This window comes from Phaseolus vulgaris, chromosome 8 (genome assembly GCF_051622355.1).
Source record: "Phaseolus vulgaris cultivar YP4 chromosome 8, ASM5162235v1, whole genome shotgun sequence".
In the NCBI taxonomy this organism is placed as follows: domain Eukaryota; kingdom Viridiplantae; phylum Streptophyta; class Magnoliopsida; order Fabales; family Fabaceae; genus Phaseolus; species Phaseolus vulgaris.
The window spans coordinates 7,826,294-7,887,167 of record NC_143505.1 but is presented as its reverse complement, the minus strand read 5'-3'; the positions used below and the strand labels follow the sequence as shown (position 1 = coordinate 7,887,167).

Here is a 60,874-nt window from a genome sequence, read left to right as displayed (position 1 = left end):
TCTAATGATATTAAAAATAACTGAGTTGTTGAATCTTATTTTATTATTATTATGATGATTTATTTGATTTGGTTAATAATAACTTATCCAAGTTACAAATTTAATCTGAATATATTAAATGTGGATATGTATAACTTTAAATATTAAATCATATTATAACTAAATTTTGTAATAAATATTTTTTTAAGATTATGTTTTGGATTAATAAATTATTTATATTATTACACAAAAAAGTTAGTTTTGACTGTTTGGTATTTTATTTTTAAAATGTTAAATTTGGATTAAGAAGTAAAGGTGAAAAGATTGATAGAAAGAGATAGATGTTTAAAAAAATTGTGTAACTTTTAAAATAGCTTTGGTAGAAGAAAATCTCTTAGAACCTTATCATTCAAGATATTTATTCTAACAAATATACAGAAGATAATAATTTTGTGAAAAAAAAATTGAAATCTAATTTTGAAATAAAGATGAAAAATGATATATTAAAAAAATAAAGACTTGGAAAAAAATCTTGAAAGCATTTTAATGAAAAAAACAATTTTAGGGTTCACATTCTATTAACTTCTAAAAGCAATTTTATTTAGTATGATATAACAATTTGATCACAATCTTTGGCTTCTTTAGAGGGTTAGCAACCCTTTCGGAAAAGGAAAAAAAATCAAGCATTTACTCTATGTTGACCTGAAAAAAGAAAAAAGAAAATGAAAGAAAACTTTAAAAAAAAGAAAAAGAGATAAATAAACTGAAAAATATTATTGAAAGAGAAAGGGTCATAAAAGTTATAAAAAGTTATTATTTCAAAAATTAATAAATAAAATAAAATAATTATATAATTAAAAAAGTATTTTTATATTTATAATTATTAATAAAGAAAATATTTTTTAGAACCTAACAGTTTTCAGTATAAATAATTTTATTATCAATTTTGTTTTTATCAATATAATATATTTGATTATTTTATTTTTTATATTTTATAAATATTTTTTAAAATTTGATCAATTATTTACAATAAAATTATAAAAAATATTTATTTATTATTAAAATAAAAAGTAAGAAAATATGTTTTCATTAGTTTATTACGAAAGAAAGTTGAGATAAGTAATTTTAAAAAATATTAATTTTGTTTTCACACTTCATTGGAAAGCAAAACATGTAAAATCTAATTAAAGATTGATATTTTTGTTGTCATTTTACTAAGGAAAAAATATGTTTTCTTTGTGTTTATTTTCCTGCTAATTTTTTCTTTTAACAACCTATGAATATTAACTTAATATGTAACCAAAGAAAAAGTGACAGCAACAACAAACAAAATGAGAAATGCCTGAACAAGTACGACAAGGAAAGTGACAAATCAAACAATGCATAAGAAAGAAAATAAGAGAAACTACCAAAACAAAACATGTAACAAAATACTAAATTGGGTCAATTAAATAACATATGATGACATGAATTACAATATTTACTATTAAAAATGGCTAAAATTTTGTTTAAACAATTAAAATATAAAACTTCACAGTCTTAAGAAATTTAGTTAACACCACAAGTTTTGGATAAGAAGATTCCTGTAAAAATGAAGTGAAGACAAAGTTTTGTTTAATAATAATAAAAAACAAAAAATGTGATGGACGTATCTATAATGCAGATGAAGAAAAATATATAAAACATTAAAATATATAGTGTGTGGGTAGATACATAAGAAACTTATTAAAAAGGAAAGATATTTTAATTTTTTTTTATAATACTTTTTAATACTAAATAAATTTTAAAATTTATCAAATTAAAATAAATAAATAAATTATTTAAATACGAATGTTGTTGATTATACTTAAAGTAATTATTTTGAGTAAGATAGAAACTTCAAGTTGATGAAAATAAATAAATGAATCTTTTAACATAAATAAGGTTGTGCTATAGCAAATAAATAATTACCCATGTTGTTAAAATGAATTATAAGAAGTGTATTAATATTTATAGTTGGTGATTTAAAAAATATTAAAGTCTCATTTGTCACAAGACAGATGAAATTGAAGTCAACTAGTATATTACATCATCTGATTGTATAACTGAAACACATACATTTTAATAATCCTAAAGATCTTGTTTTCACCTGTTCTTCAATTAAAAATATATGACATATATAACTAGAGAATAAAGTTTAAAATTGATGACGAATAGACATTTTATTTAATTAAGTTATAATAGTACAAATACAAAAATAAAATAATTTATTATAACCTTTTGTTTTTATAGATAATAATTTTCTCATACATATTTATAAATTTATTAGATGGTCATCCATTGTTTTCACTTTCAGAAACTAACATACAACAAGAGAAAATATATTAAATCTACTCATTTATAATATTTATTTAAGTAAGTTTTATGATTCCTCTTAAGTTTTAAGTTTATTGATTTTTCTTTTTTTACATGCCAAAATTTTGCTAGTGCATGCAAGATTTAATAGAAAAACATGAATCTCTTACTAATTTAAGATTATAATTATATAGTTGGTTTCTAAATACTCAGAGAGAAAAAAATCTACAAAAAGGTTTGCAATATTTCTCTCAATATTTTCTTAAAGTATATATAAATTAAATATGAATTATGAAATTAATTAAATGTAAAAAAAATCTACAAAAAGGTTTGCAATATTTTTCTCAATATTTTCTTAAAGTATATATAAATTAAATATGAATTATGAAATTAATTAAATGTAAAGTATATTATTATTATTGTATTTGATATACATAATAATGATCACACAATATTATTAGATTTTATGAAGTGTTTGAATTAATTGGTTTTGAAGTACTCGACAAAAGATAATTAAACATAAATATAATTTTAGAGATAAAAATTATAATCAATGTATTAAATTAACTAGATTGAATATTATTTTAAAAATTAAAAAAAAATAATAAGTAATTTTTAAATTTATATAGAATTAATAATTAAAATTTTAATTATAAACTAATTATATAAAACTGGTATCTAAAGTTTGTAAATAAACTGTTCACTAACTAATTAAATATAATTTTAAAATTATTTATTATTAATAAAAAAAACTATTATAAATATTAAAAAAAAATTAGTTTATAAAATAATATTTAAAATATAAAAATTAATTATTTTTATTTCTAAAATTAATTTTTATTTAATAATTTTTTATACTAAAAATGTTTTTTTACAAAAAATTGAAAGAAAAAAAAACTGTGATATTAGTCCTTATCAGTATTGAGCCATCAGTATCAACATAGGACACCCATCTGCTTCGTGTTGAAGGTTTGTTGCAGCAGCTGTTATGTCTTCATTCTTCAATGCATCTTTATGAACCAAGAAACTAAAACTGTGCTCTAATCTCGTTTTCATAGATGCCTCAGAAGGTTATTACGAAGAAACTTTGTTTAACTTCTTAAGGGTTTTGAGTTTATGGTTAAATAGAGAGAAGAAATAAATAAAAAGATTCATAAACTTACTCTCTTAAAGATTTTTAGTTACAGTTTTAAAATTTTAGATTGAAGGTTATAAGATAATGATACATAAGTTTTTCTTTTCACAATCAAGTTAATGTTTGTAGAAATGAATGATTCAGTGAGTGAATTAAAGATCCTACTTAGACATAGTTTAGAACATGATTGATTTACCCATGTTTCAGGATAAAGAGACTAAATAAATAAAATTATATATTATGTAATTCAATAGTATGTGTTATGTTGTATTTATAAGTTAATAAAAAATTGTCTCGTTTTATATTTTTATTCAAAATAAAATATGACAAGGGAATTAGATTAAATGAAGAGTTGTAAAGAGAAAAATATGAAAAAAAATGTTATGTTAATATAGTATGGGTAAAGTAAAAGTTGGTTTGGTTTATATTATATATTATAAATTGACTATGTATTCAATATGGTTTAGATGAGTTTTATAAAAAAATTGAAAGAGAAAGTATGAAAAAAGTAAATTTACTTTTTTATAAATTAAATTAATTTATGTATAAGTTAATTTATAAATAGAGATTAAAACTTAAAATTAGATGGTAGCCATGCTTTTAAAGAGTTTGAGATCAAGTATTGATCTTATTTATACAGAAAAAAAAAGTGAATACTAAACAAAAATTTAAAAAACAAACATTATTATTATCCCTTTAACTCTTAAGTGAAGGTTTATTTTAATAATTTAAAAGTTCTGCTTAAGAATTCAGATTTAATAAGATAATTAACATACATTTTTTTCTTAGTTGATAATTAGTATTTTAAAAACAAAATACTTGTTGCTGAAAGACTCGAATATAAAATCATATTTTTAACATAGTTTTTCATGTAATGACTAACGCACAAATACTAAATAAGGATGACTATTTTACCTTTACAATAGTTATAAAATCACATTTGATCCACACGCATTCATAAATTAAAGAGATACAAATACGACTATATAGCCACATTTGTAAATACTATTTATAAGATAATCATTTCTCGTAATCGCATTTGTATATATTTTTGAATCATACTATTTATAAGATCGACCATTTCTCATAATCGCATTTATATATATTTTTGAATAAGGTGACATGATTTAAAGTATAACAAATGCGTAAATGTGATTAAGAAATGTGGCTATTAGTAACATGACTTCGTAAATTTTAAATAACTAGTAAATCTCAAATATTGTTAAGCCTTTCTATCAATTTAAAGTAACAATATGACTAACTTGTTTCTATTTCACAGTCTCAACTATCGATGGACATTTATTAAAAATTGCAAAAAATGTTAAATCTCAAAAATTGTTAAATGATTGTTTTTATTTTATAATTTTCAATAGATTTTTATTAATAATTTAAATATATATATATATATATTCAAAATATCTTTCTACTATTCTTATATTAGAAATTAAAATCGGGCTTCTTGAGTGCAAAAACATTTCTTAGACATTTATAGAAATCCTTTATCATTAATTATAATTATAATTATAATAATGTGTATTTAGTCTCTGTCATCCCTTCACCTTCCCTTAATTATTATATTTTTGACAAATTTGTAGTTAGGATTGTGCTGTCATGAGAGGTTTTTCAACTCAATCATATCATTTCTGACCAAAAACAATTGATAGTAAGTTTTCATCGTTTCCTATATATAATAATCTCACAGGATTGAAACAATAATGCAAAAATAATTTTCTTATAATAGAAATGCTAAACATTTTTTCTTATAATCATTCTTTTGGTACATCATATACAAATTTTCCATTTCTATGATTTTTATCTCCAATTCTTGATATGTAAAGTCTTGCTGTTATGCATAATGCGTTTCCCTTTCATAATGCATAATGGGTTTAGAAATAATTTTGGGTGGAGTTAATTTTAGTATAGTAATTTTGAGTTGAATAAAAAATTGTATTTAATTTTACGACTAGCTAGTGCTTTGCAATAAAAATATTTAAACATAAATCAAGTTACTTTAAAATCAATTTATAAAAATAATTTATTTAAAACTAATTTTATTATCAGTCATTCGAATAAATACTTATTCCATAGAATAATACAAAAATGTCATGAGTCATAGAGTCGTGTGGAGTGAAACTTTGAAAAAAGATCCGAATCTTCGAAAGAAACTTATACCTTCCAACCTAATTTTCATAATTAACGTTACTGTTAGAATAATTTAATTTCTAGCTGTAGGTAACATTTTTTAAAGAAAAAATAACTTAGGACTAATAAGGACCCTAAAAAATCACCCAAAGAAAAAAAAAATAGAGCATTCAAGAAAGAAAATGAAGACTTAAAATGTTTTTCCTATAATTCAAAATTTAAATCTTCAACAATTTAGATAATTTTAATTTTTCTTACAAAAATTTTCCTGTTCATTTTTTTCATTCTCATAATGCATAAAATAGAACGGGATAATGTATTTGGAGGAAAATGTTAAAAATATAATACTTTCACACATTAACATGTGTAAAAACATATTTTATTTAAGAGGTTACTAACCATATTAATAGGCCCATTAATATTTATAGTTTTTCTTACATTATTATTTTAGCAAATTCTCCTGCACTTCCATATTTCTTCTACATTTTCATATTTTTTTAATTCTAATAATATTCTTTTGAGTATGGTAAAGATTATAATAATTTTTTTTTTTTATTTTCAAGTGGTGATGGTTGATGGTGGTTGGTAGTTAACGTTGGTGGTTGAGATAAGTTTTGAGATATTTTTACTGATAGTGTGATTGTGTTTTCATTCGTTTATTTTTTTCATTTGTTTGGAAGCCACAAAACCTAGAAAAAAAAACAAAGTACAAAAATTGAGTACAAAACTCAATACAAATTATCTTTGTGAGAACATCAAATACAACGAATCATTCTTTCAACCCTCATACATGCTCAATGTTGTGACTGGAGAAAAAATGGAAGTGTTGCGGCCGAAAGAAAATTATGGAATGTGGGAGTGTTGAGGTTACTTAAAAATGTGAGATTATGTTTCATTTAGAATTATTTAAAAAAGTTAAAAAGGTTAAAACTAATTTTTCACAATTAATATGGAGATGCATGAGAAAGTTGTGGAGGTGGAGGGAGAATTTACCATTATTTAAGTATGGTTAAATTTATCGTAAATAATTATGATAATAAGTAATTTATTTAAAAAATATTTTTTAATAAGATTCTTAAAAGATATAAATTTATCTCAACCAACAATAAGAAAAACAAAGGTAAGCTAATGAAAAGAAATTTCATAACATATTTAATTCATGTAAAAAGAACCAATCAAACTAATCATTTATAAACATTTCTTTAAATGTTGTCATATAAAATTTCAATATCAATTTCACCATTCATATAGACCACACATTGATCTATTTTCAATCACAATCATTGAATTTCATTTCAATCCCACGGACTACACATGAATCCATCGTCTTCCGAAAGACCCGTATTAAGTAAGTCCTACCAGAGACTAACACCTGATCCAAAGATTACTAGTGAATCCAACATAAAGGATTAGGGTAAGTTCAATACAACCCAAGTCGTGCATCCCATATGTCACGGTGTGCATGAATTGTCCCATAAGCTTCTCACCACCTGATATCTTAGTCTATGTGACTTAGATCATCAGTGAAGCTCGAACATCTCTGTTACCACATAGACATCAATACTTAATACACAAACAAACATCAGTCCATACATTATCCCAAATGTATGAATTCAATTCATAATGCAATCCACGATATTTAAAATCTTATTTAACATAAAAAGTTAGTACTTAAATATTAAATCATCAAAATCTAATATTTTTACAAGTTTAAACAACATATAAACAAACAATATATAAACAAACAACATCCCTACAAGATAAATTGAATATTGGGACCACGTCCTCTCCATATCCAGATCTTCTAGCCTAGGGTACTATTAAAAATTAAAGTTAGTTTCCCTTACTTGAAATTCCATTGATGGAAATTCTACCTCAAACAGGGGAATCACTCCAAATCAAGGAATCTAAAACGAGTTATCCAAACATTACAAAATTTTAGTATGAGTTTGATCAAGTTGAGAGAAACACTTTTCTCAACTGGTCCCACTAAGATTGATGACTAACTAATAGAGAAAAATAGAGAATAAGGGGACTTTAGAGTAAAAATGAATTTACTCTATTTGAAAATATGATCGGGTAAAAATGTAGTCTAACTCCTCAGCTACTGTAGGGTGTGATCAGATTTTGAAATTGATGAATTATGGAGAGAAATGAAGAGAGAGAAAGCATAAAAAAGGAAGTAAAAAAAACATGTGGGGGTAGGGTGGGGGGAGGGGTCTCGGGTCTTACATGATGCATGTGGATGGATGGTTTTATGTCGCTGCATTATTTGATTAGAAAAAAAATAAAAAATTCTACTACATAAAATTTACACTTATGTCTTGATTTCTATATGTATTGTCAAATAAAAAAAGGTTGAGAATCTTTAAAACACTCATTCTCTCTTCTTCAAATTTTTTTATAAAAAACTTTCATGTTAGTCATCTCTCTTCTTCAATTTGCTTTAAAGAAGTTATTCTAAATTATGTAATTTATCTTTAACTATTTAACTAATAACTTGAGTTTTAAAGAGGAATTGTGTTGATTTATGTATTGAACCCTAAGTCAGACATATGCAAGGATTTTTTTTATCAGTAAAAAAAATTAAATAAATAAAGTACTACTTTAAAAAAGTTCAAAAAATTCTAGCTACTAATTAAAATGTGAACGTATAAATTTAAGAACCTAAACATTGACATAATGACATAATGTGAGTATACAAAAAATAATTGGATTAAATATTGAGAAATAGTGTTGAACTAAATATTTTGAATGTTAATATAAATTATTGACATATATTTTCTTGAATTAGTTTAAATCATCATGACCTAGAAAATATTGAATGTTATAGTTAACTATATTATTTAGTATTATTTGATGATTGTTGACGGTTGGTTGTTTTTATGAAATATAATTTTGGTGTTGAAAGATAAGTGTTGAATATTAGATAGGCTACTATGCCAAAACAAGTTTGGTTTGAATAAGAAATTAGTAAGAAATGGTTTGCAAATTTGAAATTGTGGAAGTTGTTAGGTTTTATTGGATGGAAGCATGAAGTGAGAGTTGAATATTGTTGAAGTTCATTCAAGCCATATTGAATTTGTGACATTTAATGCTATGACAACATTTTCTCAAGTTCCCATTGATGTTACATTTAACATGTTTACAGTTTGGTTATACAAAATGATGAATTGAACTAAATTATTCTAAAATTGAATTCAACTTTAAAAATATTCAACATATAAATGAATCGAATTGGACTCAATTATATTATTAGAATAAATTTATTTAAAAAGGTCAAAATTTAATTTTCTTTAATTAAAAATAAAAATTAGGATTGAAAAAATATAATTTCATATGAGATAATTTGATTTTAGTTTTTGAGAAAAAAAATTAAATCATAAGGTTTTGATGCATCATTCAATCCAACAAAATAGTTAGTTACTCTAAGTTACAAAGCAGTGAATCTATAGCATAACAAAGGGTAAACCCCGAACTATGCCCTACTTTTACAAGGCAAATTTTTCATGACAAAAATGTTTTTTTAAATGATAAAAATAAGAAAGGAGGGTGTAGATAAAAAAATATTTTTGAACTTAAATTTTTAGAACATATTTTTGAATTCTGATTTTTTTTTAAAACGCATTTTTAGATTTTGTGTTTCAAATTTTCTTTTTTAAAAGGTATTTTTTTACATTTTAAATTTACTTTTTCATAATGAAATTTTGATTTTTAAATTATATTTTTTAACGTTTATATTTTCAAATTCAGAATATAAGTTAATTTTCAAAATTTGCCACTTGCAAACCCTGCTAACAGAAGCCTCACACCATATTTTGGCATTAAGAGGAAACCATCCACAAGACAATGCCTAATAGTTTGGTGAAACAGCAAAGGAGAAGTTCCACAGAAGAAGACACAGCACTTTCTTTATATTCATTTCAATGTCAATTATATATCAGAACATTATCATAATTCGAAACTATAAAGTAATTAAAACAATCATACTAATTAACTAAAAGTATTAATTAGCTTCATATAAAAAAACCAAAAGGAATATAAAAATTATAAATAATATTAAGAGTATTTACAATAATATTTACCTATTTTATCAAAATGGTTTCTTCAATAAAAATAAAAATAACTATAATATTTAATTTTTAAAGGTTGTTTAATAACTTTAAATATATCTCATCATGTTACATTCTTTTGTTTAATGTTAACATGTTTTCTTTCGAAGTGATACTATAATTGAATTTAAAATTATAATTATTGGATGTTTGATTTGGGTATAAAATTAGAATTGAAATTAATATTGAATTTTGCTTTTTAATTACAATTGGAATGATATTCTATAGGCAGACTTGAAAATTCATATTGGGTTTGGACAATTGGAATGACATTGTATAGGTAGGATTGAAATCGGATTGGAAATGCTTTTAAATGCCATTTTTTTTTCATCACTCCTATTATCAACCTAACTGATGCTACAAATCTTTTTTGCTACCACTTAACGTAGGTTAACTCTACTTTAAATTTTATTTTTTTTAGACTGATGCAAACCTTTTATTCTTTTATTATTTAGCTCAGATAACATCAATTGATCTACTCTAGATTTCATATCTTTTAACGTTGGTTAGACAAATGCAAATCTATTAATTTATTTTATATTTTTTTTACTTATTGTTAGTCTGGTCAACACTATAATTATATTATTAAATCTTTATCGTTTACTTAACGTCTGTTTGACCAACGTTACTAGTGTGATGGTATTGTCTTCATGACCAATTGGAGTTCTTGATTTGTTGAGAGGATTGAAGGAAGTTAATGGATAAGGATGGCTCCAATGGAGCTATGGTTTCCTTGAAGGTGCATGATGTTGGGAAAAACGGGTAATTTTCCTACTAAAACAAAACCCTAACAGAGCTACCGGACAAATAATATTGAATAAATAAAGCGGAATAATAAAAGAGATAAAGAGGAAAATACACACCAGAAAATTGTTAACGGAGTTCGGCCAATTTAGCCTAATCTCCGAGCACAGCAAAAACAGCTCACTTTTACTATTATGGGAGAAGATATTACAAATTGGGATATATAACAGTGAAGGAGGAAAGTTTAATTTATAACCCTCAAACCTCCTTCCCAAACAATGAACCCACCGATGTGGGACTTGGGATTAAGCCAAAATCAACAAATCTCCACCTTGGCTTAATTTCAAGTCCCACCTAAAACAAATCTTCTCAAAACATAACAAAAACAAACTTTACAGTGCTTCAAATTTGCGCCTCCGGACGCCAACTTCAAATGTGCAAGATATTAACCAAGTCTAAACAGTGTTCAAACTTGGTCCTTGTAACTACCTTGGTGAGCATATCTGCAGGATTCTCCGTAGTGTGAATCTTCTGGAGAACAATCTCTTCTTCTTCGAGAATCTCACGCACAAAGTGATAGCGAACATCAATGTGCTTCGTCCGTGCATGAAAGACTTGATTCTTTGCTAAATGAATAACACTCTGACTATCAGAATATAACTCAAGTTGTTTCTGACCAACTCCCAAGTCTTTAAGCAACCCATGAAGCCAAATTGCTTCCTTCACAGCCTTTGTAATCGCCATATACTCTGCCTCTGTCGTAGACAAAGCCACCGTAGACTGCAAGGTAGACTTCGAACTAACTGGCGCTTTTGCTAAAGTGAACAAATAGCCAGTTGTAGACCGTCGCTTATCCAAATCACCTGCATAATCAGAATCACAATATCCAACTATGCATTGACCAAGTGATTCATCTTGCTCAAATGCCAATCCAACATCTAAGGTATTTTGGAGGTACCGTAGAATCCATCTCACAGCTTGCCAATGACCCTTGCCCGGATTATGCATGTACCTGCTAACAACACTCACAGCCTGTGAAATATCTGGTCTTGTACACACCATTGCATACATCAAGCTTCCAACTGCATTTGCATATGGGACTTTCGCCATGTATTCTCGTTCTTCATCAGTCGTCGGAGATAAACGGCTACTCAATTTCAAATGAGGAGCAAGTGGGCTACTTACAGGTTTTGTATCTTCGTGTATACCAAAACGTTGTAGTACCTTCTGCAAATACTGCTTCTGTGACAGCCAAAGTTTTCCCCTCTCCCTGTCCCTGTTTATCTCCATGCCGAGAATCTTCTTGGCTTCCCCCAAATCCTTCATCTCGAACTCTTTATTCAACTGAGCCTTTAACCTGTCAATCTCAACTTGGCTCTTTGCTGCAATCAGCATATCATCAACATATAAGAGTAAGTAAATGTAGGAACCATCTTCAAGTTTGTGCAAATACACACAGTGATCATATTTGCTTCTCTTGTACTTCTGATCCTTCATGAACTTATCAAATCGTTTATACCACTGTCTCAGAGATTGTTTCAGTCCGTACAACGATTTACTAAGTTTACAAACCCAATCTTCTTTACTATCAACCTTGTATCCTTCTGGTTGAGTCATATAGATTTCCTCATTCAAATCACCGTGTAGGAACGCGGTCTTTACATCAAGTTGAGCAAGCTCCAAATTCAACTGTGCTACCAAGGCCAACAAAATTCGAATGGAGGAATGTTTAACAACTGGAGAAAATACCTCATTATAATCAATTCCCTCCCTCTGAGCAAAGCCTTTAGCAACCAACCTTGCCTTGTAGCGAACATCTTCTTTATTAGGAAATCCTTCTTTCTTTGCAAATACCCATTTGCACCCAATTGCCTTCTTACCTTTTGGTAATTGTGCCATCTTCCACGTCTTGTTCTTCTTCAAAGACTGCATCTCCTCTTCCATCGCACCTGCCCAATTACCACTCTCTGAACTCAAAATGGCTTCTGGGTAAGTGGATGGAATGTCATCAACAACTGGAAGTGCATAGACAACCATATCCATGAAACGAGCAGGCTTCTGAATATCTCGTCTCTGTCTTCTAACTACAATTGGCGCTGATTGCTGTTGAGATTCTTGGGTAGGAACCTCTTCCTCATCTGACTCTTCTTCTGCCATAGGAGAGTCACTTGTGGTATTTTGTGTTGGGATCACCACTGTCTGCTCAAACTCCACCTGCTTTTGGGCACACTCCACCTGTTGCGGAGTACTATCAGCTTCTTCTGGATTTACCTTCTTTAACATGGCAGATTCATCAAAGGTAACATCCGTGCTGATAATCGTCTTCTTTGCCTCTAGACACCACAAACGGTATCCCTTCACTCCAGGACTAAAACCCATGAAAAGAGCCTTCTTTGCCCGTGGATCCAACTTTGATTCAATCACATGATAATATGCAATAGAACCAAAAACATGCAAAGAATCATAATCAGTTGCAGGTTTTCCAGACCATACCTCTAACGGGGTTTTGCCATCTATAGCAGATGATGACAAACGATTGACGAGATGTTGAGCGTATGTCACAGCCTCAGCCCAAAACTCTCTGCCTAACTCAGCATTAGACAACATACAACGAACTTTCTCCACAAGTGTCTTGTTCATATGCTCCAAAACCCCATTCTGTTGTGGTGTTTTTCTAACAGTGAAGTGTCGAACTATGCCACAATCTTGGCATACCTTCAGGAACGGATCACTCTTGTATTCTCCTCCATTGTTTGTTCGGAGAACCTTAATCTTCCTTCCTGTTTGGTTTTCAACTTGAGCTTTCCACTTAAGGAAAATTTCAAGCACATCATTTTTGTTCTTCATAGTAAACACCCAAACTCTCCTGGAAAAATCATCAACAAAAGTGACAAAATAATGCCTACCTCCGATTGACGGAGTCTTGGCAGGTCCCCACACATCTGAATGCACATAATCCATAATACCCTTGGTATTGTGAATTGCAGTGCCAAACTTCACTCTTCGTTGTTTTCCCAGAACACAATGCTCACAAAATTCAAGTTTGCAAGCCTTCGTACCTTTCTACAGTCACTGCTTGGTAAGAATTTGCAAGGATTTCTCTCCAGCATGTCCCAACCTCATATGCCACCACTTCGTTGCCTCAACATCCTTCTTAGAGCTAGAAGTTGTTGTCGCTACTGTCCCCACCACTGTACTACCTTGATAGTAATACAGATTGTTCTTCCTCACGCCTTTCAACATCACCAGTGCTCCTGAAGTTGCTTTAAGAATTCCATCTCGCATCGTCACAACTAGGCCTTTAGATTCTAAAGCCCCCAATGAGATGAGATTCTTCTTCAACTTTGGCACGTACCGTACATCCCGCAAAATTCTAGTAGATCCATCATGATTCCGCAACTTGATTGAACCTATCCCAGCTGTCTTACATGGATTATCATTACCCATGTAAACAACCCCACCATCAAGTTCTTGAAATTCAAAGAACCAATCTCGAATGGGACACATATGATAGGTACAACCTGAATCCAATATCCACTCATCTGGATACGATGATGCTGAAAGCGAGACAATTAAAGAGATATCTGATTCCACATCACTTTTGCATTCTGCAACATTTGCATCTTGTGGAGCCTTCCCTTTCTTCTGCAGTTTTGGACAGTCTTTCTTCCAGTGTCCTTTCTCATGACAGAAAGCACACTCATCTTTGGCAACGACTCAACCTTTAGACTTAGACCTCCCTCTTCTCCCCTTTGTATGGCTTTGTTGACGACCTCTCGTCACCAATGCTTCTTCTTCTTGATTTACCATTACAAACTCAAAATATAATATTCAATATTACAAATAATTTCAAACAACCCAAGGCGAACCTTCGGCTCTTGATACCACTTGTTGGGAAAAACGGGTAATTTTCCCACTAAAACAAAACCCTAACAGAGCTACCCGACAAATAATATTGAATAAATAAAGCGGAATAATAAAAGAGATAAAGAGGAAAATACACACCAGAAAATTGTTAACGGAGTTCGGCCAATTTAGCCTAATCTCCGAGAACAACAAAAACAACTCACTTTTACTATTAGGGGAGAAGATATTACAAATTGGGATATATAACAGTGAAGGAGGAAAGTTTAATTTATAACCCTCAAACCTCCTTCCCAAACAATGAACCCACCGATGTGGGACTTGGGATTAAGCCAAAATCAACACATGAGAGGTAGGGAGAGTGATTGGTTGGGCCATATCAATTGGAGAGGTGAAGAAGAAGATCAAGGTGTCTATCCTAGAGAGTCTAGACAAGGGAGTGAGAAAGCTTGGAAACTTGGGCAGCAATTCACTCATATATTGATCTTGCAAAAATGAGAGTCAAGCACCTCTTTATATAAAGTAGAGGTCCGACCATTGTTCAAAGTAATGGGTGGGAAAATTCAAAAATATTAGGTTTGAAAATGGCGCCTATTTTGGAGTCACAAGGCAAGCATGACCAATGTGTGTTTCATGTGACTTTTTTTAAGTTTATGACCGGCCTAGGTTGATTTTGGAGTTTTCTAGAAACCCTGATTTAACCTAGGTTGATTTTTAGGTGCCTAATTCAACCCTAATTACAATTAAGAAAAAAAATACAAGTAAAATTCATATTCTACTTATGGCAAGAAAATAAATTCTACTATAAAATACTACATTAGGTTATAACATTTTTTAACATGTATAGGAGGGTGTCTTTGCCATCAGTAACAGAGTCTCAGTCTTCTTGTATCTTCCTTGCCATGGACCTAGTGGTTGGACCTGAGCTTAACTTTCTTCCATCATAATGTCCCCTCCATATGTTGATACAAGATTTAATAGCTTTCAATCATAAAGCGTGAGTTTTTTAACCGATGTAAAACACACTAATCATACTTTAATATCAACAAATCAATTGGTATTCGTATTTTACTTACTCTAAAACCACTTATTTTGCAGTGAATAAATTTGGTTAAAACAAATTAAGTACAATATAACCTTTACTTATTTACTCACAAAATTAAAAATTTAATAAGAGAATTAAAATTTATTTATTTTTAAAAATTATACCAATATTTTTAATAAACTTCATCTCAAATTAATTTTAATGATTAAAATTGTTGAAAGAAACACTTTTTTTTGTTGAACTTTGGATTTATTATTGAAATCATGAAAATGGATCTACCTTTTTTTTTCAAAAATAAGTGTTAGGTCAGCAATACATTATGAGCCCACCATACTTAATTGGTTCGTCGAATGTAGTTTTTGATAAATATGAATAGTCTGGTTGTGCAATCATAATAAGTTGGACATTGTATCATGTGAGCCCATGAGTCGTAATCCTCAATGAAGAATGTGTCACTTGTTTGATCTGAAAATGGATTTGAGTGAGGGAATTTGAGGTGAAAATGAATGAAAGGTAAGATTATTTTGGATTAAGAAAAGGATGCTGAGAAATGAAGGGAAAATTTGTCAAGATTTGTGAATGATGTAGATGTATTATTTGTGATTCATAAAATAATTTGTCAAGTTTGTAAGTTTTGAATTAAACTGTATAAAAAAATATTAAAATAATAATATTGGAAGTTGTAACTGTATAAAAAATTTAAATTGGGAATTTATCATTACTAAACAAACTTAAGCTCTTAAAGACTTAAAACTTATCCCCTTGTGTTCTGTGCATAGCTGAGACGGCCAACCGTGGTCCTAGTAAGATTGAGAACATGTCGAAAACCTAAAATGACAAACTAATCTAAATATTGATTAAAAACCAATTTGTAGTCTAGTGAGTTCATAATATTAGTTTAAGACGAGATTAACCTAAAATGTCTTGATAATTTATGTTAAACATGAATATTGTTCTCGCTCACTTTTATAAATAGCTGAGTACCACCTAGAAAGATACGTTTTTCATAGAACATGTATTATTCTGATTTCCAAACACTAACTTGAATGCAGAAAAAACTTTTTAGTTTAACATGTGGATCCAGATGACGGTATTTAAGTGCATCCTGCAACATTGAGAGACACCTACGAGATTGAACAGTGTAAGAAGGAAATATTACAATCACATAAAGAAGTGAATCGACTAGTGAGTTTGTTTGCGAAAAGAGACTAGTTAATCAATCGCCTACAAACGAAGGTTGGAAGCCCTAGCATGGAAAAAAAAAACTGATAGAATTACAATTAGAACTACAAGGAATCAAGAAGTGGGGAGAATGGTGGCGCGCATCATCTCCTTGAACTCGTAGAAATCAACGCGGCCATCGTGGTTCTTATCAACAGAGCCAATCATGCGTTGGACATTGTCTATCATGTTGCCCTCGACGAGGCCGAGTTTGCCGAGGACGACCTGGAGCTCCCTGGCGGAGATGTAGCCGTCGCCGTTCTCGTCGAAGACCTTGAAGGCCTCCCAGAGGTCCGACTCCTGCTGCTCCTCTTCTTCGGTCTGGACGAAGCCGAAGTAGGTGTCCCCTAGGGACTCGTGCAGGCTCACGAAGTCGTCGTAGGTCAGGCCCTCGTTCCCGGGGCGGATGTAAGACTGCGTCATGGTCTCCAGCTCGCTCATGTCCGCCTCCAGGCCCAGGAGGCTCAGCGCCTGGCTGATCTCGGCCACCGTGATCATGCAGTCCCCGTTCTTGTCGAACATGTCGAAAATGCGGCGGAGGCGGAGCGAGTTGAGGCTCTTGCAGCGGAGGCGGAAGGAGGAGGAGGGCGCGGCGAGGGCGATCTTCTCCGGTCCCATTACCATCCCAGATGCACCCTGCGGAGTGGCTGCTGGTGGAGGAGAGTTATTGAGAGTCGTAGTTGAGGGAATTGGATTAACAGATCATAGATTCGTGTTTGTTCGTTAAAATTAACAATTAACGTTGCTGTGTCTTCTCGTTTGTTGTAGGGATGTTCCTTAATCTTTGTGGTTTAGCTGTATCCTATATTATATGAGACAACGCGTGTTCGGTGGCCTGCCAAAGGGGACTCTTCCTTCCTTTCCGTTCTTCACGACCCTTTCTCCATTCCTTCTTTATTCCACTGCTTCTATTTATGGTAACTTATATATACACCAACTTTTACATATTCATCCATAACCTTACTTTATACAATACATCAATTTGTTATTTTTTTTATATAAAAAACTTTCATATTACGCATCACTATGCTATTTGACATCTCAGGTAGACTAACACCTCAAATAACAACAATTATTTGTCATCACATAAAAAAAAAATATTATTAAAAATAAATAAATAAAAATACAAAAATATGGGAGACTAGACCAAAACTCATATGTTAACAAAAACGATACATAAGTAAACTATATCTATTAATAAATAATTCTAAGAACATACTAGATGGAAGTTTATTATACCAATGAAATGATTCTCTATGAATAAATCCTAAATTAGTCAACTTATCAGCACATGCATTTCGTTCACGAAAATATGAGTAACCCTAAACCTGATTTTTCCATAGTAATTAAGACAATTATTCCATTGATTACAAAGCATCCAAGGAACATTTGTCCTAGCAGTAAACGCAACAAAAACCAAGACAAAGTCACATTCCAACCAGACATTAGTAAGTCCCAACTTTTGAGTTCCTCCAAAACATATATAACTCCATAAAATTCAACAACCAAAACAGTCTAAACGTCAAGAAACGCAAAAAAGGCTTAAAAAACTCCTCATACTCCCACGTAAAATACCTTCAGAAGTATAAATTTAGTTATTTGATTGCATGGTAAATATATACTTTAGGGACGAAAAAAGTATAAATTTAGAAATACAAAAAATTAAAATATAATATTACACATAATAAGTGTTTATTTTTATATGGTTACAAATTGGAATATATAAGTATTTTTAGTATATAACTTGTATTCTAGATTTCTAATTATTCAAGGTTAATTATTTCCACTTTAAAAGAAAGTGTTGAAATTCAATTTAAAAATAAGTGAAAATATGAATTGAAAGAGACGACTCCTAAAATTATTTCTCTTTAAGAAAAAGCACTTTGCATGGTTATATATATTTGTTTTTTAAAAAGTTTCTTTGCATAAATATGTGATTTTGTCTTCTTAATAAATTACAAGTGGTATGATATAGAGTAGAAAATAATAAATAAATGAATAAAAGGAAGAGAAGGGATGGAAAATGTCAAGTTGGTTATATTAAAAATGGTTTACAACGATGGCTTTAATGGGTCATCGTTGACTTCGATAAGGCCACTTGAGTTTTAATTTTTCCTCATCTAGATGAAACGAAAGGGTTGAGTTGAGTTAGGTTTTCAAAATGGGTCATTGACTTGGGAGACGAAAGACTTAAAGTCATAAATGAAGCTTTGGTCAAGTTCTTCATCTAACACATTTATTGAATTCATATGCCATATTTGAATTCTCACTTGTCTTATTTATACTTAAGGACGTATTCGTTGTAACGGAGTTTAAACAAAACGTAGTCGTACGATTCAAGAATGTGTGAACGATGGATCAAAAACAGCCCAAAAGTTGGCCCATTCTCACCAAAACCCATTATGACTAACCCAAGAATGCGACAGATCAAACTTTATAGGGAAATAAAATAAATCTTTATAAAATAAAATTAATTTAGGTAAAAGTTTAAATAAAATTTTGAGAAAAAATAATATATTTATATAAATAACTTCTATACAAATGAATTTTATTTTGTGGCAAAACTTATTTTCTTTTATAAATTATCCAAACATGACGATGGTATATAGGCATAACTTTACAAAGAGTAACTTGGATCATCCGCAAGTTTTAAATCAGAGTTTAAAAAAAAATTAGTTTCTAAATTAGTTTATATTATTGTTAAATAGTTTTTTAAATTGGTATTTAATTAGTTACAAACGTTTTTGCTGTCAAATTTAGAATCTGTTCCTGCTAGGGAGATGGGACCTAGAAAACTGTTGAAGTCTTCTTCTCCTTCCTTCGGTCGGGCAGGTGGCTGAGTGATGAACTGGGATCCTTCTCTTCCTTCTGCTTATCTTTCGGCACTCGGGACTCGGTCGTCGGGTGAACACCGGATGGTGGGGGTACCTGCGAAGGCACTCCGACGCTCAAGTCAGTAAAGCGGGTGGTTAGCTCTCAGGTAGGTGAACAGTAATAATGACATACCTTACTCCTTGAAATGCGTGCTATTTATATTATTCTAGTGGGCCTACCTTGTTGGGCCCGTTTATCGAGGTGGATACCGCTTAGGGTTGCATTACCTAATCATTGATGATGGATCAGCTTCACTGATCTCGGTTTGAGCGTTAATTGTAATGGGGTTCGGCCATCGGCCAAATTCTCATGGTGAGGGCCGGCCATCGGCCAAATACTCGTGTCCTTCGGCCGTCTCAGTTGAGTCTTCAACAGTCTCGGTTGCTCGGCTAAGTCTTCAAGGGGTCTCGGCCATCCGGCCAAGTCTGCAAAGGTTTCGGCCACCGGCCGTTCGGCCAAGTCTTCTAAGGTTTTGGCTAGGTTCCCTTGGTCTCGGTCAGGCTGACACGGCATCGGGCAGTCGGGTGGTTCCCGACCTCTCCTCGTACCGGTACAAAATCTAAATAATTGGTATTTAAAATCTTGGTAGCTAATTAGATACCAATCTAGAAACTATTTAACAATAATAGAAACTAATTTAAAAATAAAAAATTATTTTAGTCTCTTAAATAGTCTCTAATTTGTCAATATAACAACTAATTCTTTTTTATTTTAAAATTAATTTATATTTAATAATTTTCTTGTAATGATTGTAAAAAAAATTTATTGACAATGATAAAAAAAAACTTGCTAGTTGCAATAAGTTAAAAAATAGTTCTAATAACTAAATGCAAACTTTATAAAATAAAATAATTTTTATAAAATTGAGTTAAAGTTAAAGTTTATTATTGAATTGAAAAATAACATTAACTTAAGTAAACAAGTTGATATTCATCGGACAAAAAAATCATATTTAACGTGTTATTGTTAACGAAGAAAACACTGAGTAAACATCAGTTGACAACTAACATTGACCTATATGGCAAAATAATAAACTTAACAACGCAAGAGTTAGCAAATTGATAGTAGATAGGATCAAACACTTCAAGAGAATTGGGTGCAAGTAACAGCAATGTGTATATCTCACATAAAGAGACCTTGATCACAGCTATTGCTGCATCTATAAAGGGTACCCTAAACCCTAAATGCTCTATCTAATGTTTAGGAACTTCTCCAGATACCTTTAGCTAGAGCTAGCAGCATCCTTGCTTTTGTTACAACTTTGTTGATAATGGTAAATGGGTGGTCTCCAACATGTGTTTATGACCCCTTTTTTCCTGGTCAGGTAACATGGCACCTGGACTATAATGCACCCTGAGGAATTGATTAAGTAGTAATGTGGCTTCATGAATTAATTTTGATCTCTCCTTTGATATAGTTGAACATGAAAATCCTAGATCTACTGAATTATGCAGAATCTCTTCTTCACTCGTCACCACTCAAATATGGCTCATACTTCCAAGTGAGGTAAACTAAGAAGCCTCATTTTTACTCAATGGAGATATGAACCCAACCCCTTCATTGGGAACTCAAGACATACAAAATTTGCTACTCTAGACATAAACTTTAGGCGTGCGAATAATAGTACAAGTTTTGTTGTTATCACTAGTGACTCAAGTTTGGTTATTTATATATAGTTTGAAACAAAGTTTACTCAATTTAAAGTGTAACCATTATCAGATATGTCTATCGCAAAAGGACTCGGTTAATCAAAATGTTGTCACAGAAAAACTGAAGCCAAGCTTGATCTGTAATTCTAAAGGGGAGTTTTATAGCATTGAATCACATGCAAAAACAAGATTTCAGACCTCTTTCTTTGAAGAAGATTTTCCCTTTTTTGCATGGAATCACATCACTATTCAAAGAACGGAATTAACAAGCTAGGATATAAATATACTCCCGGAAACAGTATTCTCAAAGGTTACAAAACTGAAACCAACTTTTAATAGACAAGCATACAACTAAACATTAACATGTACTGTGTAACTATTATTTATGTAACAACCTCCTCATAGTGAGAAACTAAAGTATGAACTATCAAAACGACCATCTAGAAATCTGCTTCATAACTTGGCCTTATTCTTGCAATTCTGGTTTGTAATCTTGAAGTTAGGAATACTAACAGTGAACTGGCAAAAGGACTTAGCAACAATATGTTTTTTTATGAATCCGAGGAAGGTAACTTTTCCAGGAATCCTAGTAACGGTGTCCATAGAGATATCTCCATCCATTACATCCTCGAAAAAAGTGGTCAAGTTGGAAGCTAGTTCATCCGCTTGAAGTGTGAGTCTGCATGAAAGTATTGCAGACCCCCTTGAAGGAATCAAACCAGGGTATATGTATGTCTCTCCAACTTCTTTTCCTTTATACAGCAACACACTCTTTCCCCCTTCATGCTTGAAACTAGCACGGTTTCTGTTCTCAACCTGGACCTTGAGATCAAGAGTGACATTGATTTGTATGTCAATGGCAGGAAATGTGACACGGGGACTTATACCCTCCAAAGTGGCAGCCACAAGTTGAGTCCTTGGGTCTTTGGTCTTGAACAAGGTTAAGGCCAAGATAATTGCCACTATGACCAGCACAATGAGCAGTAACAACAGTGCCCCAGTGACCATTAAACACAGTCTTCTCTTAAGCTTTTTCTGTGAAATCACCACCACTTGCTCATGGTCCTGCTTGTTTTGTGATTCTGTGATGATCTCTCCTTGTTTTGGTGTTAATTCGGACATTATGGTGGCCCAAGAGAGGTAGCTAAACACAGGGAAGTGTGAAGATTAGATCTAGAAATGGGATTTAGTTAGCCATGAATGGCCTATATATGAGTTCCTCAACCATATTAATAATAATGTACTAATTACTATATCTTAAGGTGGTTGGTAGTTGTGGGGGTCCAATGCTTTGAATGCTCACTATTAATTAGTGGTATGAAGAATTGCAGACTCAACTTAATGCGCGGTAAGCCATGCCGTGTCCCAACTGTCATAACTACAGTAAGTAAGACTCTCTTTTATATTCATCTATATCTCAAATTCAAAAAATTCAAAAATTTTATCATGTTTTATAATTACAATTTAATTTTTATTAATTTTATTAAATGTGCATATTCGAATGTCAGCATTCAAGTTTTGTTTAAAAAAAATACACTGAAAAAAAACTAAATACGACTTTTTAACTATTTTTGGTACTATTTTTAATTACTATATTTAAAAAATAACAATCAAATTTATAAAATAAGGATTTTTGGACATTATTTTTCTTAAATTATTTTTACTTTTTTTTATCTCTCTACTTATTTTCACTAATCCACAAGAACTAATAAATTAGTTTATTTAATCTGTGTTCATAAATTCTTTATTAATTTATATTACTTTTTCAAATTAATGTCTCATTATCTTCACTCAATTAATGGATTAATATGTGGAGAGACTAATAATACATAAATTATTTTATTAATTTTCGATTTTCACAAGAGAATTTACAGTATTTACGATTTATCGAGTGATTGAGTAAAAAATTTAAAGTAATTAAGAGTATATTGGTAGAAAAGTTATTTTATAAAAAAAAACAAAATCCTTTATATAAGGGCATAGTTAGTGAAAAAAAATAAAAGCACACATTTTAGTAGGTAGTTTGTTCAATTTTTATTTCCCAAACAGGTAAAGTTAAAGTATAATATAATAATTGTGATGTTGAGGTAACATTTCTCTCATTTGTTCAGTTTTCACTGTTGGTAAAATGTGTTTACATCAGTTTTGGATATTTTTCTAAACAAAAATCTTCTGTCACATAGGTGACAGTGGGAGAAAATAGATGAATGAAAAAGAAAGATGATTGAGATGAGAACATATGGAATTGAGAGAACCTCTGCAGAGGTGAGTGTTTGAAAGATTACATAATTAAGTTGTTTTGTTCTTTCTTATTTTTCTTTTCTCCCTTCTCTAAATAGAAATCAACTTGAAAGCTCTGTCTTGGATATGCACGTATTGCCAATGATTGTTCTATTGGAAATATTGAGGGCGAAATCACAAGATGAGGTAGAAGCCACATGGAATCTGATAAAGCCCATGACTTTGACCATGCCAAACAATCTCACTAAGGTGTTGAGGGGCATTGAACCTGATGCAATGTCTTTGGTGACCTCAGTGTTGGAGGCCAAACGATCAGCCATAATAGTGAGTGTCAAGTTTATTCCTTTAGTTTCCTCTCCTGATATCTCTCCATTGGGGATAGGGCCTTCTCCAATCAATTGCCCCCTATAGTAGAGTTGTGCAGAGCTATTGTGGTACTCCAATCCAAACTTATTTCTGTTGGTAACTGAAACACCCACATCCAATGACACATTCACATTCACACTCATGCTAAATATGTCCATGCCAAGGCTCATGTCCTCAACCTTCACTGTGTCCACTGTGGTGATAGGAGGATGTGGTTTGAACACTGTGAATGCCAAGAGCACCAATACCAACAAAATTGCAATCACTAGACATAATGTTACCACCAGGCATGTGGTCTTTCTGCATTTGCTGCCAGATCCCATTCTGCCTTTTTCCTTCTTATACCAGAGAGGATCTACATCATCATGCAATATATTTCTTGGAATTTTAGTATAATTTCAACTGTATGAATCTTAAGAACCATCATTTCTGCCTCAAATGCAAATTGAGAAAGCCTTGTACCAATTTATCTATATGCACATAAACATGTATAACAGTATGATAACCTATATACTAAGCAAGTTCATGTGAGATGAGATATATGTATATTCAAATTCAGAATTACACCAAGCATGACCAAATGTTCCAATCCAATACTAGTATTCATATTCTTGGTTTCTCTTTGAATCAGAGGATCAAACACCCTTGCAATTATCATATATAAGAAAGTCCAAAGCCAGATAATCTACTCTCTTATTGTTTTGTCTATTAAGAGCACATCAGATTTCTTGATTTCTTCAGAGACTCACCATTTTGTTTTTTTGTCCTATCTATTTGTCACTTTGCTTGTTTTCCTGGTTTAAGAACCTGTCAAAATATCTATTTTTCTTATGTCTTTGCTTGTTCTATTTCCCTTGTCTATAAAGTTTCATTTAAAGTAAAAGAGACAGTGACTCATGTTTAAGGTATTTGTAATTTAGAAATTAAAATACTAATTTATAATCTTCTTGAACAAAAGAAAGATATTGGAAATCTTGTAATCTATATGAAAATATGATATGATAGTTAACAAGATAACACAAGCACATTGTAATGATTAAATACAGTACAATATTAAGCATTTGGCTTACCTGACAGCAAATGTTTTGTGAGGAAGTTCGGTTGTCAAAAGCACCTCTCCCAACCAACTGTATTTGAAAGTAAACATTGTATAGTATGAGGTTTGGTACAATAGTGTAATAGTGGAAGCCTCAATTTTTATATATTAAACATCATATTTGTACATTTGTGTGTCTGAGTGTCTATACAAACAGAAAAGAGAGTATGAAATAAAAACGTATTTAATTATCTTGGCTGGTGAGAAACAAAGCTTGGATTGCTTGTGGATTCAAATGAAAACGGAGGTGATTTCTGAAAAAAAGGTAAACAAATAACACACCCTGATTTTTTAAGCTTCAGGGGTTATTATGATTAACACCAATGACGAATCAAAACCAGCAAAGATTTGAATTTGTCAAAGTTTTCCGAGGAGGAAATTACCTACCTTTTCCAAACAATCAAGCAAACCATGCATCTGAAAATGATGCACATGACTTGCCCCCAATAAAACAAAATTTGATGGGACTACCCCCACATTGATTCGTATACACAGATGCAGGTTTTGATAACATGAAACATCATAGTTTCCAACACGTTATGTTACTATTACTTTTCTTGTCCATTATTGTTCTGTTCCGTGTCCACGATTGACGACACTGAGAACCAAATTCTTGATGTCTATTCCAAACAAGATCATGTGCAATGCAACAAATCGCTTGAACAAATTCAAATTCAGTCTATTTAGCTTGCTTAACATAATGACATTGACGAAAACGAGATGTGATTGCAACAGTTACATAACATGAAAACGTGATTCATATAAGTACCTGTTGATTGATGTTGAATGGAAGAGGTCCTTTCACAAATGTTGAGACCCCTTAAAATGTAATCCAATAGAAACTGCAAGATTTGATTTGAATATACAAATTGGCAAACCCGAAGGTAGCTTCAGAGGTGCGGTTTGCCAATTGCTTCAACAAAGCTATTATTGGTGGCTAGAAATTAACAATTCAATTTAACCAATAACAGATAAAATTTAGTTATCAGCAATTGAGTTTGCATTTTCTATTCTAGTCTTATGACAATTTTGAAGCACATAAATTCTTATAAGATTTGGACAAGTGCCATTTTGGTTTTCATTATTAAATTATATTTAACTATTCATGTATATTGAATTGGTGTGATAGTCATTTTATGGATAGTTTACTAATTTTAGAATATTATTATTTATTATTTGCCCTCGTATGAGCGTATTAATGAGGATTAATCTTTGTATCACACTGTTTGAAGTTTAACTCAATCAAATGTAGGAACATTGCAAACATTTATAATCATAAGCACTAGATTATACTTCATATTTAAACGTGATATTATTTATATTTTAAATAATTACTTTCCAAAAACAAAAGTCTAAATTGAATAAATGTTTTTTTCCAATTCAAAATGTTCTAAGTAGTAAAAAAGTTTTGGCGAAACAATCAATTCAAAATAATGCTTAGATAAAATATTTTTCATTTACATATATCAAAGATACAAAACCTAAGAGGGAGGTGTCTTGTCAATAGACTTGTACTCCATAACATCTTTTATTAAGTTAAAAAACTTTATATCTTTGGGCAGAAAAGGACAATTTGATGTATAGCATTCTTAAGATCCTTCTCTTAACCTTAAATGCTTCCAGCAACTAATTGAACAAGTTTGGTTTCAAGACAACCATGGTCTTGTTGGACTCCTATATCTTCTCTTGTTATAGCACTTTTCTCAGCAACCTTACATCTTTGTTAGTCTCCTCCAATTTCTTATTGACTCCCTCAATTTTGATGGTAATATATATATATATATATATATATATTATCAGCAATGAATTAATAGAATTTAAAAGAAACACTTTAGGAGTGTTCCAACCTTATACATAAAGACTCCTAATTAAGCATTCAACAATTAGAGCAAAGTTAAGCGACACGCCACTTAACTCAAAACCTTAAAACTAGTTAAAGATACTCAGTCCCAAAACCTGAATCCGCATAAAACCAGCACAAAACAAAAGCCTGGTGGCGAGGGAAGACTGCTAAAGAAAACATGCTAACAGCTAGGTGTGACCAGCACAACATAACCATGAAGAGCAAAGACTAAAAGATCCCCGGACCTTGCTGCATTTGCTTCCTGAATCACTACATACCACCATGCATCTACCAAACATTGTCAGCAACTTGACCATAGAAAGCAGCATATGCCTCAAACCAAAAAAATAAAACCAAGTGCAGTGTTTTTATAGCAGAACCAACATATCAGCAATGCCGATACCTCCAAAGTTCATACAAGAGCTATTGCAAAATCACAAGCCATGATGACCAGGACCGGTATAGTAACCACCAGCTCAACCAAGCCAAGGGGAACCTGCCTGTCACCTATACCTTCACCCCTCCTTACAATGGCAGAACCGCACTTTGATAAAACAAGCCTCTAAGCTTCCTCAACAACACCACCTTGAAAACGAACAAACTCCACACTCCATGCTTGTAACCGAGCATCTACCACAGATCCAGGGATTGCCTCTTGACAACAGAGTGCTTCATCTATAACTCTTAACACATAGCTCAGGGTTTAAGATCCAATTTGAGAATGAGAAGTTAAAATTGTATACTCTGTTTTTCAACCAAAGCCAAGAGTTGAGTTGTGCCCGGTGAAAGATCTCTTCCGCATCAGGCTTCCCCTGCTTGAAAATGACTAGGTTTCTTTGTTCCCATATTCCTCTCATAGCTGTCACCCACAAACCTTTCCACACAAGGTTTTGCTTTGTGTTCAAGTGTACCAGGTGAAAGTTTTCAAAGTGAACCTTCAAGTCCTTATGTTGGACAAACAAAATCCCCATCCACCTTAGACACAAAAACCACACCTGTTGTGCTACTATGCATTCCAAAAAAAGGTGGTGAGAGGTTTCTACCGAACCTTGGCATAACGCGCATCCCGTGGTTCCAACTAACACTCCTCTTCTACTCAAACTACTACGAGTTGGCATTTTGTCCAACAAGACCCTCCATGCAGTGGTCAGAGCATTGGGGAGTGCTTTGACCTGCCACAACTGTTTGAAGAAGCCCTCAGGCCAAATTGGCGCATGGTTTTCCAAGCATTTGTACGCAGACTTAACCGTAAACTCACCAGAAGGATCCCCACCCCATTCAAGGACATCTTGTTCCTCCCTATTAAGAGAACTCATGGATATACTCCTATGAAGTTCAAGTTCTTGTGTAGTTTCCCATTCAAACCCTTCCCTCTTCCACCTTAATCTCCAGCACCACACTGATTCTTCCCAACTTCCTACCTCACCCACCGTCAAGCCCTGATCCAGAGACAGAGAGAATAGTCTAGGATACTGGGATAAGAGATTATTCATTCCAACCCACGTGTCCTCTCAAAATCTTGCTTTATTTCCAGATCCAACCTTCCGACACAGAGCTTTTTTGGACCCACCCTGCTTCATTGTCTTCCCCACTAACCTTTGACAGATCTCTCCACCACCAGGACTGGAATTTCTGGTGGATCTGCCTTTGCCCAAAGCCCACACCATATTTAGAAACTAGGATATCCTTCCATTTTCCTTCTTCATTACTTGCTAACCTCCATTTCCATTTTGCCAGCAGAGCGTAGTTAAATTTTCTTATGTCTTTGATCCCCAGACCACCTTCTTCCATTGGTTTACAGACATTTTCCCAACTAACCCAAGAGATGGGTCTTTTATCTCTAGCCCACCCCCAAAGGAACCTCCTCTGGATACTAGCAATGCGATTATACACTGAGACTGGAGCTTTGAAGAAAGATAAGTAAAAGAGAGGTACAACGGTTATAACCGACTTGATTAAACAAATTCTTCCTGCCATAGACAAGAACCTCCCTTTCCACGCACTCAATTTAGCATTAATCTTAGACACAATTGGTTCCCAAAACTGCTTCTTCCTTGGATTACCCCCCACCTCCAAACCCAAGTATTTAAATGGTACCCTCATGAGTGTGCAATTCAAGGTTTTAGCATAAAGGGCGAGGGAATTACGCTCAATGTTTATGCCAGCTAGCTTTGATTTGTGGAAATTTACCTTCGGCCCAGAAGCAATCTCGAAGTCCCTTAAAATAGCTTTAATAGTAATAATGTTTCTATAAGAATCATCACACATAAAAAGTATGTCATCAACAAATTGTGAAACACAAACTTCAGCCTTGCATCTCTCCACCTTCACCCCATTAAGAATCTTCAGTTTATTTGCTTGTCTAACAAGCCCAGATAACCCTTCAACCACAATAAGAAAGAGGAACGGTGCAAGGGGGTCACCTTGTCTTAACCCTCTAGAGGGTTTAAATTCCTCCTTGGGGCATCCATTAACCAGAACCGATACAGATGAGGACCCTAGGCATCCTTTAATCCAACTAATCCATTTGCTGTGAAAACCCAACCTGTTGAGCATATCAAGAAGAAAAGCCCACATTACCGAGTCATATGCCTTCTCATAATCCACCTTCAAACAAACTCCTCTCTTCCCATACCTCCTTAGGTCTTCAACAACCTCATTTGCCACCAACACAGTGTCTAACAAACCTCTACCCTTCAAAAAAGCTGATTGGCTAACATCGATAATCGTAGGTAGAACACTCTTGATACGGCCTGCTAGAACCTTGGTTATAATCTTATAGATAGCACCCACCAGGGAGATAGGTCTATACTGATCTAGAGTTAAGGGCTCTCTTATTTTGGGAACAAGGGCAATGAAGGAGGCATTACAACCCTTTGGAACACACCCTGTAGCTTCGAAGTGATGAATTGCATCCATAATATCTTTTTTGAGAAAATCCCAACAATTCTTTAAAAAATTGAAATTGAACCCATCCGGGCCAAGGCTTTTTGAACCATCACACTCCCACACCGCAGTCTTGATTTCTTCCTCTGTGAAGCTTGCAATCAACCTATTGCTACATACCGGGGATAGAGTTTTAAAATCTACATTACCGAGTCTAACCCCAAAGTCAGTTGTAGCTTGAAATCTTTCTTCGAATAACTTTTTGGCTTCCTTTGTCTCAACTTCTGGTTCCTCACACCATTGATTCCCAACCTCAACGCCTTTAACCTCGTTTATAAGTCTTCTCCACCTTATTGTTGCATGGTAATATTTTGAGTTTCTGTCCCCGTGCTTCAGCCACTTTGTTCGAGCTTTTTGTCTGCTCAAAGACTCAATCTTGTGGTCAAGTGCCCTTAACTGGCTTAAGAGCTCCCATCTTTTTTGCTTCGCGCAATCATCGAGGTCAGCATAGTCATCTTGGGTATCAAGATCATCAATCTCCTTCAGAATATTTTCCTTATTTGTTTCCATGCATCCGAACACATCACGATTCCATACCTTTAGGCCCGCCTTAAGGTTCTTCAGCTTGTCCTTTAACCTAGAAAAGTAGTTACCCTGCACAGAATAAGAGTCCCATTTCTCCTTCACCATTGCTAAGAATCCGGGTTCTAAAAACCAGGCATCAATAGATCTGAAAGGTTGATGGTAAGATATTTGTTCTTCTTCTTCATTTTTTCCATATTCCTCTTGAATATAAATGCTTGATGTGTCAACATTTCATTATCCTCAGATTTGGTCAACATGGAAAGCTCATGATGAACCATTACCTTCTCTAAATATTGAATTCACTCAACAAACAAGCATTGCCAATAAAAGTGTCTTTTTAATAGTACATAATGATCATGCACCTCACCATCATAACTTTACATGATTCAAAGTAATTGATAGAGCCAAAGTTTTAACACAACTAGCTTACATGTATATGTGTCACAAGGAGTTGGTATTAGGACATTATGGTTGAAACGCCACTTATATGAGTTAAAGGGAATTATTTCCTTCAAATAAGAGAGGAAACCTTATATGTGTGACTGAATCAAAGCTCAGTGTTATCACAATTCATTAATGTCAGGTGTACCAATTGCATAATAGTAAATAGTAAGTAATTATCGTTCTTCTAAAGCTCTTGTGGAATACACAGTAACAATTGTAATTGGTAACTATTTTAGACAAAAGAATACTTTCATAAATTGTGTCAATGTTTAAGGAATTAAAACTATGCAAAACACAAATAGAACTTTTTTTGAATATTTATCAAGCACTTAGAAGGCAAAATAAATTATAAATGACATGGTATGTTATTATTAGGGTTAGGGTTACACTTGAACCTCACTCTCATGCATATAATCCCTTTGAGGTATACTGAAAAGGGAAATGCATCAACCTTATTGAGTACCGACTTGTACTTGAAATTCAAGATAAGGTGAAACTTGTCTTTTCACATCCTTTAAGGGTACTTGATTTAGCATGTGTCATACCCTTATGGTTGGGTATTTTATGCTTTCGCTTATTTTGGATTTAAGTTCAACCGTGATATGATCAACTACCACTACTAAAGAAGTCTCCATAACAACTACCCCACTAGGAGGAAAAGAGGTCATAACCTCCCTAAAATCTCCCTCTAGCAAGAAAAGTTCTATATGCAACTCTTAGATAAATATTTTTTTTCGATATTGACAACCTCTAAGGGGGACACCACTAAGAGAGGAATTAGAAGATAGAGAAAATAAGGTGGGTAAATGATAGTCGAACTATAGAATGTAAGGAGAATAATAGAGAAAACAAGCAAACAAAGACACTTGTGAAAAATTGTTGAATTTCAAAACCATAGTACAATTTAAATAAAAGGAAAACAACTTTAAATAACAAGCATTAAACGTGGTTTGCGCAAAACAATGTGGGTACTAATTATTGGCATTGACTGTTCACCATGGTAACACCAAACAACCCTTCTAAACAACATTTTTTTTCATAAAAAAAATCTAAAATACACCTCTCATTTTTCATTTGAATCGGATACTTATGAATTTATAAATCTCACGAGTTAATAACTCTTACGCCATTCTAATAAAAATAATCATATTATATCACAATTGTAGTATTCTTACCCTTCCAAATCATAACTTTCTCAACAATAATCCCTTCTCAAATATCTAAAATCAACATTTTTCCATCATTGTTGAAATCAAAATCGCTTTTAAGTGAAGATTATTTGTTATCTGGACGGTCTTATATCCTACCAACAAACACCACTCATTTCTTCTACACTTAAAACGAGTATGACTCCTAAAATCACATAACTCACCATCCAAAAACGTTGACGACAAGAAGAAACTCTAACCCCCACACTTTATTAATCTTTGCCAAACCCAATTTTATGTCACCTCACACAACACCTAATCTGATGTGTCTTTAAATTGATAGTCCACATGAACACTTATCTCTACCACATAAGCGACACTTGACGCTGTAAGGTGATACTTAATAGAAAGGACCAATTTAGATATATTTTAAAAACACATAGGAACCAAATTAATTTTTTAAAAAACCACTGTACTAAATTGAATATTGACCCTAAATGTAGGGATGAATAAGGTAATTATACCAAAAATTTAATAAATAACTTATTAAAATTAAAATTTAATGGTTAAATATTTATAAATTAAATTGGTGCAAATAATATAACGGAATATATTTATTAGGGAATACTCGTTAATTTTTTAGTGATTACTATTGGTATTAATTCTTTTACTCGAGTTTTAGAATTTTTTGTGTGAGTGAACTTCACTTAATTTCTTGACATTTGAACAAGATTTCGGTATGAATGAGTTCACAAACTCAAAATAGAGACTTTATTCTTTGTACATATTATTTAAGTATATTTCACCAATAAGAACGATAGATACATTTCTAATTATTATTTTTTAGAAAAACATTTTAAGACTAACTAAAAGTGATATAGAATTTTAATTTAATTATAAACATGTTGGTCCGTTCACACTTCTTTTCCCTTTACTAATTGATTCACTAGTAAGATTTTATTTTTCTTTTACATCAATATCAATCATGTTATATAGAAGAACTGCCACCTCTTTGTATGTTTTTTAATTTCTCAATGAATATTTATCTATACTTTTTATTCCATTTTTATTTTAATTATTTTAATTCAAAATTAATGACTAGGATATTAAAATGAATAAATTTTAAATAAAAGAAGTTATATATTAAACATATTTTTACCCAAAATGTCTCTTTTTATGGACAGTAAAAATTAATCCAGAAAAGCAGATAAGAAGAGACATATTTATTAGGAAATCACTCTTCCTCCAATTTCGTTCTAGAATTGAATAAAAAAAATAATATTAAATTAAATTATATAAAAGACCAAATTGTTTAATAAACTAAACTAAATTGTTGTTTAATTTTTAAAAATTCAATTATTTGTAAATAAAATTGAATCCTAGCTTGTAAATAATTCAAAAACCCTGCGTGAAGATGAGTTAAAAAATTCGAGTGAAGTTGAGATCATGATCAAAATTGTGACAGGTGTATTTATTAATTCTGTTTGAAGCGCGTGCAGGGACCAAAATCACAAAAAATAGATAAAAGAAATAGGCAATAGTCCCCACTGCATTCGATTCCCCAACAGTTCTTAATTTTTTGCGGCCAGAATGAGAGCAGCATGAACTACCAACTAACAGCAACAGAATACTGAGCGATTAGCATGGAGTCGTCGGCACTGGAGTGGAACGATGAAGTGCGCGAAGGGGTTCTGAAGAGGCTAAAGCTTTGGCAGCAATGCAGCACCAAACCCACAGCGGCGCGCGTTACGGAGCTGGTGGAACACTTGAACAGTCTGGGCATTGCGCTTCCCTGTCCCGAGCTAGGGGAGCTATTGGTATCACAGATATACGATGACAACAACCAGCCTTGGATGTGGAAGTTCACGCACCACGCTCTCTCCTCGCGCCTCCTCTTCCCCCTTCAAATACTCTCTCTTCTCGCTTCCAACGCCATTCCTCACCGCCATTCTCAACCTCACTCTTTCGCTCTCTTCCTCCCTCTCCTCGCGCAACACGCCTTCTCCTTTCACCCTACGCCTTCTCTCGCCTGCAACCGCAAGTAACAAACCCTAATCTCGCTCTCTCTCTTTACTCAGTCCACTGATTTCACTCAATTGCTTAATCGCGTTTCTGTTTTTGGCAGGATTTTGAGTTCTGTGGACTCCGCGCTTCTGTTTTCAGAAACCTACGAGGTGCGCGATCTGGAGATAGGGCACGTGTTCGTGCTGTTCTTTTACGAGATTGTGATTTCTCTGCTCGATTGTATGCTGATGGATTGGGGATTTCAAGTGAAGTTTAGTGAGAAATCGCGTTTGGTTGCTGCAGGTGAGGGTGAGGATTGTATGGACATTGATCGTAATGTGACGCTGAGTTTTGAGAAGAGTGAGTACCATGAACAGATAAGGAAGCGGAATTCATTCACCGCCTTAGAGGTATTGGAACGCCTAACCGAAAGCAGAAAGGCTACTATTCTGCTGCAGTCTGTTCTCTTGAACATGTATTGTCTCCTACTTTGTATATGATTTTTGTCTTGAATGTTTAGTGCGTAATTGCTGTGGTGATTTGAATGAAACATGTTTTGCCGTTGAACCAATCTGCATGCGGAAATGATCTGTTAAATTAGTGTAATCAATTGAGTTGAGCTTCAAGCAACTGATGGCTTCGAGTTTTGTCACTGCCTGATAAAACAATGTGATAGTAAAATTTGTTCTCTACTCATCATATTGCTGGTGTAAGATATCTCTAGTTTGATGTGTATGCTATATGTCATAATATGGTTTGGTTGTGCTATTTTCACTTAAATGGAAAAAAATAAAAAAAAGTTGAGAAAAATACTTATATTAAACATGTAACAGTATTGAGAGGAAGCGTTTATGTAAGTGGTTTCCTGGTCTTGTGAGTTGTGAATGCTAGAAGTTATCCAAATGAGTGCAAATTCCATCTGCAAGAAAAGATGGAAAGAAACACTAGCTTATATGGTAGATTATGCCAAAATGAGAAGTCATTTCATATTCCTTGTACCTTTTCCTACTTCTGTCTTGCACCAATTACCATTAGATCCAATTGCAATCCCATTGACCATGGCAAGACAGGGTAGACTTGGATGACTTGGACTATGCCTGGAAGTTTTCTCATGTATAAACATGCTTTAAAGCCACAACATCATGTGTGAGCTTTCTGCTGCCATGGAGAATCAAGATGGCAATAGCAGTCTAGTAGGTAGTCTTTGTTAGTCTTGGATAAAACCTTATTGTTGATGTTAAACTTAGAAAACAGAGACATTGAATTGAATCCGTTTGTTTCTTAGACAACGTAAATGTTTTATTTATATTGAGAAAAAAGGAATCAATACAATAAATAAAAGAGATTTAATATCTTCTAATAATAAAGATATGATACAAGAATAAGTAAAAATGTTTTTAATAATAAATATATAATCTAAATATTCTTGATTATGTGAGATATGCTCCTTTGTTATATAATTATAATGCTCTCCCTCAAGATGGAGCATGTAAGTCCTATGTGTCTAACATGTTGGATCCTTGGTCCTCTTAGAGACTTCATGAATATGTCAACTAACTATCACTAGTGTTGACAATTCTAATGGTGTCTTCGGACTTCAGTTTTTCTCTTATGAAATGACAATTCATCTCAATATGTTTGATCTTTTCATGAAAGAAAATGTTAAAGACAACTTATAATACTACCTAGTTGTCATGCATGAGATGCATTTGAGAACTTTCTTGAAATTTAAGCTTTTTGAGTTTTTTTAGTTGTATGAGCTGAAAAGTGATTATTGTCTTTGTCCTGTATTTTGCTTCTACATTTGATCTTGCTACAACATTCTTATTTCTTCTCCATGATATTACCTCCAACAAGAACACAATACCCTAAAGTGGAACATCTATTGCTTGGTGGCCTTATGTCTAAATACCCAACAATTTGAGTATTCCCCTTATCTTCATAAATGAGGTCTTTGTCAAGAGCATTCGTAGTATACTTATGGATTTTATGACTGGATCCTAATGGTCTTGACAAGGAGAGTTTAAACATTGACTTACTACTCTCATTGCAAAGGATGAGTCACAATGAGGTAATTTAGCTTACTAACTAACCTTTTGTATCTCCCAAGATCATAGTACAATTTTTGTTGGTTGGGTACAAATTTGACACTTAGATCCATTGTGCGCCCACAAGCTTAGCATTTCAAACTTTAGTTTCTTCTACAATGTTGTAAGCATATTTTTTTTAGATGTGACCAAACCATCCTTCGATTGTGAAACTTCTATACCAAGAAAATACCTTAGTTGTCCAAGATCTTTTCTCTAGAACTTTTGAGTAAGATATTATTTTAGTTGTACACCCTACTTGTCACTGCCTAAGATAGCAATGTTGCCTACATATATAATGAGATAGATACATCCTCGGGGAGAATGATGATAAATAAAATAGAGAATGATCACATCTTTTGATATCATTCCTAACTTCCATATGATAGTCTTAAAACACTCGAACCATGCATAGAATGATTGCTAAAAGCCATATAGGAACTTGTGTACATGACATACATATGAAATAACTCCCTCTAAGCGACAAAACCAAGAGGTTGCTACATGTATACTTCTTCATTAAGATCACCATGTAGAAATGTATTTTTGATGTCAAGATGAAATAGAGTCAAGTGGTGAATAATTGCAATGCAAAAAAAGAAGTCAAATAGATATCATTTTGGCAATAGAAGAGAAAGTCTCACTATAATTTGTCATAAACTTATGTGTGTTCTTTGACAACCAATCGAGCTTTATTCTAATCAATGTTATCATCATGTCTTGTTTTAAGTGTGTACAACCATTAACACCCAACAATTGATTTGTTAGCTGAAAGAGGAACCTGTTCGTGAGTACCACTACTTTGAATGGCATACATCTCATCAATCATTGCTTGCTGTCACTCTAGGTGAGATAAAACTTCATTTGGAGTTTTAGGAATGATAAATGAGGTTTGTATGGGAAATAATCTTAGGGAAGGATTAGACATGGCCTCCAGTATATCATTACCTTTTGCAAAGGGATCCTGTACTGAAATTTCAATAGACCGTGAACAACATTGATATACCTAAATAGGGGCTAGAAAAACATCCCAAGTTATGGTAGAATCATTTAGTGGTGTTGAAGGAAAATTGACTGTGGTGGGAAAGTATCTACATATGTTGTCATTAGAAGCAATAAGTGTATATTATGGAGCAATTACAAAGAAACAGATGCTAACAAACACAAAATACCTATGAAGATCAGGAGATAAACATTGATACTCTTTTGAGGACGATGATATCCCACCACTAAGACACATTTGAACGGTCGAGGAGAAAGTTTGTCTTGACCAGGTGTAAAGTTATGTACAAAACATGTGGTGCAAAAAATGGGGAGGAAAAAGGTATAGAGGAGAATGAGAAAAATGACAGTGGTGTACTCAATCACTATGGAAAATATGACATCTAGTTAATGAGATAACATATTGTAAGGACAACATTCTCCCAAAAATGGTGAGGAAGATGATTATGAAGGAGAAGTGTCTGATAGTTTCAATAAGATGCCTAATTTTGTGATGAACTGCTCCATTTTGTTGAGGAGTATGGGGACACAAAGTTTGATGAAAGATACCATTAGAGGCCATGAACTACTGGAATTTGTGAGACTAATATTCACAAGTATTTATCACTACAAAAAGCATGTATGGATATACCAAATTGTGTTTCAATTTCATTAAAAAGAGTTTGAAATATAGAAAACACTTATGGTTGATTCTTCATCAACCAAATCCAAGTACATTTAGAATAATCATTAATAAAGGTAACAAAATATTGAAAACCATGTGAGGTAAGGAAGGACTCCAAATATCAAATTGAACTATAGAAATAGGAGACAAAACTCTTTATTAAGACTATCAAGTAATGACTAACAAATATCTTTTCCTTAATGACATGATTCATAATTCAAATTAGACAAATGTTTTAAACATGACACCATCTTTTGTAATTTTGTCAACGTGAGATGTCTTATTTGTGTATGAATCATTATTGGATAGACCGTTGATGCACATACAAATGGTGATGGAGAGAGAGTGTAAAGGCAAATCAGCTAGCTCGATATCTGATCCTGCTAGGTAATTAGTTTTAGTGAAAGTAAGTATAATATTATTGGATTGGGTGTAGAGAGTGACAAATGGTAAATTAAATGGCTAGTTAGGGACACAAAAAACAATTAGGGATGGAAGGGGTTGGGTAGTAATAATGCCACAAGCTTGTAATTGTAACCATAGGCAGTAGTTATAAAAGGAAAATGGGCAACAGTAATAAAGAAAGAGAAAAGAGAACGATTGCTAAATATTTAACTAGTTGCACTAGAGTTAATGATCAAAGGACCAAGGAAAGGAGATTGAAAGAGACAAATAAATGAATTACTAGTGTGTTCCACCAAAGCAATTTTACTAGTGGATTGGTGTGTCCCACAATTTTACTAGTGCATATATTTACTTGCTGTGTAGGATTTGTGCTGGGAAATTGACTAATATTTTTCCTCATTTTGTTATTCATCATGTATAATAGGCCTGAAAAATTCAATTGCCTCCAGCAGAGGCTGCAATTTCTTGAATCCCTTGAGTTGGCCTCATCAGAACTAAAATTAGTAAACCAAGTCCTAACAAAAGTTTCTGCAAACATTCGTGGAGTTTCTCATTTTGATTACTGCCTAAGTAAGCATCGGCTGGTTGGGACGCTCATCAATATGGGATCATGTAAGGTACCGTTGAGATGCAACTACCGATTTTGTCCATCTCCTTGTTGGGTTCCTTTTGACATTTATATGGAGAATGCTATGGATTCTAGACAAATTCCTACCAAATCAGCTATCGATGTGCTTACAGGTAAATTCTGAGTGTGTTTTCATTGGATTTATTATTGCTTAACAGTTATCAACTGTTTGTTTTCAGAAAGTTATGTTGATTCAGTTTCCTCATATTCATCAACTACTTGCAGAAGGAATCAAGACACTTCAAATACTAAACCAGGCTAGCTGGCAAGAAACTTTTCTAGCACTTTGGCTCTCAGCCCTTCGACTTGTGCAGCGAGTTGAGACTGGTCCATTGTAATGTTTTGTTTTCATTGAAATATTAACCAAATATTTAACTTACCACCCCATCCTCATGGTTAATTGCAGGAACGTGATCCCCCTGAAGGTCCTATTCCCCATCTTGTAGCTCGTCTATGTGTACTTTTATGTATTGTCCCCTTGGCAATTGCAAATGTTCTAAGGGATGACGCTGAACATAATTTTTCTTCTGTTCAAGTGTCTATGGAATCAGAATGTACACATGAAATGAAAAGTGATGATTCTATGAAACTCGAACTGATTTCATCTGTTCAAGTCCTTGGGCACTTTTCTTGCCTTCTATGCCCTCCTACATTAGTTATTGATGCAGCCAATCAGGCAGCTAGAAAAGCAGCAAGCTTCATTTATAATTCTATGAATGGAAAGGGTGAATCTGGTACTGGAATTCATGCTAATGCCAATACAAAAGCAGGTTAACTTTTTGGAACTAGATCTTTTATTTCCATGATTCCATCCTGCATTATATACAAAAGTATGTATTTTTCTGCTAATATCTATGATACTGCTGAATTATCTTTCAGGTGGGAACTTGAGGCATCTCATAGTGGAAGCTTGCATAGCTAGGAATTTAATGGATACATCAGTATACTTCTTGCCTGGTTATGTCTCTACATCTGTTTTGTCTTTGTCAGATTCATCACCTCTAGAAAAATCTCCGTGGTCAATATTTATGGAAGGAACACCATTAAACAATACTCTTATAAATTCTCTAACGGTGACTCCTGCCTCAAGGTTTCTTTCTGTTGTCAAATTTGATCTAATTTTGGTGTTATCTTTAATTGCTAATTCTCAAATTTAGAAAGAATAATATATTTCCTCTGTATAGCAATAATGAGGCCATTGGACCTATAGATAATTGAGCCTGCTGGTTATTTTAGGAAATATAGAGAGCTAATTCTAAGGAAACGAATTCTAGTAATTATGGGATTGAGTTTAAATACATAATCCTAGTATTAATGGCATGATACTACTGTAATAAAGAATAAACTTATAGGAGGATAAAATAAAAAACCTCCTAAAATACATAATGAGCAACACATTTTTGACACTCCCCCTCAAGCCCTCAAGCTGGTGAGTAAGTGTTCTCCATTCCCAATTTGGATATGATTCTTTCAAAGTTAATTCAGTTAAGCCTTTTGGTGAGTATGTTTGCAAGTTGATTTTGAGTGGACACATATAGGGTGTAAATAAAGCTACTATCTAGTTTTTCCTTGATAAGCTGTCCACCTCAATATGTTTAGTTCTATCATGTTGCATCGGGTTGTGGGCTATATTAATTGCAGATTTATTATCACAATATAACCTTATAGGTTCATCCCACTTTATCTTTAGGTCTTCCAATATAATTCTCAACCATAGAAGTTCACATATTCCTTGGGCCATTGCTCGAAATTCTGCTTCAGCACTTGATCTGGCTACTACATTTTGTTTTTTACTCCTCCAAGTCACCAGGTTTCCACCAAGGAAGATGCAGTACCAGTAGTTGATCTCCTATCCATAACTGACCTGCATAGTCTGCATCCGTATTTGCTTCAAGACTTGCACTTTTGTTTTGTTTAAGAAAAATCTCTCTTCTTGGAGTCCCTTTTAAATACTGAACAATTCTAGCAGTAGCTTGTAAATGCGCCTCCTTTGGTTGGTGCATAAATTGTCTCACTAGACTTACAACAAAAGCAATGTCTGGCCTAGTGTGAGATAGCTAAATAAGCTGCCAATAGGTCTTTGATACATTTCCTTGTCTACTGCAATATCCTCCTCTTCACTTCCCAACTTTATATTTGGATCAATTGAAGTACTAGTTGGTTTGCAGGCTATATTTCTTGTTTCTTGAAGCATGTCAATAATATACATTTGTTGAGATATGTAGATTTTTTTTTTAATGAGTCATGTCAATTTCCAAAAAATATTTAACTCTTCCTAATGTCTTAATCTCAAATTCTGTGGCAAGGCATTGACATATCATTTGCTGCTCCTTTTTGTCATCCCTAGTTACTTACTGAATATTTGATGAATACAGTGTGATTCCCTTGACTTTGTTTGTAACATAGACTTGTCATAACCTTGGTGAATCTACCAAACCATGCTCTTGAGGATTGTTGTGTCGGAGTTTCATAGGTTTCAGCCCATACAAAGCCTTTCTTAACTTACAAACAGTTCCAGTAATAACCTTTCCTTCATAGCTTGGGGAAAATTCCATGTACATTTATTTCTTTACCAAGGGCTCCATGTAGGAATGCGTTCTTCACATCGAACTGATGCAGATCTCAATCATTTATTGGTAATGAAAATATTACTTTGACTGTGTTCATCTTAGCAACCAGAGCAAATGTCTCCAAGTAATCCACACCATAGGTTTGAGTGAATCCTTTGGCTATTAACCTTGCCTTATAATTCAATGGTCCCATCGGTCCGATATTTTACTGTATGTACCCACTTACACCCCATTTTTTTTTCTTGCTGGAAAGGTGGCAAGTTCCGAAGTCCTGTTCTTGTTTAACATCTCAATTTCCACATCTATTGCTTGTTTTCATTTCCTGCCAGATAATGCTTCAGATATAGAGGAAGATGTGGTTATAGAGATTCGGTTTTTGTGAAAGGTTTTGTGTGTAGTGGAGAATTTTTCAAAAGATAGGAAATTTGTTAGAGGGTTAAGTGGTTGTTGGGTGCATGTTCTGGACGAGAAGGTCTAGGTTTTGGTCCACCTATGCTTTTGAATTTTCATATACAAACTCATTAGAATTGTCTGAATTTATAGGATTAGAAATAGTTATCTCATGCAATGGTGGTAGGTTGGATTTTTGGACATGGATAGATTTTGGAATGACCTTTTTTCTCCTTGAATAAACCTAATTGTTCCCAAATTTTCCACCCTATTAGGTGCGGGTTTAGGTACATATTTAGGTCCAGGTTCAGGTACAGTTTCTGTAACTCCAGGAGGTTCGGGTGCAGATTCAAATGTCATATTTGGAAGATGAGAGACTCATCTCTTATGTTCTCCCCTTGAAGATGAGGCTGCTTGAAGTAGGTCTCTTGTTCATTGAAGGTGACATTTCTTGACACAATTTTTTGGATGGTAGGTGATAGCATTTATATCCCTTTCGTGTGGTTTAGTATCCTAAAAAAACACATTTAACATCCTTAAGATCCAGTTTTTCCCTTCCATTACTATGAACATGCATAAAGGATACACACCAAAATATTTTAGGTTGGCGTTTATTTGTAGGGTTTATGTATGGGTAGAACAAGGATAGGGCGGTCCGGGGAGTCTTTAATCCAAAGATTGTAGAGGGTAATCTATTGATGAGATAAGTGCTAATAAGAAGGGTTTCCCCTCAAAATTTCTTTGGAACATGATATGAAAAAGGTAGAGCTTTAGTTTGTTCTAGTGTTCATTCTTCCTTTCAGCAATCCCATTCTGTTGAGGTGGGTTAATACATGAAGACTCAGGATTATCCCCTCTTTTTGGCAAAACGCGTTGAACTCAAGATTAAAGTAGTCCTTGGCATTATCAGGCCTAATTATCTTAGTGTTAGTTCCAAATTGATTCTTAACCATTGTGACAAACTGAACAAAAACCCAAATCACCTGGGTACAATCATCTATAAAGGTTATAAACCATTTAGCACCTGAGATATTAGGAATATTAGTGGGACCCCATGCATCAGTATGAACAAGATAAAAAGGGACAAGACTCCTCTTATTGCTAATGGGAAAATTTACACACTTGTGTTTAACAAACTTACACACCTCACAGTGGAGACTTCGCACCTTTAAATTCGTAAACAAAGAAGGGAAAAACAATTTTACAACTTGAAATGAAGGATGTCCTAGCTGACAATGGTATAGTTGAGCTTTCTCTTTACTGGTCAAGGCTGCGTTTTAGGGTTGATAGACATGGCCAGAGACTTCCAAAGATCAGGAGCTTTAATACTATCTCAAATTTAGAAAGAATAATATATTTTTCAGTGTATCAATAATGAGGCCATTGGACCTATAGATACATGAGCTTGCTGGTTATTTCAAGAAATATAGAGAGCTAATTCTAAGGAAACAAATCCCAGTAATTATGAGGTTGATTTAAAATACATAATCCTAGTATTAATGACATAATACTACTGTAATAAAGAATAAAATTATTGGAAGGATAAAATACAAAACTTCCTAAAATACACAATGAGCAGCATAGTTTTGATAGTAATGATTGACCTTAATAATTTTCTTCTGTCCTAGCTTGACGGAGATAGAGAAGTTGTACTATATTGCATTAAATGGATCAGATGTGGAAAGGCCAGCAGCTGCAAAGATTCTATGCGGTGCATCCCTCAGTCACGGATGGTATATTCAGGTGAAAAATCCTATTCCTACTAGAGATATTGTACATTGCAAGTCCTCCTGCAACACAGTTGCTGAGATGTATTTCAGGCTTTTCCTCGGATGTATATTTCTTAAATCATGTACTATCACTCCCTCTTTACCCCTAAAGTTTATCAATCTTGTTATGGATAATGGTAAAAATGTAAACTTAGGTTTGCTGATTTATTATATTATGAAAGTTAGAATTGAGAATGAACTGCACATCCCTCTACCATAAAGATTAGCTCAAGGTAGGAAGACTAGCCTAGCCTAGAAATTTTAAAGGGTATTTTAGCTACATACTTGGTCGATGTGTTGGGAACCTAATAGTAATCTTGTCTTAGTCTCAGCTAAAAGCTTTTATGCATACTAGAATGATGGACTAATTTGGAATCTGTTGGATCTATTGGTGTGGAATTAAGGCAAACAATTATTGTTGTAATGTAATTAGGTAGTTCATTGGTTTCCAACCATAATTTTGAATTATCAGACCTCATTTTGTTTTTCACTCAGGTATTCTGTACCTTACTGCATTGTTATCAAAACCACGTGACAAATCAAACTCTCATAAGTGTACACTCTTGTATACACAAAGGGGGCTAACTCGTTTGCAAACTCATTTTTGAGTAAGTTTGTGTAAACTTTTGTAAAATTGCAAGTTCCATATATGTTGAACATGTCTCAATCCCACATGAGAGGAGCAGAACAACACCCCCTGCTCTTGAAGAACCTATTGCACCACACTGCGATCAGTATTGGAGATTGTGTGAAAGTGCACTTAAAATTGGATTTCGTGACTACTCCAGCCTTTTCTTATTGAAACTAAAAGATGCTTAAAACAATTGTGTTCTGTCATTGAATGTTTGACCTGCTGCGCCAGCTAACAGGGAGGGGATGGGTCAGGTCATAAGTAGGGTCTAGGGTGATTCTTCTCTCTTTTTTATTTGTTGGGCCTCAACTTATATCTTATTTGAGTCCAAAATTTCTCAGTGGCCAGCATGAATGAATTTATTATATAATTATCTAACACTGAAAATTGAAGAAGAATATGTAAGTGTTAAACATGTAAAAATAAATAAAGAATAACATATAATATAATAACTAACAATAATTTTAAACTAAATAAAGCATAATATATGATTTCAAAATTAAAATATAATAAACTAGATAACACACTGGTTTTGTTCCTTAAATTTTTGAATGTAATGTGTTTGTTGTATGGGATATTATAGTTTTTTTTCTTTATTGAATTAAAATGTTTAATTATTATATTATTTATTTGTATTTTAATGTGTTTTTATTAAGTAACTCTAGCGAGTTTATGGAGCCTGCATAAGTTTATGTAAACTCTCAATTTTGAAAACCATGTCTTATTATATGCTTGGTTTATTGAAATTTTCTAGACCCCCTCTTGATGCCACATTGAATAGCTTGGACCATTAATTGAAAATTTCAATTTATTAATTAGTTTAGCTACTAATTTGGTTTGAATTTAATTTATGGACCCGGATTTGAGTTTCACCGATTTCAGCCTGCTTCTGTTTCTCCCCTTTTCTAAATTGGAAAAAATGTTATGCTTTTGTTGTTTGCAGTGTCGACTAATGACAACTTACAACTGCCCCTTTCAGATATTAGTTTTTTCCTTTGGTTGTACTGGCCTATGGTTAATGTGTGAATACTCCGCGCATTCTTGAATGTTGTATACCTCATTATTTATTGTTTCTGATGTGTCAAGCATTGTCTACTTGGCAGGAACATGTGATCCACTATGTGGTCAAGCTTCTTGCTTCTCCGTTACCTCCCAGTCATGCCGGATCTCGGAGCCTTTTGGTTGATAATATGCCCATGCTAAGTGCTGTTCTCCGTGGTGCTTCCTCTGTTGATACTGTTCATATACTTTCTTTACATGGTGTAGTAAGTGATTCAGTTCGATAATTTATTTGGTGGCTGTAAGAATATGATAACTCTTTTAGATTCTTATTAAAAAAAATTATATGGACTGAAAAAATTTGGGTTTACTTGAAAGTTGACATATTTTATCAGTCCATGTTCTGTGCTTGGAATTGAACTCCAATTCAGCCTTGGAATCAGAATTGGACTATCAAATTCTAAATTTCATGTTTGAATATGCCTTTTAAAATTGGAAAATTCAATTCTTTATAAAAATTCCAATTTCCATGGTTGGAAAACAGTTTACTAAATCCTTTCGATGCTAAAATGTGCGATTCGCAGCTACAATTGAAGTGATGTGTGGCCCCTTCACCTCCAATTCTTTGTATAATAATGAAGTGTGCATTAATTTTTATGTTCTTCTGACAACTGAAATTAGGTAGAAAAGATAATTATTATCAGACAGCGTCAAAAACATGTAGGATGAATGCTGTGTGTTAACTGTGCCCTACACCTCAATTTATGTGGCAATTAACCAGCCGTTTCACTTTGAAATTGCATCTTTTCTACACTCCTTGTGTTAGGCTGGCCCCGTGTTTTTGTTAGAATTGGTTCAAAGTAGGCTAAGTAAGCTTTATCCAAAAGTTGTTTTGAGTAATACCTATTTATACCTAGGATTACTTGTCTTTTACTCTTTCCTTTTTCATCATTGTATCACACAGATCTGTTGTATATATATATGACCACCTAAGGGAGACCTTTATAAGCTCTCGATATATTTTCTCTTTTTATTTATTTTCTCAAGTGTTTTAATAAATTCTTTTTTTTTGCTTTTAAAAAAAGTAGCAGAAAAGTTTAAAATAAGTCCATTTAAACAAGCTAAAGCCCTTGTATAGTTTGTCTATTTCAAGCACCATTTCTTAGCAATTAGTATGCAAACTTTTTTTAATTTCTTTACCATTCATGCTTTAATGTCAAGTATTTTTATCATAAGTTCTTTGTGCAGGTCCCGACAGTTGCTGCTGCTTTATTGCCACTTTGTGAGGCATTTGGCTCAATCAAACCGACTTCGAATAGCACTGGCGATGAGTCTTCAACATCAACATACATGGCCTTTTCTTTAGCATTTCTTTTCCTTATTCGATTATGGAAATTCTGTAGACCCCCACTTGACCTGTGCATCACTGAATTAGGAGTTGCAGTTGGAGGTTTGGAGTATATCATATCATTGCACAATAATCGTGTTATGTATTCCCAAGATAAGCGGAAAAGCAATCCAAATGAGTCTGCATCTGTTAAACCTGTGTATATTGATTCGTTTCCAAAATTGCGGGCCTTGTATTGTCAATACAAATCATGTGTTGCTTCAGCCCTTTCTGGCATTTCTACTGGAAATTCCATTCATCAAACTGCTAATATGATTTTAAGCATGATTTACCAGAAGATAACCAAGGTTGGAATTTCATCGAGCAATTCTTCGTCACCAACTAGCAGTAATGCATGTAGCTCCCTCATAAATTCTGGTGAAGATGCTTTTCAAAGACCTATGCTTCCTGCATGGGAAGTGCTGGAAGCTCTTCCTTTTGTCCTTGAATCAATTTTAACTGCTTGTGCTCATGGGAGGATTTCATCACGAGAATTGACAACAGGTTGGCTAGATGCTACCTTTACTTCTCTATCAATCAAGTTTATTGCATCAATCAATTTTGTCCCACCTTTCTTGTGTCTTTCTTAATAGATGATTAATTAAGTCATGAAAATTAAATAGTCTTTCTGGCTCCAATTATTTTTTATCAAAATCAATTTTTTGGATATGTTAAAATTTTGCCGAATGTCAGTTGTGTACTGATAGAACTGGATCAGATTAGAATCTGGAAACAGTATCCAAGAAACAAGAATGTCTTTATTGGTATTAAAGAGCTCCTCAAACAGTAACAGCTCTCAGAAGAATTAGTTTCAAGTATTTCGAGGATTCTGAACCCTCCCACACAAAACTATACAATTGTATTTTTCCACCCTCAACCACTAACAACTTTCCTTATTAATAGTCTCTGCTGACAGCTGACTCCACTAACTGTTCACATTATAATATTTTCTTATTCTTTCTCTTATATATGTATTTAATAGAAGGTTGTCGTGTTCTATCATGTACTAACTACTGTTTAGTTTCATTAAGCCATTACTAATATCATATACTTAATTGGATGAGATCACACATCAAACTAGGGTAATTGGGCAGCACTGATAATTAATCAACTATTAATGCGATTAATAAATATTTAGCTAGAAAATGTTGGTTGTCGGAATCTAAGAAAATGGTTAATGGACAGAAATACATGTATTTCTGGTGCTACCTTCATTTAATCACTCTTATGCCATTCACTTGCAGTTCTGAGATGTGTTAAATTTTGCTGAATGTCTAAGAGTTGTGTACTAACTCGTTTTTATTTTCATTAAGCAATCATTATATTTTAATATTCTAATACTTAAAGGGGAGGAGGTCACATCAAACTAGGGTAATTGGGGAGTACTGATACTTAATCAACTATTTATGAAATTAAAAAATATTTAGTTAAAATGTTGGCAGTTGGAGTCTAAGAAAAAATTTATTTGACAGAAGTGCATGTATTGCTGGTTCTACCTTCATTTAATCACACTTGTGCCATTCACTTTTCAGGTCTGAGAGACCTTGTTGATTTTCTTCCTGCGTCACTTGCTGCCATTATTGATTACTTTTCTTCAGAAGTTACTCGTGGTGTATGGAAACTAGTTCCAATGAATGGAACAGACTGGCCAAGTCCAGCAGCACTTCTTCCATCAATTGAATTGGAAATAAAAGCTATATTAACTCATGTTGGCGTTGAGGTTCCTAACTCTTCTTCTGGTACTTCTTTGGTTCATTAATCTTATGCACTTGTTTGATTTATATGGATTTCTATTGAGTCCCATGAAAAATCACATATGATACATGCACATGTAGATGGAAGTCACTCAAGATATGTGGAGTGCTCCAACATTTTATATGCTACGTAGTTGCTGTGAGTCCGTTACCAGAATAATTTGCTGTGTTTTTTATCTTCACAACATTAAGAGCAGCTCGATATCTCAAGATTATGAGAAATATGAATCCACTGGCTTGCTTATCAGCAACAAATTGGATCCTCTTTCTATTAATAAGGCATTTCTGTTTATAAGGTAGTACTACGTGAGACACATTTTACATCGGTGATGTTGATCTAGATGATGTAGAAATGATGTAGTATCAATCATTTCTAAGATAGCCTGAAATGCCTATCACATGTGTTAAGAACTGCACACATCCATGTCAGTCTGTCTTGTTCATCACTACCCAATCCAACTTGGTACATGATATGTTATGACCACTTCCCTGAGTCATTTTCTTGGACAACTCAGCAATACCAACACCCACCACCCTGACAAATACCAACCAGTCCCCCACGCTACCACCCTCTAAGAAACAACTAGACCACCCTCTGAGAAGCAACCAAACCACCATATCTAAAAATACCTTAGATCTAAGAAATAAACAAAGTGGTGGCCTTGACCAATTTTGTTAAAATTGCAAGTAAACTCCCTGAAATCCCACAAGTACAGGGGATGTTATGAGCTAACGCAAATGGAGGATTAAGGTAGATGTGGATCGCTGGGAGATTGCAAGGTTTCTCATCAAGTTGTAGGATTGTGCATAGGGTCAATCCCTCCCATATTGTGCAGCTAGGGTTTGACAACCCCTTTGTTGGCTGAAAAAACAAGACTCAACCCAAAAACAAAGCCCGATCCTCATATGACCCTTTTGTTTCACTAGGGTTCCCATCCATTTGCAAATTAGAAACAAAGGAGACTCATGCCACACACACCTCTTGACGCCGCTGCTGTTGAACAACAATCACTGTTGTTGCTGAAGCCATTGAAGCACTCATGTAGGTCCCGCTTAGGCTAGCTTCACCATTGTTGGCATCACAACACCCACAACCATTGTCGTTGGTGCTTATTTTTTGTTCTTTTCAGAGTTCTCTGTTCTCTCTTTGCATCAAACATCTAAGAGTTTATTAGTTTTTTATGAGTAATTTCATGAATTGTGATCCCTTTTTTAGTTATGTTATGCATTGGATCTTACTATTTAAGACTTATTATGAGTTATTTTTATTGTTTCTCGTTTTTGTTAGATATTATTAGATATAATTAGATATTATTTGATATTATGAGATATTATAGATATTGTTAGATATCTCATATTTATGTAATGGGCTTAGCCCATATGTTTCTTTTCCTATATAAACATAACCCTATGTGTTCAATATACACAAGGGATTTACCCTATTCTTTCTTTTCCTTTAATATGGTATCTAGAGCATAAGGTTAGGGTTTAGGGTTTAGGGTTCAATTTTTATTGGTGAACCCACTATTCACTGGAATTTTCCAGCCACCGCCCCACTGTCTCGCTGGAGCTACCACTACCTCGCTGGAGCCGCCGTCGGAATCTCGCCGGAGCCACCGCCGGAATCCCGTCGGAGCTGTCGTTGGAATCTTGTCGGAGCCTCTGTTGGAGACGCTGCCAGAATCGTTGTCGGAGCCTTCATCTTTGTTGTTGCCGCCAATTAACCGGTGACTGGATTTGTCCTTATCTTCTATGGCTTCTTCCGCTTCCGCTACCTCTATGGCTTCTTCCGCTTCCGCTACCACTATGGCTTCTTCTGCTGCCACTACCACTGTGGCTTCTTCCACAATCATTATGCCGGATTCATCTATTTATACTAATTACGTCAATGTTCATCTTTCCATTGACAAATTGGATGGAACCAATTATGACACTTGGGCATCAGATATTAAATTATGGCTTAAGAGTCAAGGTTATGTTGATCATCTTACTCATCCTACTCTTGCTGAAAATGAGGTTTTTTCGTTGGTTGAAAATTGATGTTCAATTATGCATTGTTATCAAATCGACCATTCACTCATCTTTAAAACAAATTTTTCGTATTTATGAGACATGTTCAAAAGTTTGGGAACAAGCAAAATTATTATACAACAATGATACTCAACGTCTCTATGGTGTGTGTCAAAATCTTCTCACAATTGTTGCTCCCAAACGTCTTGATGGTACAATGACAGAATATCTAGGTAAACTTCATGCTCTTCTTCATGATTTTAATGAGTTATTACCTCCTGCCTCTACTCCTTCTCAAGAACTAGAACAAAGATCCAAGTTCTTCATGTTATTGGGTTTACATGGCCTTCCTGATGATTATTCTCACGTTCGTGATCAAATTTTGGGATCTCCTATTGTGCCCAATTTTACTTCCACTTGTTCTATCCTTTTGCGCGTGCCAGGTAAACACACCACTGATATAACGTCTCATGTTGATGACTCTTCTGCTTTAGTCTCTCGGCATAATGATCGTACTCGCCCTCACAAGTCGGGCAAAGGGCGTCACAAGTGTGACCATTGTGGCAAACTTGGCCACAAAATTGACAGATGTTATGCCTTACATGGTCGTCCTCCTAGATCTGTTGCGGTTGTTCAAATTGCCCCTGTGCAACCTTCTACCATGGACCATACTTCAATTGATACCCCAGGCCAGCCTGCTATTTTCAATGAATTTCTTAAATGGTATGAGGATCGTCAGAACCCTAGTTCCACGGCTTCTGTTGCACATTCAGGTACATCTTTTGTTGGCCTCACTCACTCCACTTCCCATGGCCCTTGGGTTCTAGATTCAGGTGCCACTGATCACATTACTGGTAATAAATCTTTTTTCTCTTCCCTATCTATTACGGGTTATTTACCTTCGGTTACCATGGCCAATGGATATAGTGTACCATCACATGGTGTTGGTACTATTAATCTTTTTTCTTCTTTATCTATTGATGATGTTCTTTATGTCCCTGGGTCTCCATTTAACTTATTATCCATTAGTCATCTCACCCGTTCCCTTGATTGTGTTATTTCTTTTACCAAAGATTCTGTTACTTTACAGGACCGGAGTTCGGGACGGATGATTGGCATCGGATGTGAGTCTCATGGACTTTATCAACTACAGATCTCTGCACATGTTGGCGCAATTATGGATTCTCCATCTCTTATTCATGCTCGGTTGGGTCATCCTAGTCTTGCCAAGATGCAACAACTTGTTCCAAGTTTGTCTAATGTGTCTACTTTATCGTGTGAGTCGTGTCAGTTAGGGAAGCACATTCGTAGTTCTTTTCCTAGTAGTGTCTCACAACGTGCATCATCTCCTTTTGCCTTAGTTCACTCTGACATTTGGGGACCAAGTCGTATTAAGTCTAATTTAGGATTTCATTATTTTGTTACTTTTATTGATGATTATTCTAGATGTACTTGGGTATTTTTAATGAAAAACCGTTCTGAGTTGTTTTCTATATTTCAAATATTTTACAATGAAATTAAAAATCAATTTGGAATTTCCATCCGAATTTTGTGCAGTGATAATGGACGTGAGTATCTTTCTCATTCTTTTAAAAAATTTATGGCTTCTCATGGTATTCTTCATCAAACTTCATGTGCTTATACGCCTCAACAAAATGGGGTAGCTGAGCGCAAGAATAGACATCTTGTTGAAACAACTCGTACTATTTTAATCCATGGTGATGTTCCTCAGCGTTTTTGGGGTGATGCTGTTCTTAGTGCATGTTATCTCATTAATCGCATGCCATCTTCAGTTTTAGATAACAAATTCCTCATTCTATTTTATTTCCACATGACCCTCTCCACTCTTTACCTCCCAAAGTATTTGGGTCCACATGTTTTGTTCATAATTTTAGTCATGGTCTTGATAAATTATCTCCTAAGTCACACAAATGTGTCTTTTTAGGGTTCACTAGATCATAAAAAGGATATAAATGTTTCTCACCTTCTTTAAACCATTATTTTATTTCAGTAGATGTCACCTTCAGTGAATCTTCCCTTTACTTTAAGTCTTGTCCTTCTCCCTCAATTTCTTCATCTAATCAAGTGAATATTCCTCTTGTTGTGCCTAGTGCACCTAACGATTCACCACCGCCACCAACTCTTCAGGTGTATAGTCGTCGTCAAACATCTCATCGTCCATCGGCAAACTCTATTTCGGTGCCAACACCTCATCCCCCTCCGACTCCTACAATTGAACCTCTGACTGTTGAACCTGATCTTCCTATTGTTATCCGTAAAGGTATACGTTCTACTCGTAATCCCTCTCCACATTATACTGCTTTGAGTTACCATAGACTATCTCAACCCTTTTATACCTGCCTTTCGTCTATTTCTTCTGTATCCATTCCAAAATCTGTAGGTGATGCCTTAGCTCATCCTGGTTGGCGTCAGGCCATGCTTGATGAAATGAATGCGCTTTAGAATAATGGAACTTGGGAACTTGTTCCTTTACCATCTAGGAAATCTGTTGTTGGTTGCAGGTGGATTTTTGCTATCAAAGTTGGTCTTGATGGTACTATTGATCGTCTCAAAGCTCGTCTTGTGGCTAAGGGTTATACCCAAATTTTTGGTTTAGATTATGGTGATATTTTTTCTCCAGTAGCAAAGATGGCCTCTGTTCGCTTATTCATAGCTATGGCTGCTCTTCAACAATGGCCTCTTTATCAACTGGATGTTAAAAATGCTTTTCTTAATGGGGATTTGCAGGAAGAAATTTATATGGAGCAACCTTCTGGTTTTGTTGCTCAGGGGGAGTCTTCTGGATTGGTATGTCGTCTTCGCAAATCCTTATATGGCCTCAAGCAGTCTCCTAGGACTTGGTTTGGAAAATTTAGCAATGTTGTTCAACAATTTGGTATGACTCACAGTGAAGGAGATCATTCAGTTTTTTATCGTCACTCGAGTGCTGGGTGTATCTATCTTGTAGTATATGTTGATGACATTGTTCTTACAGGCAGTGATCACCATGGCATCTCACAAGTAAAACAACACCTTTGTCAACACTTTCAGACCAAAGATCTTGGCAAACTCGGATATTTCTTGGGGATTGAGGTAGCACAATCCAATACTGGTATTGTTATCTCTCAAAGAAAATACGCATTAGATATTTTGGAGGAAATTGGGTTGATAAATTCGAAATCTGTTGATACTCCCATGGATCCCAATGTCAAGCTTTTACCCAATCAGGGGGAGCCTCTTTCAGATCCTGAGAAGTACAGGAGATTAGTTGGAAAATTGAACTATCTCATAGTTACTCGCCCTGATATTTCCTTTGCAGTCAGTGTGATGAGTCAATTTCTTAATTCTCCATGTGAAGATCATTGGAATGCAGTCATTCGTATAGTGAAGTACATTAAAGGCTCTCCTGGAAAAGGCTTGTTATATGGTCATAATAACCATACTAAAGTCGTTTGTTATTCAGATGCTGATTGAGCAGGTTCTCCATTTGATAGAAGATCAACTTCTGGTTATTGTGTCTCCATTGGTGATAACTTGATCTCTTGGAAGAGCAAGAAACAAAGTGTTGTGGCAAGATCTAGTGCAGAAGCAGAATATAGAGCTATGGCCTCGGCTACTTGTGAGCTTATTTGGCTTAAACAGTTACTTAAAGAATTGCAATTTGGAGAGGTTACTCAAATGACACTTATATGTGATAATCAGGCTGCTCTTCATATTAGCTCAAATCCAGTTTTTCATGAAAGGACAAAACATATTGAAATTGATTGTCATTTCATTCGAGAAAAGATTATATCGGGAGATATCAAGACTGAGTTGGTTAATTCAAATAATCAATTAGCAGATATTTTTACTAAACCCTTACGAGGGCCTAGGATTGATTACATTTGTAACAAGCTGGGTACATATGATCTATATGCACCAGCTTGAGGGGGAGTGTTAGATATTATTTTATATTATGAGATATTATAGATATTGTTAGATATCTCATATTTATGTAATGGGCTTAGTCCATATGTTTCTTTTCCTATATAAACATAACCCTATGTGTTCAATATACACAAGGGATTTATCCTATTCTTTCTTTTCCTTTAATAGTTTTTAAAATGCATGCACAAGTCTATGAATATAGTTTTTTGTAAACTCGTAACTCTAGCGAGTCGAGTTACGATCCTCAAGTTAAGATTTTTTATTCCCCTTTTGATCCTCTTCCGATCCTCATGTTTGACAACATTGGCCTTGACAATCACTACCTATGTCATGTTACTAGTGACCATCACTATTCCTAATGAGTTAGATATTTTTTGGTTTTACATTGTTTATGTTTGTAATTGTTGTTCAAAGCTTTTCTACGTTGGTTTAATTTTAAAAAAATGTAGAATTTTTTTTTTTACATTGATTACAAATGTAACCAATGTAAAATATTCTATTTAATAACAACAATGTCTCGCACTTTTATTTATTTTGGTTATTTTACAACTAATATAAAATATTTTGTTTTAGTGAGATTTATACAATGCTTTTAGAGCATGAAGCGTAAAAAGTTCAAGTAAAGGGTCCCTCCACCAGTTAATCGTGATGAAGGATCCTTTTCTTCAATGAAATATGGGGAGTTTTACTAAAATTCATCTTAATTCCATTGGATCAAAAGCCTAAAATAGTTATAATGGCGTAAAGAAGACGACATTAGTTAGGAGCTTATAATATAAATCGATAGCCATGGCCCATGGCTGGGCTCCTTGTAGCAAAATGAGATTTGGTGAATTCTAGAAAAGCGAAAAAACTTGAATGAAAAGACTATTATGGCCCCCTATAGCCTCAACCTTGAATAGGCTTACTCATCTCACTATTTTATTTCTTTTCTCCTTCCCCTTGTTGTCAAGTCTTCCTTATATCATCTCCTCCACTAATTTTCTCCTTTCTTCTCAAATTCATCCGTCTCCCCTCAGCTGCAACCGATACTTCAATTTTCTTCACCTCTCTGGTTCTGTAATAATTGTCATAATCGCTTATTGGAATTAATTTTCTACTCTCCCTTTTCTTTCATATTCATGCCACTCATTTGTTTTCTGTTTATGTGATTGCTCTTATTCCTCCTAGAATAGAAAATGTTGTTGAGGTTTATCATATATGCTTTTTGTTGAAGAGCTTACGTTAACTAGAGATAAGGCCTAATTATAATACATAGGGGATGCAAACCTCACCTTACCAATTCAGTTTTGTGAGGTTGAACTAGGCATGAACTCACTATTATGGTATTAGAGCTTGTTCTAGCTAGGTTTCTTGAACTTATTGTTTCACCCGCTATCGGATCGCTATTGGACTACACACGAATATCTAATCTCATGCTCAAGATGTTTAGTCCTCATCCTAAGTGGGTGTATTGGAGATCCCATATTAACTAGAGATAAAGTCAAATTGCAATATATAAATAGTTGGAAACCCCATCTTACAAGCCCATTTTGTGAGGTTGAGTTAGACTTAAAAATTCACTTCTTAATACTTTTTAAAAATTATATACTATTTGAGAGAGCTCACATCAATGTTGAAGTTTGCTATTTTAATGAGTGAAAATAATCTAGTTGTGTTTCTAAATGCCTAACAAAAAATGTTTTCAATAAAAAAAGTACAAAACACTCATCACATTCTAGGATAATGCTGTTGAGGTCATTGAGTGCTCTCAAGTCCTTGTTTTAATTATTACATCATGGTAGTTTGTTATACAGACTCATTTATTAATGAATACAGGCATTTTCCTTTAATTTGCAGTTATGAATTTTCAGTGCTAAACCTCTATTTTATCAAAGAGGCCCTAAATACATCGAATGGTTAATGCTTTTTATATATTTTTATTGACTTTGCTGAGACTGGTGAATATTTTAATTAGCTGTTTCTTCTATTGACTGGATAGCTCTTTAGATTTGAATTGTTTGGCAAGACTGAGTACATCTTTAAATGTTGTTGTATTGTAACTCTAGTTTATTACATGAAGGAGTTTGGGTAATTCTCTTGAGAAACACTTGACATGGTGCTGAGTGAGAACACATTTCATCCATATATGTGCCAAAGACGATGGTGTGCTTTAGGGGATGAATTTATCCTTAGCATTACTGAAATAAATCTGCAAACTTAATTGTTTTCTAATATTTTCTTTTAATTAATAGGGATTCATCAGATTAAACAATATGATGATAGTTATTGTATTTGTATTGTTTATGAGTTACGTCTTTGTTGTATGGTAGGAGGTTCACCGGTATTTCTGCCTCTACCAATGGCAGCTTTGGTCAGTTTATCCATTACTTTTAAACTTGACAAGAGCCTGGAGTACATGCATGCTATTACTGGAGCAGCTTTGGAAAATTGTGCATCCGGTTGCCCTTGGCCTAGCATGCCTATAATTGGCTCTCTGTGGGCCCAAAAGGTTCGCCGCTGGCACAACTTCATTGTTGTATCAGGTTCCCGATCTGTGTTTAGACATAACAATGAGTCTGTTGCTCAGCTGTTGAGAAGTTGTTTCACCTCATTCCTTGGAACATTGTCTGTTTCAACCTCAAAGCTGACTGCTGAATGTGGTGTGAATGGCCTGTTGGGTAGCACTATCACTGCCCCTGGTGCCTATCCTTATGTTGCTCCTGGATTCCTTTTTCTTCGATCTTGTCGAAATATACACAATGTGCAGTATGTAAACGATATAATTGTGGGTCTTGTGACAGAGTACTCTAATGTATTAGCTGGGAGACGGTCGGATGCTGGCTCTCGCCACATAAAATCCAATGAAGCATCACTATCCCTGGCCGCTGAAAGTGCTAAAGAGGTGGCAACACTTGGTGCAAGTCTTCTATGTGCGGCAGGCGGTATGCTACTAGTCCAGGAATTATATAAGGAGACGATTCCTACCTGGCTGCTGTCATCAAGGGATGTGAAGAAAAACAATGATAGTGTTGCGTCGTATATACTTGAGGGTTATGCTATGGCATATCTGTTGATATTGTCAGGGTCAATTATATGGGGTGTTGGGACCAAACTACCACCAGGGACTTTCTCCAGAAGGAGTCGTACCATTGAAGTCCATTTGGACTTCTTAGCAGAAGTCATGGAGAAGAAAATTTCACTCAGTTGCAATCCTATTACGTGGAAAACTTATGTCTGCTGTTTCGTAGGATTAATGGTCAGTGTTGCACCTGTATGGGTTCAAGAAGTGAGAGTGGATACTTTGAGGAAATTGGCGCGTGGATTAAGCAGATGGAATGAACATGAACTTGCACTCTCTCTACTACATAGAGGGGGCATGGCAGCTATGGGAGCTCTGGCTGAACTTGTCAATGTGATTGAGTCTGAACCTATGTTGCCGTGCTCATAATCGAACATGTATTAATATAGTATCGAAATTACTCGAGAGCAAAAAGCAAGTCTACTCCTATGCTCTGCAACTGAGATGGGACTTACTACTTTATCCCAATACCGGCAGTGTGGACTGTGCAGTCTGAATCGTAGTGCTCCATTACTCTAGTCTCATGAAATTCTTTAGAAAAAATAAATCTTTGCTGAGATTTATATTTCTCCTTCATGTCTGATCTATATTTCTATGTTATCAAGTCTTTCATGAGTATGATGTATTAGTGAAATAGCACCAATTTACAGTGAATTAGACAATAAGAGGGGAAAATGTTACAAAGAGGTTTTAAAGTTACTGGGGAACGTGGGTCTTATAGTACTTAGAAACTGAAATGCCATGCATTTAGCAATTGTACCCGTCCCCAATTAAATCATTCAAATCTGCCTCAGTTTTAAAAAGGTGGATTTTATTGTAATGCTTTATGTGGAATTTAATTTAGTTGTCTCCTACGTAACAATAACTATAATATACCTACGTGCAATACAGGATACGTGTTTATTTTATTACGCCCATGTGTTTTCACTTTCTTTTTATGATAACAAAATATAATTAATTAATTCTTATAAAAAAATATTATTAAAATTATAAAAAAAATTAAATTAATTTTTTTTTTAAAGAAATTGATGCAAAGGTGAGAAGAGGTAAGATATGTTTAAACAAGAAGGTTCAGACCAAAAAGAAGTGTCTATCTACTTTTTCTGGTATATGTTTTTTTTTCTCAATCTTTCTTTTTTATAGAACATATACAAATAATAATTTAATGTTAAACATATATTATACTAATAAATAGGTCGAGTTTGATTCAAGATTTCTAACACCAAAATTTAATACTCTAACATAATAAATAATGTTTAATTATATTAATTTAATTTTGATCCAGTACTTCACCAAAAATATGTAATCTGAGTTGTATCAATTTGGGTTCAGATATATCCATATTCATATCAACAACAATTTATTAATAATAATAATAATAAAAAGGAGACAATGTAATAAGAATAACAACAGCAAAAACATGAAGTTATACTAGACTTTTATATTTAGATTTTTGTAAAATTCTATTTAGTTAAAAAAATTATACTTTATACCAATGCAGTAGGTGGATCCATTTAAGTAAATATTTAGTAAAATTTATAATTTTATTTATTATATTATTTCTATATAATTATTATTATATTTTATAATACTATTCTTTAAATTCTTTTTATAGTGTATTAAAATCATATATTTAGTTTTCTATCTTAATTATGAAGTATCCTTGACCTACATAAAAAGGTCACGATTTTAAGATTATTAAAAAAATACAGTAAATAGTTTATGTCATATATGCATAATCATATTGAATATATTCATTATATATATATATATATAATGAATATGTTACATTATAATATAAAAAATATAATTATTATTAAAATTAATAAATTAATAAATTTTAATTAAGTTTTAAGTCTATCATAAATAAAGTTTTAGTATTTCAATTAAGTCCCTATTAAATTATTTTGGTTTACCGAGTATTCAAATTTTTGGTATTTTCAATGCGTAATCTATTTTTTTATTAATAGTTAATTTGATGATGTGACTGTTATTTTACTCACTTATTTTGCTTATCTTCTTTATTTGTTTCATGGTGTTAATAGATATGAGATCTTGTAATTAATATAAAATAATATTATAACTAATATACAACAACAAATGACTTTTTATTATTTTTATTGAAGACAAATTGGATAATCAGTTAATATTTTTTAATGACTTCCAGATTATCATCTATAACGCATCACTATTATTAATGTAACAACACAAATCTCATCTTATCAAACATGTTTTTAGTGAAAATAATAAAAATTACTAATTATTTTATATTAATAATATTATATTATAATAATCATAAAATCTCACATTAAAACATGTAAACAATATGAAGAATTTAAAATTTAATTAAATCATTCAATAATATAATAAAATAAATCTAATAATCATGTTTGTTGTATGTTTCTGACCCTTCCAACCAATGCAACAATGCAACATGGCAAATAGATTGTTGTAATAATTTGAAGGTTGTTTTCATTTACATCACCCATACACAAACCATTTTGTATAACTTCGAATCAAATCTATTAATTACTTTTTGGATTTAATATTACTATTTGTTTGTTGGAGACTATCATCATATTTATATGTCTATTCTGGTTTAATCACTAAATAATTATAATTATTTTAAAATTATTCTCTTTATTCTGAATATTTTTTATATATGTATCTTTTTTCATAAAAATCTTATATATGAAACTATATTTTGTTTACTATTTCTCTTATGTTTTTAAAGTTTTAATTTTTCAATAAAAATATTGAATAATTAATTTTATTCTTAATGTATTTGTTAGAATTCAATGAATTGATAGATTTATATATATATATATATATATATATATATATATTCTCGTATTCTTATGAACCATAATAGAAAGTTGTAACTGCCCTTAATAAAAAAAACAGCTGAAAGGTTTTTCTTTATAGTTGGAAAAATAACATGTTTTTGTAACTGTAAAAAAGGGGTTGGTTTGGTATAATGGTTACTAATTATAAAAAATTTAACCAATATCTTCATAGTTTCAAAGTTAATTTAGTCCAATGGTTTTAGCTAGTTCACATGGAGCTTTCATAATTCATTTTTTTTCTTAAAATGAGCAGTTGAAAACTTGGAATAGAAGTTTCATTCAAAATAAGTTCACCACACAGTTTATCACTTTAGTTAATGTGATAACGATACATTAATATTAGCTTACATATTTAAAAATAATAACAGTTGAAATTATCTGAAACATAAATAATAATAACTATAATTATAACAATAAAGAGATAATAAACTTAACTTATATTTACTCTTATACATAGATACATATCTCACTAGCAGAAGGAAAGAAGAAAGAAAAGAAAAAGAATAGAACACCATTGAGAATGACCTCCAAACAAATATTGGGAGGATAAAGGAGAAAGAAAAAGAAAAAGAAATTGCCCAACAAATTTGGACTTTGATGGTGAAGAAAATATTTTTTTTTTGTATAAGTTTAATTTAGTAATTTTAAATAAAGCTACTGTTGTAATAAATACAAAATTAGGGTGAAATTTGTGAGATTTGATAAATATACACTAAAAAAAATTAGAAAATATAACTCAATTTTAAAGAAAAAAATAATTAGTTTGATTAAATTAAAGAATATTTTAGAAACTTAAAAAAAATAGTTTCTAAATTAGTTATTATTATTGTTAAATAGTTTTTAAATTGGTATCTAATTAATTAGCTACCAAGGTGTTAACTATTAATTATTTAGATTTCTAAATTTCTAACAAAAATTTTGGTTATTAATTAGATATCAATTTAAAAACCATTTAACAATAATAAAAACTAATTTAGAAATCAAATTTTTTTTTATCTAAAATTATTTCTCATTTAGTTACTATAACAACTA

At 33.2% G+C, this 60,874-nt stretch overlaps 4 protein-coding genes across 7 annotated transcripts; 1 reads left to right on the top strand and 3 right to left on the bottom strand.

Annotated features, from left to right (window-relative positions):
* Positions 1 to 16,355: 16,355 nt before the first annotated feature.
* CML42 (calmodulin like 42) lies at positions 16,356 to 17,476 on the bottom strand. The gene has a single exon (XM_068631698.2). The coding sequence runs from the start codon at positions 17,198 to 17,200 to the stop codon at positions 16,652 to 16,654; it is 549 nt and encodes a 182-aa protein (XP_068487799.1). The 5' UTR covers positions 17,201 to 17,476; the 3' UTR covers positions 16,356 to 16,651.
* A 3,885-nt stretch (positions 17,477 to 21,361) lies between these two features.
* Positions 21,362 to 22,305, bottom strand: LOC137826274 (uncharacterized). Its single transcript, XM_068632182.2, has one exon. It carries the CDS (start codon positions 22,219 to 22,221, stop codon positions 21,553 to 21,555), a length of 669 nt encoding a protein of 222 aa, XP_068488283.1. The 5' UTR covers positions 22,222 to 22,305; the 3' UTR covers positions 21,362 to 21,552.
* Positions 22,306 to 23,323: 1,018 nt separating this feature from the next.
* Positions 23,324 to 25,703, bottom strand: LOC137825560 (uncharacterized). Its single transcript, XM_090294347.1, has 3 exons — positions 25,572 to 25,703; positions 24,777 to 24,833; positions 23,324 to 24,061 (listed from the first exon to the last, which is right to left on the bottom strand). Exon 3 carries the CDS (start codon positions 24,027 to 24,029, stop codon positions 23,442 to 23,444), a length of 588 nt encoding a protein of 195 aa, XP_090150473.1. The 5' UTR covers positions 24,030 to 24,061; positions 24,777 to 24,833; positions 25,572 to 25,703; the 3' UTR covers positions 23,324 to 23,441.
* Positions 25,704 to 33,205: 7,502 nt separating this feature from the next.
* LOC137823629 (mediator of RNA polymerase II transcription subunit 33B) lies at positions 33,206 to 57,839 on the top strand. Of its 4 annotated transcripts, XM_068628838.2 has the most exons (11): positions 33,206 to 33,749; positions 33,834 to 34,187; positions 38,295 to 38,611; positions 38,724 to 38,815; positions 38,905 to 39,268; positions 39,378 to 39,588; positions 43,087 to 43,201; positions 44,962 to 45,123; positions 46,106 to 46,748; positions 47,777 to 47,983; positions 56,248 to 57,839. In XM_068628838.2, exons 1-11 carry the CDS (start codon positions 33,352 to 33,354, stop codon positions 57,363 to 57,365), a joined length of 3,981 nt encoding a protein of 1,326 aa, XP_068484939.1. In that variant the 5' UTR covers positions 33,206 to 33,351; the 3' UTR covers positions 57,366 to 57,839. The 4 variants fall into 4 exon arrangements, with proteins under 4 accessions (XP_068484939.1, XP_090149799.1, XP_090149800.1 ...); XM_090293673.1 differs by lacking the exons at positions 33,206 to 33,749; positions 33,834 to 34,187; positions 38,295 to 38,611; ... (1 more) ...; positions 38,905 to 39,268; positions 39,378 to 39,588 and adding an exon at positions 40,189 to 41,899; XM_090293674.1 differs by lacking the exons at positions 33,206 to 33,749; positions 33,834 to 34,187; positions 38,295 to 38,611; ... (1 more) ...; positions 38,905 to 39,268; positions 39,378 to 39,588 and adding an exon at positions 40,189 to 41,929.
* Positions 57,840 to 60,874: the final 3,035 nt, after the last annotated feature.

Coding starts and splice junctions, on each gene's coding strand:
- CML42 (XM_068631698.2), bottom strand. CDS start 17,200: ATGGTAATGGGACCGGAGAAGATCGCCCTCGCCGCGCCCTCCTCCTCC.
- LOC137826274 (XM_068632182.2), bottom strand. CDS start 22,221: ATGTCCGAATTAACACCAAAACAAGGAGAGATCATCACAGAATCACAA.
- LOC137823629 (XM_068628838.2), top strand. CDS start 33,352: ATGGAGTCGTCGGCACTGGAGTGGAACGATGAAGTGCGCGAAGGGGTT. Junction 39,589..43,086: donor ACGGTGACTCCTGCCTCAAG/GTTTCTTTCTGT, acceptor CTTCTGTCCTAG/CTTGACGGAGATAGAGAAGT. Junction 45,124..46,105: donor TACTTTCTTTACATGGTGTA/GTAAGTGATTCA, acceptor TTCTTTGTGCAG/GTCCCGACAGTTGCTGCTGC.
- LOC137825560 (XM_090294347.1), bottom strand. CDS start 24,029: ATGGGATCTGGCAGCAAATGCAGAAAGACCACATGCCTGGTGGTAACA.